This window comes from Gracilinanus agilis, chromosome 1 (assembly GCF_016433145.1).
Source record: "Gracilinanus agilis isolate LMUSP501 chromosome 1, AgileGrace, whole genome shotgun sequence".
NCBI lineage: Eukaryota > Metazoa > Chordata > Mammalia > Didelphimorphia > Didelphidae > Gracilinanus > Gracilinanus agilis.
This window is the reverse complement of record NC_058130.1, coordinates 275794974-275867062: the sequence shown is the minus strand read 5'-3', so window position 1 is coordinate 275867062 and position 72089 is coordinate 275794974.

The window sequence follows — 72089 nt, the reverse complement described above, 5'->3', positions numbered from 1 at the left end:
TTTTCATGTTAATTATGTCAATAGAAAGTATTAAGATTTGAAGTCAGAAGACCTAAGTGATGGTACAGGACTCTCCCCTAGGCCATCTTCTCTTCTTCTATAATGTTTTTTTAACCCTTAATTTCTGTGTATTGCCTTATAGGTGGAAGAGTGGTAAGGGTGGGCAATGGGGGTCAAGTGACTTGCCCAGGGTCACACAGCTGGGAAGTGTCTGAGGCTGGATTTGAACCTAGGACCTCCCTTCTCTAGGCCTGACTCTCAATCCACTGAGCTACCCAGCTGCCCCCCCTTCTATAATGTTTTGCTTGATGATCAACTTCCATGGATTCAGTAATCATTCCAATACAAAAGATACTGAGATCTATTTATCTAGCCCTATCCTCTCTCTTCACCTCCAGTTTCACATCTACAGCTAATTCTTGGACTTTTGAAACTTCATGTTCCATAGCTATCTTAAACTCAACATTTCTGAGATCATCTTTTCCCTGCAAACTTCCCTTATTATTGCTAAGGGATCCATCATCCTCTACGCAAATTAATAACCTAGGCGTGGTTTTTAGATTCTCTTCTTTCCACTCTTATATTCAATGAATAATCACATTATCTTATTTTCATCTTAGTAACATCTCTCATATATTTCCCCTTCTCTTCTGAAATGCTGATGCCACCCTGCTGCTGGCCCTTATTACCTTTATCCTGGGTTATTACAATCATCTTCTGGTTGTTTTCTCTGCCACAAATCTTTTCTCACTCCAGTCCACTTAGTTCACAAAGAAACATTCCTAAAGCCAGGGTCAGACCGTGAAATCCCATACTCAATATCTTCCAGTGGCTCCATATCACCTCTAGTATCAAATGTAAAATCAGTTTGGCTTTCTAAGTCCTTCAAAAATTTTTCCCTTCTTCAGTCTTATAACATGCACCCATCTTCACCTTCTATAGTTATCTGTAAAACTGTAACATTGGCCTCTTGACTATTCTTTGAATAAGATATTCTATCTCCCAACTCTGGGTATCATCACTACTGATCCTCCAGGCCTTCTCATCTCTGTTTCCTGTCTTACCTGGATCCTTCCAAATTCTGGCTAATATTTCTTCTTTTATAGGAAGTTCAAAAAGGATTTAAAAATAAAATATAAGAGGTAGAATAAAATTGTGGAAAGAAATAAGAGTGATGAAGGAAGATCATTACAAAAGAGTCAAAAGATTGGTAAAGGACACACAAAAGAATTTCTGAAAAAGGAAAATTTGCCAAATGGAAAGAGAGGTACAAAAGTTCACTAAAGAAAATAACTGTTTCAAAAGTAGAATTGTCCAAATGGAAAAAGAAGTACAAAAGCTTAGTGGAGAAAATAATTTCTGAAAAAAATTAGAATTGGACAAGTGGAAGTTAATGAATCCAAGAGACCTTAAGAAACAGTCAAAGTCAAAAGAATGGAAAAAATAGAAAATGTAACAGATTTCACTGTAAAAACAATTGACATGGAAAATAAACCCAAAGGAGATAATTAAGTATTATTGGATAGCCTGAAAACAAACAACCAAAAAGAGTTTAGATATCATCTTTCAAGAAAGTATCAAGGGAGACTGCCATGATTATTCTATAACCTGGAAGTTACCTAGAAACTGAAAGAATCTACTATCACCTCCTGAAAGAGATCTCCAAAGGAAAACTTAATATCAGAGCCAAATTCCAGGACTCCCAGGTCAAAGAGCTGGAAATACAAGTAACTAGAAAACAACAAAAACAATATCCTGGAGCCAAAATCAGGATAAGAGAATATTTAGTACCTGCTATATTAAAGGATCAGAGGGCCTCGAATATGATATTCTAGGAGGCAGAGGGGCTACAATTTCAAGTAAGAATCACCTACCTAGGAAAAAATGAGCATAACACTTCAGAGGGAAAATGGGCATTCAATGAATAGATGACTTTCAAATATTCTTAATGAAGAGTCTAGAGCTGAATGGAAATTAAGACAATACATATATCAGATTGACTAATGTGAAAGAAAAGGAAAAACGACAAAACTTGGAGGAAAGATGGGAAAATTAAGATACTAATGCAATGATGGTGGAATTGTAAATTTATTCAATTATTCTAGAGAGTAATTTGGATCTATGCTTAAAGGGCTATAAAACAGTACATACTCCTTAATTCAGCCATCCCATTACTAGCTTTGCAAACTAAAATTGCTTTTAAAAAGAAAAAAAAAACAAAAAACTACTTTTCTGGCATTAAAAAAGAATTAAAAGCTTCATTCCAAATTAAGCATCCTAAATAAAAATGCTACATGGTATTATACAAACAAACAAAAAGAAAATATTTAAGGAATAACCATGGTATAAAATAGGGAATACAGCAAATAGATTCCAAATATAAAAACATCAAAGATTCCTGACTGAATTTATACAGAATATCTTCTAAGGAGTTTAGTTGTAGGATGAATCAATTTAATTCAATATTTAATTAGTTTCTCTGACCTTCCTCATAAACTAGAGGATATGAATAGAGAATGCCTGGGCTCAGTTGTAAATCAAAGACCCTTAAAAAGAGATATTTCTCCTCACTTAAAATTCATTCAGAGTCATTGGTTTCCAAATTAAGACTTCTAGACAAGTTCAATCCCTTGTGGTCATGGAATCCTATTAGAGGGTTCTTAACCTCTTTTGTGTCATGAGGCCTTTTTTCTGATGAAAGCTAAAGACCACTTCTCAGAATAATGCTCTTAAATATATAAATTAAAATGCATAGTATTACATAAGAAATCAATCATATTAAAACCAAATATTAAAATACCTTCATCAGGAACAGCTAGTTAACCCAATGGAAAGACTACTGAACCTGTATTCAGGAAGACTGCTTCCTGAGTACAAATTCAGCTTCAGACTTTACTATCTACAAGATCCTGCCTGAGTCAATTTAGCTTGTTTTCCTCAGTTTCTTCACATATAAAATTAAATAGAGAATAAAATGGCAAAACAGTTTGGTGTCTTTGCCAAGAAAAACCCAAAAGAGGTCATGAAGAAAACCAGATAGGAGGTATGGGATGATCATCTCTTTTGACCCTGGAATATGGGGAGAAGAATGGAGTAAGACCATGGAACAAAATGAGCCACACAAAGGACGCCAGGCTTAGCCCAAAGACTAAGCACACTGTTTTAAATTTTGGTGCTACATGGCAAAGTCCTAGTTACTCTACCCTAGTTATAGCTCTGTTATTATTTTAAGGTCTCCTTAAAGTTTAGGGCTTTTCTCTGGTACTATATACAGTGCCATCTTAGTCTGAAGCTTTTTTAAAAATCTCCAATGGAGTACTTTATGGACTAGGCAGAAAGGTCACTTAGTGGATAGAGATTTGGACCTGATGGTAAGAAGACTTGAATTAAAATTCTGCCTCATCTCAGTTACTTACTAGCCATATGACCTCTGCCTCAGTTCCTCTTCTATAAAATGGTCATAATAAATAAAGCCTATCTACCTGGGTGGTTGTGAGGATAAAATGAAGTAACATTTTACAGAACTTTCCATACCTTCAAGTATTATATACATACTAGCTATTATTAAAATTAAAATGTTTTAGAACTACTGACATATTATGAACATCTAATGAACTGAATGAATAAGCAGAACCTGGTTGATGGAAATCCCAAGATTGCTTCTAAACAGGCTGACATTGGGGGTAAGAAACAGGATGAGACAGAATCAGGGAGGAAATAGCTCACCTATTTGGTGAGGAAGTGCTCAAGATCCCACCTAAGTTGGTGTGCTATTATTTTGATTGATACTGAGGATGGATCACTGCTTCTTGGTCATGTATATCCATGCTGGTACAAGAATAGAAAAAAGTAGTTTGCAACAAAGAAGGGTGGATGTAGGCTAGCAGAATGAGGAAGCTGTAGCTATATGTTAAAATACAGTAAATTCAAGAAGATAAGAGTTTGGCAATGAGAGGAACTTGAATGCTGGTTTTGATTGGTTAAGTCTATGATATAAAAGGTTCAGGGTGCTGTTCAGACATGCTGTGGGGAAGAAGCATGTTTGTCTGAAACCCATTAGTACAATGCAGCAAAAACATTATTAGACTACATTAGTTATAGCTTTGTTTGTAAGATTGATTGACCACATGAGCCTGAATTTCTTAGTAGAGTTCCCATGTGTAAATAGGGCTAGTGACATTTCTATTTACTTTAATTATTATAAAGTAGATCTGAAGCCAGGACAAATGTACTATGTATATTGTAAGTAATACAAATGGAATGAATAACAATTCATGGACTATAAGGTTTGTTTCAATATGTAGGAGTCCATGAGTCTCACAGGGCATAAGGAAAACATTTATAAGTATTGAATTTGTAGAATATAATTGGTTTGTGAGGCCACAATTGGAAATAGAATTGCTGTGATAAGAAGTTTAAAAAAGGTATCTTCTTCCTTTCAATATTGATGCTGAACAGCCCATTAAGTGGGGAAATGGGCTTGACTCATATGGGTAACCTATAAATAGTCTGATGAAAAGCAGAAATGACTACTTCCTTCTGTTTTATTTCTTTTCTTGAGAATGTAGATCTATAGAAAAAACCAAAAGCATGGCAGTGATCTTTAAGCATATCAATGATAGTTATTTTGAACCAATATGTTCTTTAATTGGAGTTGGGAAGGGGGAAATCTCCTTAAGAAAGATAACAAATTACTTTCTGCCATTTCCCAATGAAGCCAACATGTTAGAGTGGGAAGCTGCATTCATCACTCCCCCTTCCTGCAGTACGAGATTACTGGGGGACTCATTGAGGTTTAAACTTTGAAGTGTTGTATTCTCCTGTTGCTGGATTGAGCAGATTGTCTGATGCTAATGTAGGAAAGTGGAGTACATAATATAATTCAAAGTACTCCTTGTGATTCAAGAAAAGGACATGAAAATCTAGAAAAGCTTCAAATAACCATACTGAATCATCAAAATTAAGACTGAAGGAAAAAGGGAAGGATTCAAGAGAACCCAATACAACTTAAAGAATCCTAGAAAATCAAGTAAAAGGCTAGTGGAAATGATTAACAACTTGAGCAAAGTTGTAGTATACAAGATAAATCCACATAAATAGTCAGCATTTGTGGATATTTCCAACAAAATTCAGCAGCAGGAGTTAGAAAGAGAAACTCCATTTAAAATCAATCTAGACAAGATAAAATACTTAGGAATCTATCTACCATGACAAACACAGGAATTACATGAACACAACTATAAAATGCTTCACACAATTAAAACTAGATCTACATAATTGGAAAAAAAGAATGGCTCAGGGGTAGGATGAGGTAACATAAAAAATGACAATCCTACACAGATTAATCTGCTTATTCAGTGCCATACCTATCAAACTACTAAAAACTTTTTATAAGATTAGAAAAAAATATAATAAAGTTCATTTGGAAGAACAAAAGATCAAGAATATCAAGGGAAAGAATGAAAAAAATTCTGAAGAATGAGGGCCTAGCAGTACCAGATCTTAAACTGTACTATAAAGTAGTGGTCATCAAAACAATATGATACTGTTGTAAAAGTGAAATTTGGGGAATGCCATTCTAAAAATATATATATTTCTATGGACAAGGGAAATGTATCAAAACTACATTTCCATTGATCCAACATGGTCCAACTGATTTCCGTTTCCAATGTCTTGACGCAGGGGAGAGCTTAAATCTCCTGGGTTAGGAGGGAGTGGCTCTCTTTGGCGAGTAGGCGCTTCTGGAGGCGGCAGGTTTGAATGCTTACAAGCGCGTGGTCTAATGATTTTATTTATCAGCATGGCTTTAATTAAAATACTAATTTATATATTTATACCAGCCTTTATCATTTTTCATTTTTATACTGTCTAAGAGACAGAAGGGTAGATCAATAGAATAGACTAGGGGTAAATGACCTCAGCAAGATAGTTTGATAAACCCAAAGATCACTGATTTGGGGGTAAGAACTCACTCTTTGACAAAAACTACTGGGAAAATTGGAAAACAATATGGGGGAAAGTCAGGTCTAGATCAACCCTATACCAAGATAAATTCAAAATGGGTAAATAACTTAAATATAGGGAATGATATCATGAATAAATTAGGTGAATATAGAAGAGTATGCCTGTCAGATCTGTGGGAAAGGAAGAAATTTAAGACCAAGCAAGAGATAGAGAATATTACAAAATTAAAAATGAATAACTTTGATTAAATCAAATTAAGAAGGTTTTGTGCAGACAAAACCAATGTGACCAAAATTAGAAGAAAACCAAAAAACGGGGAGAATATTTTTATAATAAAACTCTCTGACAAATGTTTAATTTCCCAAACATATGAGGAATTAAGTCAAATTTTAAAAAATCAAGCCACTACCAAATTAGCAAATGTTCAAGGGACATGAATAATCAGTTATCACATGAAGAAATAAAAACTTTCAATAAGCACATAGAAAAAAGAGAAATGAAAATTAAAACAACTCTGAAGTACCACCTCACACCTAGCAGACTCTCCAATATGGCAGCAAAGTAAAGTGATAAATGTTGGAGGGAATGTGGCAAAATTGGAATACTAATAAACTACAGGTGGAGTTGTGAATTGATCCAACCATTCTGTAGGGCAATTTGGAATTTTGTGCAAAGGGCTTTAAAAGAATGCCTGCCCTTCAATCCAGCCACACCACTGTTGGATTTGTACCCCAAAGAAATAACAGGGAAAAATACTAGTACAAAAATATTTATAGCTGCCCTCTTTGTGGTGGCAAAAATTGGAAAATGAGGGGATGCCCTTCGATTAGGGAATTGAACAAATTGTGGTATATGTTGGTAATGGAATATTATTGTGCTAAAAGGAATAATGAGCTGGAGGAATTCCATGTAAACTAGAATGACCTCTGGGAACTGATGCAGAGCAAAAGGGGCAGAACCAGGAAAACATTATACACAGAGACCGATACACTGTGGCACAATTGAATGTAATGAACTTCTCTATTAGCAGCAATGCAGTGATACAGAACAATCCAGAGAATCCTTTGAGAAAGAATACTATCTGCATCCAGAGAAAGAACCGTGGGAGCAAAAATGCAGAAGAAAAACAAATAATTAATTACAAGGTTTGATGAGCATCTGATCAGGGTTTTGATGTTTAAAGATCACTCTATTGCAAATATGAATAACATGGAAATGGATTTTTAACAATGATACATGTATAACACAGTGGTACTGCTAGTCAGCTCCAGGGAAGGGGGGTGAGAAAAAATTATGAATCAGGTAACCATGGAAAAATATTCTAAGTAAAAAAAAATCTTAAACAAAGCCCAATGCATAAATTTTATACCAATCATGTTTTATTGGGGGGCACAGTTCCCTACCTTGGCCCCATCTTTGAACTAAAGAAGTATCATGTTTTCCTTTTATAGCATGTTTACAGTACCTTATTGTAAAATCTGTATTAAGTACTTAATCATAGCCTATATGTAGGTCAATGTTAACATTTCTAGTCTTTGAGAGTCATATGTTGACTTTCCCATTCTTTTTACAAACTTTAGTTTTTAACTTTAAAAAAATTGTGTATATAAATAGTATTCAAAGATAAAATATGTTGGTATTATGTAATACTAAACATATATTTTATGCATTTCCAAGTTTTAAACCTTCTTCTGTGTCATTTGTGGCTTCTGTAGAATTCATTATCCATTTAACTTTTTAATTCTGAACCCCAATATATTACTAGAGGGGAAAATTAGATGTGGAAGGCATACATGTACTTCCAAGGAAATTGACTCTGAAAAAACCTGACGCTACACACTGAAGAAGCTCTTAATATTCTGCTCCATTTTCTTAGACTGAAAGGCAGCAAAGAAGAGAAATATCTCCAGTAGTGGCCAAATTCATTTTAGATCAGAGGGCAACATACTTGTTTTGCTTTTCTACATATGCTTGGAGTATCTGGAAACCATGTTTTGGCTGACTGGGAGGATTATTTTTGAAAATGACACAAATATGGAGTTCATGGGCTATGCTGGTGCATCCCTGAGGAACAGTGGTCCAGTAGCTTTAGTTATAGATGAGTTGCCCACCAATATCAGTGGAAGGGATTTACAAGTCAGGAATTTGACAAAACACTTAAATCACAGATTTGGACAATTAATCTAGAAGAAGAGAGTAGGGAAAATGTAGTCTATACAGAGAGGACTTCATTATGTTATGAGAGACAATAGATAAAATTATAATACATTTGACTCAATTTGTTTACCTCTAAAAGTTGGCTAATGAATTACACAATTTGGTAAAATCACAATGGAAATGCATTAATCAATTAATCAGTAAGAATTTATTAAGCCCCAACAATGGGTATATACTATGCAATGAGAGAAACAAAAATAAACATAAAAGTCCTTGCCCTTTAGGAGCTTCATTTTAGTTTTTAGGAGCTTATATTTCAGTATTGGTTTAGATTACATAAATTTCCACAGAAATATTTCTTAAATATAACAGAAATTTACTTTTACAAAAATCCTTACCTTCTCTTAGAATCAATATATGTATTGGTTTTAATGCAGAAGAGCAGTAAGGACAGGTCTTAGGGTGAAGTGACTTGCCTAGGGTCACAGAGTGAGGAAGTTTTTGAGGCCAGATTTGAATCCATTTCCTTCTGTGTCCAGTGATCCAACTAGCTGCCCTATATAATTAATTTTTGTTATTATTTTTTGAACAAATTTGAATATTTAAAGTTCAACATTTCTCTTTCATGAGATCCTTGAATACATCAAAATTACAGCATTACTTAAACCAGTGATGATGAACTTTTTAGAGACTACATGCCATGCTCTGTCCCCTTAGAGACCCCAAGCCATGCCCCACCCAGACTGCATGCAGTGCCCTGCCCCTCACCTCTCAGACCAAGGGTCCCATTCCCTTGTACTCTGTGGTAGGCACCAGGCTCCCAGCTGACAAGCTTCAGGGTGAAAGCAGCTTCCTGCTATCTCTGGGCCACTGCATACAGCTGTGCGGGGCTGAGGAAGGGGGCTGCTGCCAAGCTTCCCTCACTAGAGAAGATTCGTAGGGTTGGAAAGGTAGGGGAAAGTTGAGGGGGGATGTGGCTTCTTAGTACAATATGGGTGCATGTCCTTGTTGAGTCTGATTAAAATATAATCCTATAGGGCCTCTACTAGGCTCTGTGGTAGAGCTGCAACCTCAGAGCTTTTTAGACTGCTTATATTTGCATAACAATGGTACACCCAAGAGTGCTAGGAGTAGGGCTGCCTATTGGGTTATGACCCACCCTGGGGGAGGGAGCAGGGGGCAGAGGGAGAATAGGTATCCTTTGAGGGGTTGGGTCACCCTCCCAGACTGTCAGCTGGTAGAGAAGGAAGGAACTAAAGTGGATATCTTTTAGGGGGGTGGGACTGGACCACAATGGGGGAGAGGAGATACCCACTCCTGCCCTGCTGCAGCCACTAATCCCAGATGGGGGAGGGAGAAAGAGAGAGGAGTGGCCTGAGCACTCTGGGCTGAGAGGTAGGGAGGCAAAATGGAGGGGGGAAGAGCTCCATTAGATGGTATGTGTGCCCATAGAGAAGTCTCTCTATGCCATCTTTGGCATGTGTGCCACAGGTTTGACATCACAGGTTTAAACCTTCCCATAGTCTGGGGTCTAAAATGAAGTATTGGTTATGGGTGTTTAACTGGGATTTTTAGGATTTTAAAATCTTAGGCAAGGCAAGCATGACAGAATGGACCATGATGACCTATATACACTGCACATGCATTTTTGTGGATATTTACTCTTTTTTTTTTAAACTGTGCCTTGCTTGTCTTTTCTTTCTTTTTCATTCAAAGATATTTTGTTTTTCCAATTACATGTTAATAACATTTTCAACATGTTTTCTGAAATTATAAGATTCAAATTGTCTTCCCTCCTTTTTTGCTCCCCCCTCTGAGATGGTAAACAATTTGGTCTGGATCACACATGCATTATCATGTAAAACATACTTCCATATTGCTCATTGTTGTAAAAGAATACTCATACTGAACCAAGTCCCCCAAATAAAACCATGAATAGATTAATGAGAAAGAAAGTAAGGTTTGATCTGCATCAGACACTGATAGTTCTTAGCAATCTTTGTCATAAGTTTTTCAGAACTTCCCATATCATTGTATTGCTGAGAGTAGCTAGGTTTTTCACAGTTGATCATCTTACAATATTGCTATAATTGTGCACAATATTCTTCCTATTTATTTCAGTTTGCATCAGTTTTTTTCTGAAAACATCCTGCATAATTATCATTTCTTATAGCACAATAGTATTCTATTACCAACTTATACCACAATTCATTCAGCCATCCCCAATTGATAAACATTCCCTCAATTTCAATTCTATACAAAAAGAGCTGCTCTAAATATTTTTGTACAAATCTTTGCCTATTTTTAATGATCTCTTTGGTATACAGATCCAATAGTGGAATTATAGGATCACAGTTTTCTCATTTTTTGTGTATGGTTCTAAGTTGCCCTCCAGAATGGTTGGATCAGTTCACAAATCCACTAACAGTGTACTAGTGTCCTAATTTTGTCACATTCCCTCCACCATCTGTTACTTTCCTTTATTGTTATATTGACCAATCTGATAGGTTTGAAGTAGTACCTCAGAGTTGTTTTAATTTGCATTTCTCTAATCAAGAGTGATTTGGAACATTTTTATATGATTATTGATAACTTTGATTTTTTTCATCTGAAAATTGTTCAGTTTCTTTGAACATTTTTCAATTAGGAAATCACTTGTATTCTCATAAATTTAGCCTACTTCACTATAAATCTGAGAAAATAGTTTTTTTTTCAGAGAAATTTGTTATAATTTTCCCCTTGGTTTATTGTTTTCCTTCTAATCTTTATTACATTGTTTTGGTTTCTAGAAAAAAATCTTTTTAGTTTAACATAATAAAAATTATTCATTTTACATCTTATAATGCTCTCTATTTCTTGTTTAGTTGTAAATTATTGCCTACATCATAGTTCTTTCATGTAAACTATTCTGTTTCCCTATTTAAGTTATGGTTTCACTCTTTATATCTAAATCATATGTCCATTTTGCCCTTATCTTGGCATAGGATGTGAGATATTGTTCTATGCCTAGTTTCTGCCATACTGTTTTTCAGTTTTCCCAGCACTTTTTAAAAATCAAATAATGAGTTTTTATCCCAAAAGCTGGGGTCTTTGGGTTTATCAAATACTACATTGCTAAGTTTATCTACCCCTATATAGTTTATATCTAATCTATTCTATTGATTCATCATTCTATTCCAAAAACAACACTAGACAATTTTGATGATTAATACTTTATAGTAAATTTGAATCTGGTATTGTCTAGGCAACCTACCTTCACATTTTTTCATTAATTCCCTTGATATTCTTGACCTTTTGTTCTTCCAGATGAATTTTGTTATTATTTTTCTAATTTCTATAAAATAAGTATTTGGAAGATTGATTGGTATTGTATTGAATAAATAAATTAATTTTAGTAGAATTGTCAGTTTAATTATATTAGCTCAGCTTATAAATAAGCAATAAACATTTTTTCCAGTTATTTAGATCTGAATTTTTTGTGTGAAAAATGTTTTGGATTTTTGTTCATATAATTCCTGTGTTGTCTTGTCAAGTAAATTCTCAGGTATTCTACATGGCCTAGTCTTTTTTTAAATGGAACTTCTCTTTCTCTCTTTTGCTGCTGAATTTTGTTCATAATAATATAGAAAAACTGATAACTCGTGTGTTTATTTTGTATCCTGCAACTTTGCTAAAGTTATTAATCATTTCAACTCATTTTTAAATTGATTCTCTAGGATTCTTTAAGTATACCATCATACCATCTGAATAATCACCCTGCCCCCACCTCCACACACACACTGATCCAACCAAACTAGCCTTCTCTAGGTTCCTCACATATATCACTATATCTCCTTTCTGTCATTTTGTGCTGGATATTCCTGTGTATGGAATCTACTTCCTCCTCACTTCCATCTTATAGGATCCTTTTCTTGCTTAAATATTCTAAGCATCACTTGCTAAAAAAGCCTTTCCTTAATCTCATAATTGTCAGTATTATTCCTCCTCATACTACCTAACTTAGTATTTATTCTATTTATATTTATTCTGAATATACCTATATATATGTACCATCTCTGAGTAGAATAAAAGTAGTAGGAATTGTTTCATTCATTAAAATGTATCCCCTCTTCCTAGTCTAATGCATAAAGAAGACAGATGATAACTACTTTTTGATTGTTTCCTTTACCCCAGTTATTGTGCAAGTGGGAAAAAAAAAGAGGATGACTTCTCAAACGTCTATGGCCAATGAGAAACAATAATATAGGGAGTCTTTCTCCACTCCCATGGAACATAAGAATCTGAATGGTCAGTAGGCTGAGAACCCAGCACAATGATCTGTTTTCTGTCTACTATTAGTGCCTGAAGGAAATGGCTTGTATAAAGAATCTTACTTGACTCAGAAAGATATACTCTTTAAATTCACCACTGAATATTTCTCCCTGCATTGTCTTGCAAGGAATGCAAGGAATAAAGTATTTCACTGGCTTGTATTTTAAATTTTTATTTTTAAAAATATTTTTCCATGGTCATATGATTCATTTTCTTTCCCTCCCCTTTTCTCTCCCCGCTCCCATAGCTGACAAGCAATTACACTGGGTTATACACTTGATACCTATTCCCATACTATACATTTTTGCAATAGAGCAATCTTTTAAAACAAAAACCCCAAATCATATACCCATATAATTAAGTGATGTCATATGTTTTTCTTCTGCATTTCTACTTCCAAAGTTCTTTCTCTCAATGTAAATAGTAGAAATCCTCAAGTTCATCCTTCCTTACAGCACAATAGTATTTCATCAAAATCATATACCACAATTTGTTCAGCCATTGAGGGACACTCCCTCATTTTCCAAATTTTTGACACTCCAAAGAGCATACCTATGAATATTTTTGTACAACCCTTTTTTACTATCTCTTTAGGATATAAACCTAGTAGTGGTATTGCTGGATCAAAGAGTAGGCATTCTTTTAAAGCCCTTTATCTATAATTCCAAAATGGCTAAATTAAGTCACAAATACACCAACAATATATTAGTATCTCAATTTTACCATATCACCTCCAAATTTATTATATTCCTTTACTGTCATATTGGCCAATCTGCTAGGTATGAGGTTGTACCTCAGAGTTGTTTTGATTTGCATTTCTCTAATCAGGTGGAATTTATAACACTATTTCATGTGATTATTGATAGTTTTGATTTCTTGATCTGAAAACTATCTATTCATGTCTCTTGACCAGATGTTGGCAACCTTTTTGGCTGTGAGAGCCATAAACACCACATTTTTTAAAATGTAACTTTGTGAGAGACATACAGTGCTCACAGTGCGAGCTCCTGTAACAATGCATGCTCCTGCAACAGCGCCTGAAAAAAAAATTGACTTTATGGCTCCTGCAGAAAGAGCCATATCTGGCCCTCAAAAGAGTCAGATATGGCTCAAGAGCCATATGTTGCCAACCCCTTCTCTTGACCATTGATTGGGAAATGCCTTGATTTCTTATACATTTGACTTAGTTCCTTATACATTTGAAAATAAGACCTTGGTAAGAAATTTTTGTTATAAAATTTTTCTTCCCAGTTTGATGCTCACCTTCTAATTTAAGTAAATTTTGTTTGTACAAACCCTTTTTAATTTAATATAATCAAAATTATTCATTTATATTTTGTAACATTCTCTATCTCTTGCTTAGTCTTAAATTCTTCCTTTTCCATAGATCTTACAGGTATATTTATTTTTAAAATTAGATTAACCAATAATTTATCTACTTCATTTATTTTCCAAAATATAAGCTCCTAGTTTATTAGTTCAGTAGTTCTTTTACTATCAATTTTATGAATTTCTCCTTTGATTTTTAGAATTTTCAATTTGGTGTTTTTCTAGGTTTTTTTTTTTTAGTTACATGCACAATTTGCTGATCTCTCTCTGTCTCTCCGTCTCTCTGTCTCTATCTCTCTTTATATGGGAACTCAGGGATAGAAATTTTTCCCTTAGTACTGCTTTTGCCGTATCCCATAAATTTTGATATGCTGTCTCCTCATTGTCATTCTCTTCAGTGCAATCCAGTAAATGTTTCTATGATTTGTTCTTTAATGCACCAGTTTTGGAAAATTGGATTTTTTAATTTCCAAATAATTTTTGACTTGTCTCTCTATGAACCCTTACTAATTATGAATTTTATTGCATTATAATCTGAAAAAGTTGCATTTATTATTTCTATTTTTCTTTATTTGTTTGCAATATTTTTATGTCATTGTGCATGGTCAATCTTTTCATATGTGCCACATCCTGCTCAAAAGAAAGTACATTCCTTTTTGTCCCTATTTATTTTTTCCATATATCTATTAACTATAATTTTTCTAAGATTTCATTCATATCTCTTTCCTCTTTCTTATTTTTTTTGCTTTGATTTATCAGGATCTGAGAGGGGAAGGTTCATGTTTCCCACTAGTATAGTTTTACTATTTAATTCCTCCTTAATTCTAATAGTTTCTCCTTTAAAAATCTGAATGCTTCACCATTAGGTGCTTACAAGATGAGTATTGATATTTCTTCACTATCTATACTACCTTTTATCAGGATGTAATTCCTTCCTTATCTCTATTAGATCTATTTTTACTTTAGCTTTGTCAGAGATCATAATTGCTTCTTGTCTTCTTTTTCTCGGTTCCCAGTATATTCTATTTCAGCCTTTTACCTTTACCCTGTGTGTGTATGTATCTGCCTCATGAGTGTTTCTTGTAAACAACATATGGTTGGATTTTGGCTTTTAATCCACTCTGCTATCCACTTCCATTTTATGGGTGAGTTCACCCCATTAATATTCACAGTTTTGATTACCATCTGTGTATTCCACATAATTTTGATGTTCTCTTTTAATCCTGCCCTTTCTCCTTTCACTATTTCCCTCCACACCAGTTTTTTACTTTTAATCAGAGCTCCTTACTCCCACCCTTATTTTACTTCCCTTCTATCCCCTCCCTTTTTATTCCCCTCCTACATCTCTTTAGAGTCTTTTAATTGCCTCCTCCCCCTAACTATTTCCTCCCTTATATTACTTACCTCCCCACACCCACCTTCCTTATTCTACTTCTACTTCTCTACAGATTAAGATAGAATTCTATACCCCAATACATCTGGTTATTTTTCCCTTTCTGAACTGATTGCACTGAGAATAAGACTTAAATATGGCCTGTCATGACCCTCATCATCCCCTTCTTGTAACAGTATTCTCCCACACCATGTGTCTCTTTATGTGCTATAATTTATACTATTTTATCTCTTCCTTTGCATTTCTCACAGTACACTCTTCCTTTTTTCCTAAAACATAACATATTATCCTAAACAGCTTAATACTACACTCTCTGCCTTTGTATATTGCTTCTATCTACTATAATAATGAAAACAATTTTTAAGAGTTTTGGATATTATTTTTCCACATAGGAGTATAATCAATTTGACCTTATTGAAGCCCTTAAATTTTTTTCTCTTTCTTATTTATCCTTTTTATGGATTTCTTGAATTTTTTATTTGGACATCAACTTTTCTGTTTAATTCTGGCATTTTCTTCAGGAATGGCTGAAAACCTATTTTACTAAATGTCCACACTTTACCCTGAAAGCATATAGTCAAATTTGATGGATAGGTGATTCTTGGTTGTAGACACAGTTCTCTTGCCTTCCAGGATATTATATTCCAAGCCTTGTGGTCTTTCAATGTGGAGGCTGCCAGATCCTGAATAATACTGCCTGGGGCTCTATGATATCTGAATTGTTTCTTTCTTGCCACTTGCAGTATTTTCTTCCTTCCCTCTAAGCTCTTGGATTTGATTATAATATTCTTGGGAGTTGTCACCTGGTCCTTGAACTCTTTTTTTGAGTTCATTCATACAGCTTGTGTCTAGTTTCCATTTATTTTGGAGACTTTGCATAGGTTTATTTGTTTCTCAACCTCTCCTGTTGTTTCTGTCCTTTGCTCTTTTTCTTCATAGAAATTTTCCAGGGGACTTCAGAGCCATTCCAAAATGCACATTCTGCCCTGTGATCCTTTGGGAGCCCAGTTTCCCTAATGCATCATAACAAACACAAATAAATTTAAAATCACAATAAAATAAGGAGTATGTACATTAATATAAAGGGGAAATGGCAATGATTTTTACAACAAAAAAATCAAATACTTGGCACTTTTTTACAAAAAAATATCAGAGGGTGATCCCCTTTTTTCACAACAAAATATATATACATATAAAACAAATGCATTTAAACAAAACAAATTAATTTTAACCAGACTAATGAATTTTTTAACTACTCAAAGTTCAAATTTTGTGCATCCAGTTTTTCTCTGGAACTCCTGAATCAGCATGCAGTCTCCAAAGGCATCTCCATCTGGATTCCAGAAGGCAGCAAATCTCTTTCACTAAAATAACCTAGACCTTTCATTTGAAATAAAAACACATTCCCCCCTGAGGAGGATAGAAAGAATCATGGAAATCATACAGGGGAGAAAAAACATGGCTGAGTTATGAGGCATATGAATCACTGCCAATTAAAATCATCAGAAAAATAGCACAAAAAACTAAATGACTATTGGATGAAAATTTTAAGTATTTAATTCTAAATTTTACATGTAAAATTCTAAATAAGAAAAAAAACAAAATCACAATAGGTCTTTGAATAATGCCCAATTAAAGTAATCCATGTCCGACATCATGTACTTACCCACTCAGAAGCCAGGACCAAAGACAGCCACCATAGTAAGAAAGTTAGGAAAAGGGATTAGATTTTTATTGGTCTGATAATTGTTAGGTACTTGATATAAATTTTACAAGGAGTATGGTACAAGGAGTCTTGCATCTTAACATATGTTAAGTTCCACAACCTGGAGTCTCACACTAGGCTGAAATCTTTTTTTATTGGTTTCTTTTTTTTGACCTGTGTGCTCTTTTGCCATCATTCAGCTTAGATGCGTGCTTCTTTGGCATTGTGTAGATGAAATTTGTGTTCTTTTGTTGATCCCATTTCCTTGAATGAGACATGTGTACTAAGTAAAGTCCCATAATATTTAAATACCAAAAGCAGTTTCAGTAGTCTAAGTCTTTTGGGCAGGCAGTTACGTTTAGAACTAATGGACATAGTAAACCTACACTAATCTAATAATCAAAAAATCTTTCAACTTAGACAACATGTGTTTAGGAAAATGGAAATTACACATGCAATTATAAAAAATGTGCTAAAAATTAAAAATAAATATATATCTCCTAAAATCAGTGAGAACTATATATATATATATAATATATATATAATAATAATTCATGCCTTTTAAGGAAGGGAAGAATACAAAGGTTTTTACCCAAGAATTTAGATGCATTTCCACATTTCCTCTTAACTTAGTTGTGGTCCACAGTGTGAGTGCAAATGAGGTAGATAAAACAATGGAGGTATAAAAGAAATAATATATTGAAGAAAATACAAAAATTTCATAAAAAGGACAAAATGTATATCAAGTCAATTCAATACAGGTCACTAATACAGGTTTTCTTCAAGGTTATTACAAAGAAAATACCAAATACACAAAATACAAGTTGTTATGGACTTCCACAAAAGCACACGTCCAGGGTCAAATACAGGATGGCACAAATAAAGTAAGGAGGTAGACAAGCACTGTATTATAAAATCTGTTTCTTTGTTTTTACTATTTGGGGATACAAAACTGAAAAGGGTTAATAGCAACAAAACAACAAAAGCAATAGAGTTTAAGGGGCACCACCTTTTGCCCCACGTGGAGGGACAGTAGCACTGTGGACAAGTGTGGACAAGCTCCACTTAAAAGATACTGTTGTGGGGTCATTTGGTTTGAATTATCTGCTTGATTTATGTTTCTGGAATTATCAGTCCTTAAATTGCAGTTCCTGAAAGTATTATAGTTATTATTCTGATAGTTGTTCCTGAAATTTTTGTTTCTATATTTGTTATTCCTGAAATTATTGTTATCATTCCAGTAGGTATTGTTCCTGATTACCTGGAATAGATTTCTATAATTCATCATTACGTGGCCCTTCTTTTCACAGAAGTGGCAGGTTAATAATCGATAATTAGATTCCCAGAGAGGGGTAAGTGGTATTGGTGTATTATCATGTCCTCTTTCTTGTTTATCTATTTTGTCATATAAGGATTTCAGGTTCATTTGTATTGTTTCCAATAAATCATTAGTTTCTACCATTTTCTCTGCACGTCTTTTTGAGACATTCACAGCAGTTCTTCTCAATTCTTTAAAATCCATCTCAGGTCATTTTGGGCAATGTATTTTAAAATAGTCTTGGACTACCCTGCAAGAATTATTAATGAATTGATGCCATATTTGTCTGGTATCTCTTTTGGCAGAAAGATCAAGGTCTAGGTATCTACCTCTCAGCTCAATGAGCTCATCCATGATTTGGGAGGGTGTCTCATCATCGGATTATGTAAGGAAGTTCAAATTTTGTCCAAACATTTGGTCTTTCAGTGCATTCTTGCATTGCTTTAAGAATGGCATTCCTCACATTGTTTAATTGCAAATATTCTACTGGCCCATTATAGACCCAACAAGGATCTTGAGGTAGCCAGTGTGCAGCATCATGCCCTCAGGTTTTATTAAAATGAGAGATGATCTTATTTCTCTCACGTTCCATCAGAAAGGCCTGAAGTAATTTTTCAATGTCCTTATAAGAAGGATTTTATTGGAAGAACATATTGGCCATCTTTTACGTTATGGCAATTGGATCATCTTTGAAACTAGAGATATCTCTTTAAATTCTTTAATATCCTGGGATGTGAAAGGAGTATGATGTCTTAAGTTTAACACATCCCCAGTTCATCCTATTGTGGGCACTTCCCTTTAAAGGGGAAAAAAAAAGTCATCATAGAAATCAGTGTATGGTCTTGGTTTCTTTGGAGTTGTTTGCATGCTTATTGAGGCAGTACAGGTAGGAACGGATAAGGTAGTAGGAGAAGGTTTACTCGGGTTGGGGTTGGTTGTGGGCTGGGAGAAAGGACAGGAATTGATGGGGCATCAGGAGAGGATGGAGTGTCAAGAGAAGGAGCAAGCAAGAAGGAGGGTAGGCCAGGAGGTGTGCAACATGAAAGAGGAGTTTCTTCACTTCTGTCTTAATCTCTATTTCAGGAGAAATAGGAGTTTCCTCTCTGAGTAATTTGGGAACAGACTCACAAAATTAGAATTAGAAATTTGAATGGGATCCTCCTTTTCCCCTGGACCATACAAAGAGTGTTTGAAATTTTCCAATCAAATTTGTAGAGTTGCTTAGATTTTTGCTTGCATTTTCTGATTTGCAGCCTTTTGTGTCTTAATATTGAAGATTAGGAAAAGATTTCCAGCATCATTAGAAAAAGGAGGCATTCTGAAACCGAAATGGTTTCCAATTTGGCAAAAGCCAAAAAACTTTCCTGTATAGAAGTGATCATGTTGCATGGCTTTTATTTTATTTTTATTTCATTTATTTATTTATTTTTAACTGCAAAAAAAAAAAAAGTTTTTTTTTTTCTATCTATATATTTATTTTTGGTGTTTCCCTCTGGTGGCAGAAACGTAGCACTGCGGCTCAGCAGAAAAGGTGGGAAAAATACTAAGTGCTCAGTGCTGGCCTCTAGTGGCTAAGAGGTAGTACTATAATGGGAATAGAAAATTGCCAGTGAGGAGTGGGAATTGGAACGGGAATTGTGGGTAAGAGGGCAGAGTTAAAGCCACAATGGAAGAAGGGGGTGGAGTGGAAGCCATTGGGGTGCCAGAAACAATGGTAAGTGGAGTTTTTTTGGGGGTGGGGTGGGGTTTAGTGTTGCCTCTTTAAAGGTGAAACCACTGTATAGGGTGAGATTGGAGCCAGGCAGGTAAGTTAGGAGGCAGTCAGGGTGTTTTTTGGAGTGGGCTGGGGTGGGTGGAAGTGAGAGAGGGACTGGAGTTTTTCTTGGACCCCTGTTGGGTTTTAGTCCAGCAGGGGTGAAGAGGATTAGGGTTAAGGTTCCTGGGCTGGGTGTAGAGGCAAGGAAGACTTGGAACCCTTAATGAGGCAGAGGAGCCATCAGGAGTTGAAACTACTTAATAGGGGAAAGGGACCCCCTCTAGGCTGGGTTTTTGGGCAGGAAGTTTTATACTTACTGGTAGGCAGTAGAGCAGCAAACAGACTTGCAGGTAAGCAGGCAGGCAGGTTCAGAGTCCTATCTGGGTCACCAGAATGTTTGGTGGTGAAAAAAGGAGAATGAAGTTGGGAGAAAGGGAAAAGAAGGTAGGGAAGGAAGGTAGCCAGCCAGGGTAGCCCCCAGGCCTGGTGGAGAAATTAACCTCAGTCTTTCAGAGTAGAAAAAAATCAGGCTAGACTATAGGAATATTATGCTGGGTTTATTTGAGGGAAGAAAGAAAGGTCTGGGAAAACTAGGGGTTAGATCTCTAGCAGTTAGCTGGGACCAAAGCTCTCAGGGAAAAAATGCTCTCTCCTCCCTTCTCCAAAAAAAGGGCACCCAAACCCTCTTTCTCTCTTCTTTTTATACTTTCTCAGACACCTCCCACAAAGGAAGTGGGAGGTGTCTGAGGAAATTATGGTAGAGAGTGCTGGGAGACTATGTCTCCTAGGACTTCAGAGCCATTCCAAAAGAACAACTTCCCTGTCAGAGGCCTGAGAGAGCCTAGTACTGTAGAGCTCTGACTCTCACCTCCAGAGCCTGGAATTTCAGGGGTAGGTCAGCAGTGTTCTTTTTGTTTATTTGTTTTTGTAGGTGTAGTAGGCTTTGAAGTGTTTTGCCCTGAGGCTATCTTCAGCTAATGCTGCTGACTGCTGCAGATTGCTGCTGCCATTGCTGCCTCCATCTGCTATTGTGTGAGGTCAGTGCTCTAGAGTGCTGAAGCTCACCTCCAGATCCTGGAAAATCAGATGTGGGTCTGTGGTGTAGCACCCTTTGCATTAAGCATCCCTTAAGCTATCTTCCCTGTCCCTACTGCTAATGCTGCCCCTGGGAGTGAGTCTGATGGTATTAAGCTTAGAATCTCACTGACAGGGTCTGGATCCTCCAGGAGTAGGTCTGTGCTGCTTTTTCTTTCACGTAGCCAATCCCTAGAATTCAAAGATTGCTCTGGTTCTGGTCCTCCTTCTGGTGTAATGGGGGGAGGGGTGGTCCCCCTGAACTTTTTCTTATTCAGTTTTCCCCTATTATATTGTTAAAATCACCTCTCATTGCCTATCTTTCACACTGAGTCCAGTGGAAGAGCCCCTTTACTTGTTCTTTCACTTTTGAGACTTTGTAATGATTGGTTTGAAAGGAAATTCAGAGCAGCTTAAGAATTTCCCTGCTACTAAGTTGCTATCTTCTTGTTTTTTAAATTGTAATAAAATGGGTCTCCATGATACTTGCACATGCTTTTTCACTGGTATAAGGAAACAAACAAAACAACAACAAAACAACCAACAACTCTTTCTACCAGAATAGAAAATCATTTATTCTGTGAATTATCTTAAAAAGTTTGGGATGCTGAAATATTAAGCAATTTTCCCTGATTAATATAACTAATGTGTCAGAGAAGTTATTCAATCTCCCTGACTGTGAAGCCAGTTCTTTATTCAGTATGCCATACTGCCTTTTATATGACACATATGTAAGGTTGAAATGATGATAGTTATCTGTGTATATAGTATAAATGAATCACCAGGGGATGTAAGATAACTCATTTTTGATTTTCATTGTCATATTTTCTTAAACTAAAGGATATTGATATCTTAGAAGGTAGAATTTCCTGATTTGCAAGCATAGGCACAACCAAGCTTCCCTGAAAGACTTCTGATAGTTCTGCTAATGAGTCTAAAATAACAGTTTGTTATCATTGTCACCATGACTGAATTATCTGGAAATGTGAATGCCATTTGAATCACTAAGAAGAGTTTAATATAACATTTACTTTTGCCACTAAACTTAATTTTCTCATCACATTTACAATACACTTATATTGTCCTGACAAACATTTTAAGATTCGTCTATCATTAAATAAATGTTGCCTTAATAGGAGAATGTTTTTTTGAAATTAACATTTTGAGTGTATTTCCATTCCTATATAATAGAAGCATAGTCTCAAAAAGCTTTGGCTGCTTCAGGTTGCGCTTATATTATAAGTAATTCAAAATGTTGCTATGTGACTAGGATCATATTCCTAAACCATTCCTTATTTCTAAATTCCATCTAATATTTAAGTTAAGCTACCCAGTTGTGAATACCTGGAATAAAAGCAATAGCTTTATGTATAAAAGCTTTTTAGTGGCATGATACTTAATGGTCACTAAAGAAGACAGTTGTTTAAAATCCTTTATAATTTACTTAGATGAGTTCTGTAAACTGGTTCTTTTTCTAATCTATCATTTGCTGCTGCTAAACTAGAATTCCAAATAAGCCTATGGCCAAGAATCATAAAAAAAATGGTTTATATTATGAAATAAATTCCAGTGTTTCTTAAGCAATTCTTGTCTATTCACTAAATAAGTATTCATAGATTTTTGTAAAGAAACACATTACTTACTTCAGATAACAGATGATACTCCAATCTATCTAGAAAATGGATCATGTGAGCAAACCATATATAAAGTAAATATTCTCATGGAATGTTTACAGAAGGAAGTATAACAAATTCTATATTCTTTAGCTAAATTGGTCAATTTAAAGATGGACAGCAAATAATTAAGTCAATCCAATAAAGATGTTTAATTAAAAAAAAAAGAAAAGAAAAAGAAAATAACATTTGGTTATTGTCAAATATAAGTACATGTGTTTTAAGCAAGTATACATATATTATACGGGTACATATATATGCATACATTATACAGGTACATATATTAGTATATTAGTATATTAGAGTCATATTTGATTCACATTTCTTTCTGATTTGATATTTATATAAAGCTTGAAAATGAATTTGACTACACTTCCCTTCTTTCCAAATATTCTCTTACAATACTGACTTAAGTAGCTTCAAAGAGATTCCTGGATCCATGTAGCCCAAAATATTTCCTAATCTCATGAGGAGGGTCTAATAGGGTCAATCAATATTTTTCCTATTTTGAAAGGGCTATTCTCTGATTCACTGTGAATTGCAACCTGCTGTGCTGACCTATTTCCATTGTGAGGCTAAATTGTGACTGGAAAACTTCATAATACTGTTTACTGATTGTCTGAACCTTTCCTGCCTTACACAGCTCTGGACAAAAAGAGTAATCAACTTTGGAATGGGCTTAATGCCATTTAGACAGATGGCTATTGAGGCTTAAGGATATGTGACTAGGGAAATGTTCTTGCTGAGTATTTAGCAAGACTAGGTCTTTATGTGTATACTGGAAGAGCCCATCCTCACAGATGGGCACCATTAGTAAATTTTTATGGGAAATAGAGCCAACTAAAATGGAGATAAAAATACATCTCCAGAACTCAAAAATATTTTGTTGTAGGGTGGGTGGGAACAAAGTAGTACAACTGGTATTTATTTAATAGCCTTTCTGGAGATCTGTGAGAAATTTTATTATTATTGTTTTTATTAATTAATTTTGTTGCTGTTTTTAGTAGAGACTTACTTTATTCACTCTAGGATCAATACCATGGGGAAGTCAAAACAGATAGGTAGAATCATTTCCTTAAAAGGTAAAAGAAAATCAATGCTAAATTCTACATTAAGTTTAGTTTATCTTAGCCCTCAGCAGGGGTTCCACATTTCTTTCAATATGTACTTTTCCCCCCTGATAATGTTCTCCATTCCAATTTTGCTTTACATATGTAGAAACATAAAGTTGGAAGAGACCTAGAGAAAGCACTTAGCCCACCATATCCAAAACGTCTTACATAAAGATTTTGAGTTGTCAGGAGCCTTAGAGATCAAGTACAATCTTTCTTTCTATAAAGGACTAATTTCTTTATCTTCTCACTTCCTTTTTTAAGGCTCTTCTCCATATCTTCCATTTCTCATAGTTCTCTCACTTGCTGGAACATTAATCATAAGGTCATAGATTTAGTAGAAATTATCTTAGCACTCATCAAATCCTACTGTATAATTTTACAAATAAGGAAACTGAAACGCAAAGAAGTTTAATGCCACAGACTTAGTAAGCATCTGAGAAAGGAATGGAGCTTACTTTTTCCTAACTCCAAGTCTAGAGTTCTATTTCCACCCCACCAAGCTTCTCTGTCAGTCTGATATCTATTGAGTTGATGTGATAATCACATTCTCATTCCCCATATAATTTAGGAATTTATTCTCTATATGTTCAATGAAATAAGCCAAATTTTATTCTCCATATGGCATGGCCAGTTTATGCTTATGTAGAGCCTCCAAAAGAATTCCATGACTCGATACCATAACTATGCTACATTTTTTTTAAACCCTTAACTTCTGTGTATTGGCTCCTAGGTGGAAGAGTGGTAAGGGTGAGCAATGGGGGTCAAGTGACTTGCCCAGGGTCACATAGTTGGGAAATGTCTGAGGCCGGATTTGAACCTAGGACCTCCCGTCTCTAGGCCTGACTCTCAATCCACTGAGCTACCCATCTGCCCTCTATGCTACATTCTTGGCATCATGTTTAAGAAATGCACAGGCATTGATCAAAACTGCTGGGAAAGCTGGAAAGAAGTAATATGCCAGAGACTAAGCATGGAACAACATCTCACATGATACACCAGGATAAAATCAAAATGGGTACTTGATCTAGAAATAAAAATAAAAATAAAACACCATAAACAAATTAGAGAAACATGGGAAAGTTTACCTGTCAGGCTTATATAAAGTGATGGAAAGTGAAATAGAAGAACCAGGAAAAATTGTATAGAGCAAAAGAAATATTATGCTATGATCAGTTGTAAAGGACTAAACTATTTTCATCAAAGCAAGTTTTCAAGATAACCACGAACAATTCATGATGAAAATGTTATCCACAGCCAAAGAAGGGATAATTGAAGCCTGATTTCAAATAAAACTATCCATCTTCCATTTATTAACTTCATGAGATTGTTGTTGAATGAGTGATATGCATCTTTTTTTTTTATCACAACATAAACAATATGGAAATATACAATATACAATATGGAAATATACAATATACAACATATGTATATTGTATGAAAGTTCAGACATAACATATCAGACTATTTACCACCTCAAGGAAGGGGTAGAAAAAAAGGGAAGGAGAAAATCTGAATTCTAAAATGTCAGAAAACAATTGTCAAAAATTGTTCCTATATGTAACTGAAAAATAAATAGATTGCTAAAAATAGTATGTTGTTATTATTCTGAGCTGAGGAATAACTGAGATACCTTTCTTGGAACTTACCAAAAGAGCAAATGCAAATTCTTTTATTTCCTTAAGAGAGATCTAGTCTATCAATATCAGGGGGAAAAAAGAGTATTGAGGGAATCCTATCAGTACCCAAACTCCCTGCATTGCTTGGTCCATAAACTAGTGGACTCATAATTTTTCGTGTCAGTTGCTGCATTGGTTGAATCATTCACTGGCTCTTTAAAATATTGTAGAGTTATGGTGTCTATCATTCTGGACAATTTTAAATCATTTAAGAGTCATTCACTAACATTACAGTTAGTGATAAAATAGCTATTTAAAAATAGGTCTGCTAACTAATTCAGTGCCCTTTTCACAATACAACATACCAGACCTGTGGGAATATGAAACATTAGATTAAAACAAGTCAGTCACAAAAATTACAAAAGAACATGCCAAAATATCCCCCACCTTCAGCTGATTTGGGGGCTGAATGTCTTCTTGTTCAGAGGCCATGTAAAGAGTCAGACATTCAAAAGAATCTTTGAAGAATGCTATCCTATATAAAGTCTTCTATAGTTGAGAATTTTACTTACATGCTTCTCTCTGGACTCCCAGTGTGAGGCAGTGCCTAGAGCACAGGTAAGTAGTGTGAAGGTCAGATGGCAGCTTACCTCTGGTTCTTATTCCATTTGGCTTCACAGCAGGCAACTTCAGCCATGAGAAACAAAATTGTTGCCTGAAGATAAAGTTCCTAATAAACAAGTAGACAAAGTGTAGAAAACATATGGCAAAGTTGGTGCATGTTTTGAAGCACCATCCAAAAACTGTTTCTTAATTACTGTATACTTTGTGCCTAGAGCAAACTAAACTATCCAGTATATTCAATTTTTAAAAAATAAGACAAAAAAACTAACTTTTTTTATTACCATTTAAAAATACCTAATTAATTTTCCTTCTTACAACTAATTATTTTGACCTTATATAATAATAGAAAAATGGATATTCTTAATGAGGTACCATTATGTTAGGCTAATTCAGTAATACACATTTATTAAGTCCATTGCATTATTCCATAGAATGAATAAAGACATTTTCAAAATGTTGACTATCTGCAAAACACTCTTCCAAGTACAGAGGATACAAAAAGAAAAATAAGATAATTCCTACCCATAAGGAACTTTGGGGTAGTAATTCAACTGGGGGATAAAATATATGGAAGATTCAGTTGCATGTCTGAGGAAAAAAATTCATGATCTTTAGTATTCAGCAGAAAGCAGATGTTAATGCTTCTTCTTTAAAATCATTTCCACTTATAAAAGCATATTAATTTCTGAATTTGATAATTGAAAATGGTGAGCACACAGTAGCAAGAACTTTCTTTTCTGAGTTTTCAGTAATTATGGCTATAAAAACCTGTATGAGAAGTTGCAAAGCAACAACTCCGCAAGTGTTACTTCCAAAGTAATTAGACATTCACTGGACTGGAGGTATTTCTGTCTCAATTCTTTTGAGTTCATGAGGTATGAGAGAGAGGAGATGGTAGTCAAGTGGTTGGTAGTAGTTTGACTTGCAAGTAACATATAACTTCTTGTCTCTTTCTCAAGGAACCCCATTATTTTAGCTGGAATGACTTGCATAATCTTTGAGTGCTAATGGTTGGCAGTCTTGGGAGGTGAGTGGACTCTTCTCAATAGGAGTTACTTCTCTAGATGAAAGCTGAGGAGGAAGCATGACCTATTCTGATTCTTCATCATGGTGAGAACATCAACATGTGTTCTCAAAGGCTATATCAGTCCAACTCAAACACTTGGAAAAGCTTCAAATAGTCCAAGTGACAGTCACTATCTGCTTAGGATCATGGGTTGACCATTAGATGAATTCTAACTACTTCATTTCACTTTTGTAGTGATTGTGAGTTTCCAGGAATAATCAAGCAAATGAAATCTCTTTTAGTTTCCAGGAATAAGGTTTAGAATGTAATAATCATTCATTTAACTGATGATACTTGGTATTTTGAAAGCATTTTTGAGTATGAATCTTTTTCTGGGATCCAAAAGTCAACATAATATTGGATGAAATAAATAAGACCATAAATGATATTTTCACTATTAAGAGAAAGATATGTAAAGATATTTCTCTCTCTGAATATACATATATGTATAAGTATATATAAACATACATAAATATGTGGAAGTTTTACATAATGTAAGAATGGGTTATGGATTCTGCTTTACAGACCAATGGCCTGGGTTTTTTTTTATCTACTCTAATCCATATCTCTAGAGGAATTCTCTATAACATTCCTGTTAAATGATTTTCTAGCCTTTGATTAGAGATTTTTCATGAGAAGAAATTCCTCGGAGTAACCCTTTCCACTTTTGGATGGCTCTATTTGTTATTGAAAAAATCCTAATTTAGCTCCTTAGAACTTTCACTAACTGTTCTTCATTTTACCTCCTAAAATCAGTTAGAGCAAGAACTATGTCTCTATAATGGGTTATCCTTCTAAATGCATGGACAGCTATCAAATGGAGTCTTTTCACCAGGTTAAATATTAGTTCTTTCCACCAATATTCATATTACATGAACTCAAAGTCTTTTACCCACCTGTTTATCTTCTAATGGATATTCTTTAGTTCTGTTCTTCCTGAAATGCAGCGTACAGGGCTAGACTCAATGCTACAAATAAGACCTGAGCAAGGCAGAATATAATGGCATCACCTACCTATTCCCAGAACCTTTTCCTTTATAAATAGTATCTAAAGATATGTTAACTTTCATTGCTGCCATATGACTGTCAAATTATGTTGATGTGCAGATGCATTACTAACTTATGTTGATGTGCAGATTCATTTATTTCATTTGCTTGATTTTAAGATTAACTTTCTAGTTACACATCAACTATTATTTTTCTTGGAAAATGATTCTTAGACTTTATATTTACCCATATTCAACTTGTTCTTAGATCCAACTAAACTCTAATAGCAATGAATATTTTATTGAATTGTAACTTTCATCTAGTACTTTAATTAAACCTCCTGAAATAAAATCATTAGTTCTAGCCATTTATCCAGTTCAGAATCAACCTAATTATACTATGGTTTAGCCCATCTCTCTATCTTAAAAAAAAGTATTATGAGGGACTATGTCAAATGCTTTGCTAAAATCTAAGTAAATTATAACTATAGCATTCTCATGATCTTCTTAGAAAACCAACATGGGAAACAATAATTTGGTATGACCTAAACTTGATGAAGTCATATTGACTCTTTTGATAACATCTTCTTTCTTGTGGGTATTAATTCTGATGATCTTTGTTATAATTTTGCTGTTAATTATTTCAATTAATATAAAGAATATTCTCTGTGGCAGGGAAAATGCAAAGAAAAATAAGAAATGATCAGTGATGTATTATTCTCTTAGTTATTAATTTACCCACCAAATAGCACGGATACCCAGTCATCTCATACTGCTCAGTAAAAGAAGTGGTCTAGTTTTACTGTAGGAGAATGACTTGAAGTCACTTCCATCTACCATCTCAAAAGGGGTAATTATAAGTTTCAGGGCCTGAAATTATAGACCTCCTAGTGTTGACTTCCCAAAGACCTAGGAAGTGTCAGTATAATCATGAGAGCAGTGCTAATCAACAGCTATGTAAAAACTTAAATTTGTCTTCAAGCCTACCCAAGCGCGACAGAATTGTATAGTTTTAGAAAACAAAGACACTACATTCAAGATTGAGGCAAGGAAGTGTTTACAACATTCAGCAGGTAAAGAAGGAAGCTCTGTAATAGGCTAGAGTCATCTAAAAACATCTCTTAAGAGATGATTATTAAAATTTATAGCATGATTCAGAAATTGGCAAAATTCTATAAATGAAGATTTGGTTTATTGTTTTACTGATTGTCTAGTTTTAAGAGCATGATGGGAAAATGTTATATTGCAGATTAACCTTAAACGTATGTTGTGTGTATGTTTTTTAAAAAAGAGAATCAATCAATTGTTAAACATTTATCAACACACCCTTGAACCTAACCCAATTAGAATGCTATCTTAATCAAGCACTGTATCAAGAGGTAGGACCTAGACCTAGCCACTTCATTAAATAATGCAAGAGGAAGAAGACCATGGCCTTAGCATAAAGGCTCAATCTAAAACTAAAGCTACAGACATGATAAAACAGAGGAAAATTCCTACCACATTGAAGAAATATCATGAGGTAAAAAATTCCAACATATAATTCCAAAGCAAGCAAATATACTCTACATATTGATAATTGGAATCTCAGAAAATAGATGAAATGACTACAACTAACCTAAGAGTGGATGGAAGAAATGAAGAATCAGCTGAAACAAGAAGGAAAAAATGAAATTAGACTACTTGGAAAGAGAATGAACAGCTTAAAGCAAAAAAGTGAACATAGTTAACATTCTTAAAAATGTTAGAGAACAATGAGGACCCACTGCCTAAAAATTAGAAGAAAAAGTTTTGTATCTACTATCACAAACAACTGACCTAGAAAAATAGGACAAGGAGAGATTATAAAACTTGTAGGAATCTCTGACACTTATGACCAAATACATATTATGAATTCATAAAATAAAACCTCATAGAACTATTTGAGTCAGGGGGAAAGTTAAAATAGAAAAAAATCATTATTTACTTTCTTAAAAATTCTTCAATTGAACATGATTAGCTTTCTGAAAATTCATTGCACATTTTAAAATTTAATCTGCATTATTAGCATTTTCTAAGTCTGAACAAACAAGAAATCAAGTCCTGATTTGTAGTACTTTATTTGCCTATTTTCAAGGAATAAATACATATGTTTAAATTTTGACAATAACCTCTATATATCAGTTTTAAGCTTGCCCCAGGATACCCCTGGTTCTATTGACAGAGCAATCATGGACTGGACATGCATACATTCTCATACATGACTAGAGTATGCTTAAGCACACATATTTGTTACATGATACATTTCTACGCAGAGTTCAGGGTGAGGGGAGGAAAGTGGTTTGATGGGTAAGTAATAGACATGAAAAAATAAGCATTAACAACTTTTATAACCATGAAGAAAAAAGTATAGAATTATCTTCCTTCTTATTACATTTTGCCTACTGTATATTTAAATTTCCTAAAAATAAAACATGAGAGAGAAATTTTATAGCTTTTTATACAATCCATCCTTCAATTATTGAGGTATCTCTCTTTGTTGAACTGTAAGTTCAAAATCAGTATTATTATTTAAAACTCAAAGTTTTAGTGAACTACAAGCTAAATAAGAGCCAATGGAATGATATGGCAGACCAATAATGTAATTCTATCATGGGTGGCATTAGTAGAGATGATAATCCTGATATTTTCTGTTTTGTTTAAACCATATGTGACCATAGATGAAAAAGAACATTAATAAGCTGGAAGCATCTATAGGAGGATGATAAATATGTTGAAATCCTTTGAGTTCATATCATGGATTAACTGCAGGAATTGATGATGTTTAACTTGGAGAAGTCAGAGGAATAATAGATGTGGTGATAGCTAGTTTCTAAAATTTTTCAGTATTTTAAAGGCAAGATATTGTGATTGGTACAGAGATAGAACCATGAACTGTGGTTGGAAATAATAAATAATAAACCTGAATACACACATGAGGCTGTTGCAAGTAAAGGTGATAAAGTAGTTAATATAAGACTAATTTAATTGAGAAATGAGGTTCTATTGTCCCAATCTTCATTAATGCAATGCCAATACATTAATAAAATAGTACCAGAAGTAATTGGTAGCCCAGTGGATAAAGTGCTGGCCCTGAAAGTCAGGAAGATAAGCTTGCAAATGTAGCCTCGGACCCTGTAGGATCCTAGGAAAGTTACTTAAAGTTAGTTTTCTCAGCTGTTTGTCATTCCTTTTTTGAAGAGGACCAGTGACATCTCAGGATAATGTCTTAACTCAAGCCTGAATTGGATTTAAGTGAAGCAGAGTCATGCAAAATCAATTGCCTCACTCTGTCTTCTAGATCCATTGAAGTCCAGTAAAAAGACAAAATTTAGGAGGATTGGTGATGGCACAGGATGAAGGAGGTGGCCATATTTTCAATGTCTGACAAAGCACCAAACACTCCCTACCCCCTGTTTTAGCCACCTTCCTGACCTTTGGAATAAATTATTTTTCTCTACCTATTTTGCTGGGGAAAGTATTCACGTGCATGGAGTAGACATCCCTCTAAGTCACTTAAGGTTCTGAGACCTGTCAGTTACCCTTAACTTAGTTTAGCCCATCTGCAGAGAAGGATTTACTGGTCTGTGGCCACTGCCTATGCTATGGCTTTTTAGGACCACAGGTATAAGAGTTGGGTGTTAAGTAGAAATCAAAGGTAGATAAGTAGCCCTGAAAAGGGCTAACCAAGCCCTCATAACAGAGTTGCCAGTCCTTCCTGAACACCTCCAGCATCCTACCTCTTAAAATTTTGTGAGGATCAAAAGGAATAATATTTGTACAAAATAAAAATCTCTACCACAATGCCAGGCCCACAGTAGGAGCAGTATAAATATTTATTCTCCTTTTTTTTCATTTAATTTACTTAGATGTTTAGGTATTCTATGAATTGCAGCTAATTTTTTTATTTAAATATTTTCTTCTATATTGCATGCAGAAATTCACCTTACTCTGACCTTCATCCAGCTATATGCCCCAGATTGAAATAGTTAAAAATAATAAACCAATTACTTTTATGAGTCAAGACAAGAACTCAGCCTATTTTCTAAAAATTGATTAAGAAGCTACCTGGAAGCCTGATAGTACCTTGCAATTCTGAGTTTATCATTTAATTATGGTGGTGGATAAATTATAGTAAAAGGTAAATGGTACTATGTACCCCAACACTGATTAGTTTCCATATTGCATTTTCTTAGGTGAGAAGCACGCATTAAAAGAACCCCACAAAATTGAGTGGTTATATGGGATTACAGCTACCTTGGCATCTGTGGGATATAAATACAGCACAATTTCAAATTGATTTTTAAAATTTTTCCAGATTACATGATGATTTGATTTTAATATTCATTTTCTGACATTTTGTAATCCATCTCTCCTTCCCTCCCAACCCTCCCACCAAATAGGTTCTTTTCAAGAATTTTTTTCCTTTATTTGTTCATGAACTTCTATTAATACTTAGCATTTTATGCAATTTCTGTGAAGTAAAATAAATTCTGTCTCATATCCAATAATCATATTAGATACTGACTGCTTTAAATCAAAGACTCAGCAACTGTTTTTTTTTTTATTTTTTTTTCGGGGTGGGGGGGAAGGAAACAACACTCTGAACAATTCCTAAACTCTTAGATTTGCATAGAGTGAAACCCGATGTGTTGGCAAACTGAGTAGAAGAGGGGTGAGAATTATCTTAGATGTTTTACCTTGCCATTAGGGCAATGACCAATGGGGATTCTTATCCTGGGTATGCCAATACACTTTGATGATGCTCTAGAAATTCCTGTGACTATTTCTTTTACCTCAAATAATTTCCTACATATACTTTCACATATTGATTTGTAGCACCCAGAATTTTAACCAATAAAGAATGCAAGGCCATTTCCTCTGAGAAAAATAATTTATTAATGGAAGTATACTTACTTATTAACCAAAAGATGTTTTTTTTATCCAGTTTCTTTGAAGAAAGATCACTAGTAAGTTCTACTTCTTGCTGTTATAGGAATTTTTGTTCTCTTTCCGATTAACTTGACAGTTTGCTCTTTGGACCTCCTCTAATGGTCCCTATTAGTGGATATTTCAGAAGAGGGGGTAGACTTGGAGATTTCAATTCCTCTTTCATTACTTCATTACAGGAGAGGTGGGTCTTTATTCAAATAAGGAAAACACAAAAAATCCTACTTTTGATTGTTTCAAAGTTTACCAACTAGGGAAACATGTGAAACTTGCCCTTCTCTGACATGTCAAAAAATTGAAAGTCATAGACTTATGAAATCCAGCTTCTTCTAGCAATTTTTGGCTAGAAGTTGTTTCAATCATGTTTTGAGTGGCTCTTTCCTTTTTAGGGAACCTGGTTACCCCCAAAACTAGATGATATTTTTAAATTCCTCAGAGAAAGTACCAAGTTTCCGCCTTGCCAACAATGGGAGATTTTCTAAGATGGGGCATTTTCTAAATTTATTAGGAATAAAGGAATAAGTGCAGAGTTTAAGGAACTGATTTAATTTCAAATGCATATATAGAAATAATTCATGAGTCCAAGGAAAACAGAATATTCCATTATTTCAGGGTGTTGCTTGCATGAGTTGAGAATCTTTGGAATGGTGAGGACCAGGGGTCAAAGTTGACATTGTAGAACATATAATGGATAAGAAAGGGGATCATTAAGAGAAAGAATGGATTGAAGGCCAATTTCCTTGGTAAAAAAAAAGCTCTTGGATGAGGAAACTCAACCAGTGAAAGTCTATGCCCACTCACCACTTAAAAGTCTTAGAAAATTACCTGCAATGTTGAGAAATTAAACAAGTTGTACTCAGGATTGCACAACCATTATATCAGAGGTTGGGATTAGAATCCAATTTATTTTAATTTCATGCGCTCATTATGGGATGACAGGGAAAGGATGGACAGGTAGAAAGAAAGAGAAAGGGAGAAAAGCAGTAAAAACAAAGAATGAGTTATCTTATGGGAAATAGTGGTTTTTTCTGAGTTTGGTTGCTCAGTAACTAATGATCTAGACTGCTTAGGCCTAATCAAGGTAGACTTTTCCCATTAGATTTTCTTTTAAAATATATGAGATTTATAAAATATCCTCACAAATTGCATTTGTTTTAACTTGTGGTCTTTTTCTTGGCTAAGAAGTTAAGTAGTTTCTTGGAAAATTAATTTTCTGTAGAAGAAACACTACATTTATACCTTTAAGTCCTATATTCATAGATCATTTGAGCACTCAAATTTCCCTTTATAAAGATACATTTGCAAGTAATCAGAATTCAGTAAGAACATATAATTTTTAAATATGCAAATGTGCCCAAACTATTGTCAGAAATTCTAATATTGCTACACTGTTTTCATTGAAGACTGACCTCAATTAACTGAATTTAATTATCTGAATTCATACTTTAATTTATTCATCTATGCCAATTACTTAAGCCTTCAAGTAGAATTATAAATTCACAAAAAAACCTAGAGTAATAAAACCATGTTTAGGGGATTAAATATACACTCAAGTTAGTCTTAAAAAGATTTCTATTTTCCTACCAAAATGTGTTAAATCAAAGGGTCTCACATTGTTCATTGAAAATCAACACAGTAAGACTCCTAAGGGTTTACCAAGTTATAAGATTAAGAACCTTTGATTTTTATATTTAAGCCTATAAGACTCACCTGTTAGTAAAGGACACAAAGGGGGAAGTAATTTTGTATTTAGAGCTCCAAAGAACTATAGATAAATAAACCTCTCTGAATCTAGACAAAATCCCAGGAGAGCAGTCATAGATATCCTAGGGTGAAGTGCAATAAAAACCAATGTCAAATAATCCATTGGCACAACCACATGGTAGGTTAAATTTAAAAGATCCTCTTTTGGAATTTCTATTGATTGTTTCCTTTCAATATAGATTGTGATGATAGTTTTAAAATATTAGGCAAAAATGCTCATCATTTCAAGAAGTAATTTGCAAAAAACAAACAAACAAAAAAACAAAAAACACCACAAGTTAAAGTTATTTGAAGTTTCATTTCTAGCAAAGATCTGAAGATATTTATTCTCCTGTTCTTATTTGGCACTCTGAGTTCTCAAATTAAATTATTTAAAAAATATATCTTTTTTGAGTCAGGCCAATGCTACCTACTTAATTGCTTTTAACTACTACTTTCCATGTATTTGCCAATTGGGAAAGTGAAAAGAAGCTAAACCATGAACAGATTTCAGTTAAGTAATATGACCAAACAAATCACTTTGTCCTTTCTGCAAATTGTAGTTATCTTCTTATATTTCCTTGGTCATTTGCCTCTAAATTATTTTTTAATTACTAAATATGATAATCATTTAGCTCATAAGAGTATATTGTTATCAGAGTAGCTTAAGAATATTTCATTGGAATGTGGTGTGTAGCTCTTTGATTCATATGTAAAATTAAATAATTCAGAGATTTTTGAAAATTTTTGTAAAATTAAAAAAAATCCTTGAAGGCCTTTTGAAAAAATTATATAATGACAAATATGAGATCAGTTCCAATTAGATGAGGAATTTAATTATATTGCTTGAGTCATATATAAAAACACTGAAGTATTTTAGAATTAATTAGAATTTGAATTTGAATGGGAGGCTATTCCAGAAATTGTAGGGTGCGGAGGTTCTAATTGTACACTTTGAGGAGGAATTATTTGGGGGAAGAGAGGGAGATGACTCATCCAAATCTTCTCTCCACAGATATTTTTTGCTTTGAGGAAGAACTTGTGAACTTCATGGAATCAGAAGGTTGTATCTTCTCATCTGTAACAGGGTTCCTAAATAGGATCATCTCTGTGTGTTAGCAGATCATCTGGTGGCCATGTGTATCAGGAGGCAAGGCTAACTTGATGTATATTACAAATGGGAAAATTTTTTTTCCCTAGCAACCAGGAAGTATGCATAAACCTTGAACATATGTCCTTTCTAAGCCTGAGACCACTTTTACTTAACCTATTCCCCTGTAGAAAGCATAATGTAGTTCAATAACAAACTCTGTGAGTGTGTTCAGCCCACCATTTTTAGGTTTAAAGATGAATGCGGTTAAGAAATTTCTATTTTTCCTACCTTTTCTTCCATGTTTGTATATTCTTCTTATCATAAGTTCTGAAGAGATAAGATCTTTCTCCCTATTTTTATTCACTTCTTCCCTCATGTATTATTTTTCCCTGCCCTTTTTTCCTTTCCTTCTAATAGAAAGCATAACAAAACCACACATACAAGGACATATGTTTATCTCCCATAACTCATGATCTTTCAAAAGAGTGAGATTCTCAAGAGACATCTCTTCTCATTGTTAAAATCAAAGCACCTCATTATTATTGTGTAGATTTTTTTCTGATTACTCAGTAGTAGTCCTTTTTCTAAGTTTCTCTTTGTCATGTATACAAAGGTTTTTTTTATGTAACTCTGGACATTTGAGAAGTAATTCTTATGTCTTTTCTTCAATTATATCCATCCCCGCACCCCCAAAACTATATATGATTATACTTGAAAAAATAATACTTTTAATTTATGTTTTGCTTTCTAGAATATCATATACCAATATTTTCTTTATTTTATCTTAGTTGAGTCTTATATGATACTGACTGTGACTGCTTGGTTCTTGAAATTTTTCTTTCTTTTTTTTTAACTCTTTCTGGCTACATGGCAATATTTTTTTTTCTTTGACTTGTCAATTTTTGGTTTTGGCTCTGAGTGTTTTCAGTTTTGAGTTTAATTCTGGAGATTATTTGTGTATTCCTTTTTTGTTTGTTTTCTGGTTATAATAGTTTCTGGCAGATTGCTTTAATTTTTTTAAACACTTACCTATAACACTATAACAATAGTGTTATCATCAACACTATTTATTTGTTATAAGTCAGAAGAGTGGAAAGGGCTAGGTCACACAGCGAGGAAGTGTCCGAGGCCAGATTTGAACCTAGGACCTACCTTCTCTTTAGCGGTTCCTAGACAAACCCATTGGATTTTTTGTTTGAATATGCCATTCAAAATTTTAAAAATGTGATTATTCTAATATTCCCACTTCATAGCTGACTTTTGCATTAGTTTTTGTTAGCAGATATCTTACATTTTCTCTTATTTTTTCAGTCTTTGAATGTGTCCTAATATTTCTCAGTGTCTCATGGAGTCAATGATGTCTTTCCTTCTCTTTTTTACTCTTTTTTAGAGTGATCATTACTTGAGTAAAGTTTTCTACCTTCTTCTTGAAGTTATTTTTTCTCTTCCTTCTCCCCAAACCCAATCAGAGCTTTCATTTGCATTCTTTTTTCACTCTAAATCTCTTCATTTCTTCCAAGTACTCTTATTATTTTTGTGGATGAATCACTTATTTCTCTGAGACTTTGATTTTACTTGCTTTATTTACCTCCTGAGCTTTATAGTATTTTTTTCATCATGCTTTGTATTATCTTCAGTTAGTCACGATCATTTAGTTCCTAAGGTAAGGCTTTCTGCTAGGATTACAGCTCATCCTCACACTTTTAAAAGGACTGGGTAGCCCTATTTTATCTTATTTCTCTGGATGTACAACCTACTCTCATTCAGGATGAGGTGACTGTTACTAGATCTTATTCTCTGCCTCAATTCTTGATTTCAGTCTTAGACTTATGATGGTCCAATTTGTGTGGCTTCTCTATGTCTTTCCCTGCCTGCACAATCCCTAATAAGGTGGTGGTTTTGTTTCCTTCTGTAGCTCTGACAGTTCTCAGTATGTGGTGGAGGTCATGCTAGTCTTAAGTCCTTCTCTAAAACACATCTAGTCTTTGAGTAATTCTGCCTCCTTATGTGATTCCCAGGGTGAAAGGCAGAATAGACTATTGTACAGGGGAATGGGAATGGAATCAGAAAAGAATGAGTTGTAATACTTTAGACACTAACTATGTGATCTTGTGTTTCAGTTTCCTTACCTGTAAAGTAGAGGGATGTACTCAGTGGCTTTGAAGGTCTCTTTCAGACCTGAATCTATTATTTAGTGGTCTGAAAAATGCACTGTTAGGCTCTCTCTCCTAGCATAGTGATCTATAGTTATCTTTGCCCCTGCTTCTGTTCAGACAGTTCTGAATCAAGATCTCATAATCTGCCATGTTTGTTTTCTGAGGCTTTCTCTCCTTCCTTGGTGCAAACCATCTCCCACTACATGGAGGTCTCATCTTTTGCTGTGGTCTGGATTCTATAAAAGTCAAGACTTCAGTTTCCGATAGCTAAGATGGCAGACTAAGCAATAATCAGAGCTTGCCAACCATTCTCTATATAACCACAAAATACCCCCAAATGTCTCAAAACAAATTCTGGAGTGGCAAAACAAGCAGTAAAGAATGTGAACCAGTGCTCTAGCCTAGCTAGTGTGAAGTGACGGCAAGGAGGGATCCTATTGCTGTGGTATGAGAGGAGGATGTGGTATAATTCACCAGAGGCACAGATGGGTTCATTCCAGCCTTGGCATCAGAAGAATAAAAAGCAATGTAATAACAGGCAGCAGTGAGAGGAATGGAGCCCAACACAGTCCAGCCATAGGAGGGTCTGGCAACTCTAACCCTGGCAACAGTGGGAAGGACTCAACCCAACAAGGTCTAGGCATGACAGCAAATGGTAGAACACGATGGAATGCAGAACAAGTAGAATCTGGACAGAACAGATGCAGACCTACTCAGAGCTGGCCAACTGGAAAACCTCTGTAGTCAAGTCAACCCCAGGCACCAGAATATAAACTCCGGATGGTACTTCCTCTACCCCAGAAATCAAGCTGAACTTCAAAATTAAAAAAAAAAAAATTCTTTTTGTTTATTCCAAGGCTCCATTCCATAGTTACAAATGTAAAATAATAATAGCAATAACAATAACCAGACAAAAATAATTGATGAAATAATTACCTATCATTCTCTTTGTGTACTTCATCATCAATTGCTTCCCTATGGGTGTATTCACCCCAAGGACACACATGTCATTAATATAATCAACTATCATATTATTTACAGAATTCATTTTTTAAAATAACTCTCACCTTCTGTCTTAGAATTGATACTATTAGTTCCAAAATAGAAGAGTGGTAAGGGCTAGACAAATGGGGGTTAAGTGACTTGCCCAGGGTCACACAGCTAGGAAGTGTCTGATTCCAGATTTAAACCCAGGACCTCCAGTCTCTAAACCTGAGCTAAACCTAAATCCATTGAGCTCACTAGTTTCCCCCAGAATTAATTTTTTCAAATAATGAAACTGCAAACAAAACAAACTCTTAAAGAATAAGAAAGTAAGATTTTTCTCCTCTTTCCTTCAAAAATTAAGAGCCAGAAAGCAGATGTTGAAAGAATAAACCCATCAGTTCTGTTGCAGCCAACTAGTACTCTGAATCTGCTTTTCTAGTTTCTGTTAAGCCCTCAAATTTGTATATCTTTCTTCTATTCACAGAAGGTATATACCTCTATTGATTGATTGATTGATAGATACCTTAATTAGTTGATACCTAAATTAGTATTGCTATGCTCACAGAAACTGTATCTGCTTTTCTTTCTGGCAGTGGTCCTAGTTCAATTTATTCTGTCAACCAGTTATTTTGACTATTCTTCTTTCTGTCATTTCACTCATGGTGATGGCTCCAACTTGTGTTTTTTTATTGGATGACCCCCATAGTATCACCTTTGAAATAGTGCTCTTCCCTCTCTCTTATGATAAGAGGGAGAAAAATAAGGGGAAATGATAAGAAAAATAGAAAAAAACTATTTTTATGATGAATATATGTAATTAATACCTAAACTAGAAAGAGCCAAAACAGAGAAAGAAAACTATGAACCAATATCTCTAATGAACATTAATGCAAAGATTTTAAATTAAATACTATCATATACCATCATATACCATGATCAAGTATGTTTTATACAAAGAACATAGGAATGATTTAATATTAGGTATACCATGAACATAATTAACCAAAATAGTAAAAAATCTGATAGAAACCACATAATTATTACAGATGATTCAGAAAAATTATTTCACAAAATAAAACATCCATTCCTTATAAAACCATTAGAAAATATTGGAAGGAATGGAACCTTCCTTAAAGTGATAAATTAATCTATATAAAACCATGAGCAAGCATTATCTGTAATGGAGATTAACTAAAACCTTTCCCAATAAAATCAAGTGTAAAGCAATGATGCCCATCACTTCAAGTATTTAATAGTTTATTAAAAATGCTAGCTATAGCAATAAGAGAAGGAAAATAAATTGAAGAAATTAGAATAAGTAATGAAGAAACATAGTTGTCACTCTTTCCTGATAGTGGTGTTCTTAAAATAATCCTAAACACTAGCAGAAATAATTACAACTTTAGCAAAATTTCAGGATAAAAATATACTCCCATAAATCATCAGTATTTCTATTACCACTAACAAAATCCAATAGCAAGAGATAGAAAAGGGAATTCCATTTAAAATAACTCCATATAATATAAACCAACTGGGAGTATAACTACCAAAAGAGACCCAGTAACAATATGGACACAATTACAAAACACTCTTCATACAAATAAAGTCAGATCTAAACAACTGGAAAAAAACATTAATTGGTCATGGATAGACTGAGCCAAAATAATGAAAATGACAATCCTACCTAAATTAACTTGCCTATTCAGTGCCATAACAAACAAACTACTCAAATATTATTTCACAGAACCAGAAAAAACAACAAGAAGATTCATCTAGAAAAAGAAAAGGCCAAGGATATGAATGAAAAAAATGGAGGAAAGAGACCTAGCCATCTCAGATTTCAAGCTATACGATAAAGTAGAGACCATCAAAAAATCTAGTACTAGCTAAGAAATTGAGTAGCAGATAAATGGAATATATTAGGTAATCAATACATGGCAGTTAATGTTCATAACAACTTAGTATTCAAGAAACCAAAGATTGAAGTCTTAGGAAAAGAACTCACTATTTGAGAAAAACTGCTTGGATAACAGTATGGCAGAAATTAACTATAGACCAGCATCTTATTCTATACATCAGAATAAAATCAAAATAGACAGTTGATCTAGAAATAAAGGGTGATATTCATACATAAATTAGAGGAACATTAAAAAAAGTTTACCTTCCAGACTTATGAATAAGTGAAGAATTTATGAGCAAACAAGTCATAGAGAACATTATTAAAAATGAAATGGGTATTTTTTTAAAATCATTTAGTTAATTAATTAAATTAGAATATTTTCTCATGGTTACATGATTTATATTCTTTCCCTCCCTTCCTCCCTCCTTCCAAAGCCAATGAACAATTCAACTGAGTTTCATTGATCAAGACATATTACTATATTATTATTTTCAATAAAGTGATCATTTAGAGTTTACATCCCCAATCATATCCGCATCAAACTATGTAATCAAAGAAATGTTTTTCTTCTGTGTTTCTACTCTCACAGTTCTTTCTTTGGATGTGGATAGCGTCCTTTCTCATAAATCCCTCAGAATTGTCCTATATCATTACATTGCTGCTAGTAGAGAAGTCCATTATGTTCGATTGTCCCAGTATCAGTCTCTGTGTACAACATTATCCTGGTTCTGTTCCTTTCACTCTGCATTAATTTGTGGAGGTCATTCCAGTTCACATGGAATTCCTACAGTTCATTATTCCTTTTAGTACTATAGTATTCCATTACCAACAGATACCATTCCCCAATCAAATGGCATTCCCTCATTTTCCAATTTTTTGCCACCACAAAGAGCACAGCTATAAATATTTTTATACATGTATATTTCCTTACTATCTCTTCGAGCCCAGCAGTGGTATGGCTAGATCAAAGCACAGGTAGTCTTTTAAAGCCGTTGGGTGTAATTCCAAATTGCCTTCCAGAATGGTTGAATCAATTACCAACTCCACAAGCAATGTATTAGTGTCCCAATTTTGCCACATCCTCTCCAACATTTATTACTTTCCTTTGCTGTCATATTATCCAATCTGCTAGGTATGAGGTGGTACCTCAGAGTTGTTTTGATTTGCATGAAATGGATAATTTTGATTACATTAAATTAAAAATTTTTGTACAGACAAAATCAATACAACCAAGATTTAAAAGGGAAATAATAAACAGAAAAATTATTACAGGTGCCTCTGATAAAGACCTCATTTCTCAAATATAGAGAGAATTAAGTCAAATTTATAAGAATATGAAATATTCCCCAATTGAAAAATGGTCAGAAGATATGAACAGGCAGTTCTCAGAGGAAGAAATTAAAACTATTTGTTTTTATATGAAAAAATGCTCCAAATAACTATTGATTAGATAAATTCAAATTAAAAAAAACATCTGATATACTACCTCACATATCTCAGATTGGTTCACATGACCAAAAAGGAAAATGATAAATATTGGATAGGACATGGGATAGATACCCTGTTACTGGAACAGTGAAATGATACTGGAGAGCAACCTGCAATACACTCAAAGGTATATAAATGCCCTTTATCCCAGTGATACCCTTATTGAATAGGGAATCCAAAGTGTTCAAAGATAAAGGGAAAGAACCTGACTATACTAAAATATTTTTGCAACTCTTTTTGTAATGACAAAGAATTGGAAACTGAAGGGTTGTCCATTAGTTGAGAATTGGGTGAACAAGTTGTGATATATTGTTGTAATGTAATACTATTGCACCATAAGAAAAGATAAACATGATAAGTTCAGAAAAATCTGAAAAGACATATGAACTGATGTAAAGTGAGGAGACCAATGTGTACGGTAACAAAAATACTATTCAGTGATCAATTGTGAAGGATTAAAGTATTATCAATAAAGTAGGTTTCCAAGACAACATTAAGTGACTCATGATGAAAATTACTATCCACAGCCAAAAAAGAAACTATTGAAGACTGATTGCAAATTAAAGCATGCCATCTTCCACTTTATTTTGTTCACAATTTTTCTTTTATTGTATGTGTGATATGTGTCTTCTATTATGATATGAGGAATATGTAAATATGTATTACATGAAAACACTGGTACAACCTATATAACCAAATTCTAACCAAATTAAAGAGAGGGCAGGGAAGGAGGAAGGGATAAAATCTGAATCCTAAAATGTGAGAAAACAATTGCCAAAAATAGTTTCTATGTGTAACTGCGGAAAAAAAAAAATAAAAAATAAAAGGATGAGAGAGACTAACTTTTCAAACACGATTTTAGTCTGTTTAAACTGTTTCAGGGACTGTTCTATAAATATTAAAAATGATACAGGCTGGTATAATAATATAAATTAGTATTTTAATTAAAGCCATCCTGATAGATAATTAGACCACGCGCTTGTAAGCATTCAAAACTGCCGCCTCCATTTTGTCTCCCGTCTCTACCTGAGTCTGGCCAAGAGCGCGACCCCTCCTAACCCAGGAGATTATAAACTCTTCCCTGTGTCAAGACGTAGGCCTCCCCAAGCCCAAAAACCCGGAAACAGAAACCAGTTGGACCACGTTGGATCACAGGAAATGTAGTTTGATACATTTTCCATGTCCATAGAAATATATACACTTTTAGATGGCATTTCCCAAATTTCACTTTTACAGTTCCAGAAGAACAAGGATTAATCTCTAATATCTTCTCCAATTCCCTGACAACTATCTGAGGGCTCTACCCACCTCAAACTCTATAAATAAATCTAGCTAGCAAAGGCATGGTAAATTATGATTGAATAAGAGACGGGTATTGAAATAATGAAGAGAATGTTGTTGTTCATTAAGAGAGCAAATTGAAACCTCTATAATTAAATTATTGAGTAATCTTTCATATACAAAATGGCAGAAGCCTTATTATCCAACCTCTTTTTTTCTACTTTGTATTTATATCTACTGATGTATCTTATGTCCCCTATTAGAATATAAGCTGCTTCAGGGAAGCTCTATATTTTGTAACTACCGTGTATTTCTTCTATTTATATATATATATATATATATATATTGTCTCCCTCATTAGAATGTAAGCTGTTTGAGGGCAGGGTCAATTTTAGAAGTACTCTTCGAATTTCATTTGCACTGGCTGTCTGGGTCCTCTGAGGACAACTAGATATTTACCCTTTGTAAATTCTAAAGGTATCCTTTAGGGATCATGGAGTGTGTTTCTAATTCTACATATAGGTTATAATAAGGCTTTGGTCTATTTCTCTCTCTTCTCCCTCCAATAATAATTCATAATCTATACTTAATTAGCTTTTAGCAGTTTACTAAGTTGGCACAAAACTTCCCCATCCCCAAAATCTTCCATGAGTCTAGGGGAAAGTACACTCCAACTTAGAGAGCTCATGTGGCAAAAGGTTAGCTCACTAATTTTGGTTTCTATAATTACTTTTCTCACCTTTATGAGGTATTTATGAAATTTTCCTTAGGGATGGTGCTGCTTTCTTTTAGGATCTTCATATTGTCTTGAAGCTTGCTTTACTGAATGTGTCTAATTTGTCTTTGGATCTGATACAATCATTGCTATCGTGTTATTGTCATGGATATCATGTTAGGAATATGAACGAGAAGTCCAAATCTTTTAACTATCTAAAATTTTACAAAGTCCCCCTTAATCAAAGATGGTAAGGAACCTAGACTTCTTCCTCCCAACTAAGCAATTTCTCCAATGTACTTACCTTGAACTTTCTTTAATCACTACTAGAATCTCCTGGATTCCAAACTGATATGCTGTTTTTTTTATAAAAGCCAGAGTGGAGAATCACTATATTTCATTCAGTGACTTTCCAGGAATTCTATGTAGCCTTTAGTTGATTGATTGATTGATTTAGTAGAGATGTCTTAGTTCTTACCTTTATTTCAATTAAGAAGTCCCCCAGGCCCTTTTAACTACTTAGGCAAGGGTATACGACTCTCTTGCCCCTTGCATTCATCCCTAGAGTCTAACACAGGAAATAATTCTGGCAAATAGCACTCAATTAGAGGATGTGTGATTGATTGATGTCAATCAATTGATTGATGTCAGCCAGAGAAGTCTAAGACTATTATCTCCTCTGTAACAGCTTACAACATAGTTGGAGGAAAATACTGAGAAGATGCTCCTAAATTGATACAAAATTACTAAATGATAGTCATCTCAATCTCAAAACCACAGTCTTTAAATAAGCAGCCCAAATGTGCAAGCAATTCTATTTGGAAACCTTTGGAGGTGCATCTATTTAGTATTTCTGTTTTATCTGGCAAAACTAATGTATACAACATTTTTTTAATCACTCAGAAACCATCTCTTCCTTAGTATAAGGAATTTCTCATTAGGAAACTACTCACACAAATGCAGATCAGAAAATATCTTCCAATTTATAGTCTCAGAAAAGGAGTACTTAACTTTTTGGGGGTTTGGGAGGGATGAACCCCTTTGAGTATCTAGTAAAACCTATTGACTTCTAAAAATAATGTTTTTTAAATTCATAAATAAAACACAAAGCATTACAAAAGGAAACAATCTTTTGGAGGTAAAGTAATGTTTTCCTCATTCACATTTCTTGAACCCTTCATCGGACCCCAATTTATGAATCTATGTGTTACATGGCTGCAATGCTGCACTGAGAGGCTGAAGTATCTTGCCCAAACTACACAGGCAAGATGTGTTGGAAATAGGAAGTGAACCCTGGCATTTTAAAACCAGGGATACATATGAGCTGTCTCTCTCTCTCTCTCTCTCTCTCTCTCTCTCTCTCTCTCTCTCTCTCTCTCTCTCTCTCTCTCTCTCTCTCTCTCTTCCTCACACACATACACACACCTAGGCATTAGCCTAGGTGAATGATTATGTTGGTGTGTACATTGAATATGTTGGATTTGCATTTACATATTTCCAAAAGAAATATTCAGTGAACACCCTATAATTCATTACTAACCTTAAATGCTTATTTTTGACAGGAAAAAATGTTTCAAATATTACAATTACAAAATTTGAACACTGATGAAATAGATATTTTAAATCATTTCAGTTTTCCAAGTAATTCCTAGACTCTTGCTTATGCAGAAGATATGCTTATGTATAGAGATTAAGGCTTCAAATTATTCATTTTATAAAACACAACAGAAGTTATGTAACTCCTCCAAAATCATAAAATTTATTAATTCCAGAGATGGAACTCAAACCCAACTTCTGACTCCTAATCTACCCTTCTATTCATTGTTCCCTCTCATGTATCTTTAGTTTCTCCTTAGAAACTTTCTAATCATGTTATAGTTTAGTTCATTTTCATCAACATTGGTGAAATTAATTTTATTTTTAAACTTAAATTTTATTTTTAATAAGCAAAATTTCACCTCCTCTCCCTTCTTCTCCACAATAACATGACATTATTCCTTCCACAACACACATATATGTTGAGAAAGAAAGAAAATAAAAACCCATTTTAAGAAAACAAACAACAAAAAAAACCTCACCTCATTGAGCATGTAAAAAAATAATTCTCATGGTGGGGGAGCTTGGGGGGTGAAGGGGAAAGTAAGAACATGAATTATGTAACCATGATAACTTTTCTAAAATATAAAAATTATTAAAAAAATAAATAATTCTCAATCTTAATTGAATCCTTTATCTCCCTGATTAGGAGGAGGGCAACATGTTTCATCATGAGTTCTCTGAAATCCTGTTTACATCTTTTACGGTTGAATGTCCGCCCAACCTGTGCTTTTGTTTGAGGTTTTGCTTGTAAATATTTTGGAGCCCTTCATTTCTTCTGGGTTTTTGTACTGAATGTTTCTGACAACATAATTTTTTTTATGATGGGATATCTTTATTTCTTCACTTATTAATTCTTCCAGCCTACATTCTGACTTGAGACTTCAAATATTAGAGTTGGCCTCTATATATTCCTGGAGGGAATATTAGGGCTTGTCCTGTTTCTCTTTTATGATTATTCAAGAATCAGGGACAACTCAGGCTGAGGACATTCAGGCTTTTATTGCTCCCAAAGTAGGTTGATCTAAGGCAAAGTCTGATTGCTCCTCCCCTTTGGTCTAGATTGCCCTACTTAATGCCCTATGTGTAGTGAATAACAACAGAGCTGCAAGTTGGCACCTGTTTATGAATGATACACATTTTGAATTCTCAATGATAGATCTGGTATGGCTTCTTGCTCTAGTTCTCAGTCTCTCTCTGCTGGAATGCTCCTTATTGCACATTCCTGACAGAAAGTTTCCCCTATATCTATATACCTCTCTCTTTATTTCTCTATTCTGATCCAAGCAAGAAAAAAAAATGACTCATGATTTTTTCATTAATTCAGCAATCAGAGTCTCATATAGTACATTTTTTTTAACTCTTTGGAAGAGTTACACTAGCAGGAGCTCTCTGTATTTCGTGTTACGCTGCCATCTTGCCCTTATTTCTTAATGCCATTTATTTTAATTCCAGTTGAAGAACCTGGCCTCACCTGTCCCTGAATTCAACTACAATCCTTGACAGCATACCACTGCCAAGATACATTATTTGAGTTTTCCTGTAAAGAAGAATAGTCATTTCTGTTAAATATCTTATAAGCATTTTGGGTATAAAATCACAGTCTTTATATGTTAGCATGTGTGTATATATATACATATATATATACATGTAATCATATGCTTGAAATAATGTTAATTTTAACTAAAATGAATGGGCTGAATCAATTAAGTTTATGTTGAAAAATATATTAGTAAAAACTTTTCAAAGATCATAGAAACACTCCCTCATTTTATGCATTAAAATATATTATTTTCCCTTTATCAGCCATATAACAAATGCATAAATTGTCAGAGAATTTAAATATATGCCATGTCTCCTTTTAAATGTGATTGAATGAGAATGAAAGAGCTGATTATGTTTACTTAAAGGGAGTTCTTTTACTCTGCTAAGTTAGAACCTTCTTTATACAAAGGTTTGATATTTTATGGATCCATGTTTGTGGTTGTATCTTTGGCTTGGCTCCAGAATTATACCTGTGAATCCATGCATTTCAATTTTACAACACATCACTGTCCATTAAGGTCTCTAATTGCACCCCTTAAAAGAATAAACTATTTTGTTGAGGATTATTATCCTCCCTTTCACAATTTAAAAACTTCCAGGTCTACAAAGGGTTTTGGTGGGGAAACCCAACTGACATTTTTTTCTTTTTGCTACCTGATATTTTCCAGTCCAAGTATTGAATGCTCTCTATTGAAAATTATGAACAAGTAATTTGCCCGATTTCTTCCTGAGCAAAAAATGGAAATTATTTCATATGTAATCAATGAAGATAATAAATGATTCATTTGACAAAATCCATATTATATAGAGTTATATGTAATGACTTTAATGGCAGGGAATAAGGGGCAATTTTGTTGGCAGATATTTTATTTGATTGTTCTCCTTGTAGAAATAAGACCTATTTTACTTAGTGGGGGCTGGTCGTATAAAGGATTGTTAATGCTTTCTTGTCTCCTAAACAATAAAATAAAACTCAGCCTATAGGTAAAAGATATATGAGGTTTTACTGAAATTCTCATTTCCCTATGGGGATGTCTTTTTGACCAATGTTGTCTGGTTGTCTTGAATGTAGGTGCAGAGAAGTATGATGAGACAGAAGGCACTCCCAGGAAACCTCTCATTCTGTCAGATGAATACTTCCACACTATCACCAAGACATGTTCTACTTTCCTAAGGTTTCTCATATTAAGTTCTTAGTTGCCTATCCCTCTTACTTCCCTCTCTCGTTTTCTCATTTGCTTCTTCTCTTAGGCCTCTCAGAATCCTTATAGCTATTGTGTTTTTTATTTTTTCATGTTCTAATTAGAGTGAATATAGATATATCTTCTTATGGAAGTTTAATCCTGAAATGCTCTTACTTCATCGTATTTCTTAACTGTAGAGGAATTTTTCTTTGCTCTTTTGGTTTCTGTCATTGTTGGTTTGCAGAGTCTTAATTTCTAAACTTATCTTTTTTTAGAGGTAGGATGTAGTTGAAGTCCTTCCCACGAGATACTTTTTATTTTTCAGAAAATCCTGTAAAGTTCCCAATTAATAATCATCTTCCCCATATGCTCTCAATTATAGAGCCCTTAGAAGCATGAAGAAGCACTCTGGGCTTCCAGCCTGGGGCACAGGAACAGAGTAAATGAGTCAGTTATAGAGACTGATGCTACCCGCCTTCTGCTAGTTCCAGAATTCGCTTCCGTTAAGAGCTTCTGAAATCCAGAACCCATGCTAAAGCCAGATACTAGGTAGCTGGTGAAGGCTGGTAAAGATAATTGACTGTCCAACTTGGGATTTGTGTCAAACCTCTTAACTGTATAGTCACAAGAACCAGGAAAAAACCATAGTATAAGGCTTAAAGTATAAGTGATAGACAAATAAAGCACATAATTAATAGTGAGGTCCTTTACTATTTGTGTCTTCTCCCATACTCCAGAGAGAACTACTTATGGGAATACCTTTTCTTTTTACTCATTTGATTGTACTTATTTGGTTCATTTGGCATATTTCTTATTTTTTAGGTGTTTGAGAGAGTTAGAATTAGCCAGAAATTTTCATTCTGGTATTCTTCTCATATTAGTCCAAGACCTTGTTGTCAGATACTTTTCCATTTGACTGCTGCTCTACCCATTGCCCACTATTACTGGTTTTGACACTAACCACTGATTTTTATCTGGATATCACTTTGCTATTATATTTTTAGGAGTAAGATGCAATTTATGCAAAATACAAAAGGTTTCATGGCAAAGGATAGTGGCATCTTTCTATGAGATTAAAATATGTCTCTGCTCTAAAATTTCCACTTTCCAGAAGTCATTGACTCTGATACCCTTGGTGATACATGCCTCCCTCCAAGCCTTTTGCCTTTCTAATCCGGCTCAAGGAAAAAAGAAAAAAAAAGATTTGTGGAAAATTTCCCCAGCATTCAATATCCTAGCTCTCTAGATATTGTCAGTTGCCTCAATTGGTCCTAAATTATTTTCCCTCCACAAATTATGATATTTTAGTCTAAGTAAAAATCCACTTGAGAATCACAGAATCCCCAAAGATTAACAGTCTATATAAAAGGAACCAATTCTTATATAGTTATCTAATTTTCTTTTCCCTCTGCTCATCTTTTGACCATTTCCTTAATTAGTGAAAATTCCACTTATGTAGAGGCAAGAGTGGGAGCAAAAGTAGTGAGGAGACATGAAATTCTAGACAGTTCTTCATTACTGTACTGTCTTATTATAAAAATAAGTTCTGCTATAAATATTCTAGCATTAGGAAACTTTTTATTCTTCTTTTTCTGACCTCCTTACATTATTGACCTAGTATTAGTATGAGATTAATTGACAGCCCAAACTAGAGCACATTATGATAACTTTCCATGACCCATCTAATAATTACCTTTTCTTTTTTTCATCTTAGCTTTGTTTTAGATGTTAATTGCTTTTCATTAGGAATTTGAAGAATTTTTTCCTAAGGTTGTTGAAAACAAAGAAAAAAATTAAAAGCAATATTAAATGCTTCATATGTGGAAATGCCTGGGGATAAAGATGGAGAAGTAAGGAAATTACTGATGTCAAGGACCTTACTTTCTACTGAGGAGACATAGAATATACAGAGGAATCAGCTCTAAATCACATGGAAAATCACACGATCCTACCTGTAAAGTGGCAAAACTTGCATTTATTCTTTTGAAAATTTCCCATTCATATCCTTTGAAGATTTATTTATTGGGGAATGGATCTTTTTCTTGTATATTTAAATCAATTCCACCACATATAAATGTGAGACCTTTATAGATCTGATATTTGCAAATATTTTCTTCCCAAAGTATAGAGAATACATCTAATTCTTGATGTATTAATTTCACTTGTGCAAAAACTTTTCATTATTTTTTAACCCAAATTGCTGATTTCTCTCCCATTCTTAGATCATTTATATTTTCTATTTAACTTATAAGACCATTTGTAGAGTTCATCTAACTGTATCATCTCTTTTATTTCCTGATAATCATGGTATAGAATTAAATATTTATGAAAATCTAGAGGGGACAAAAATATAATAAAAAAGGACATACGGGTTAAAATGGGAATCCTTAACATATTTTATAGGTGAATTATGACAGACTTTTTTCTCTTGAGAAATGGATATATCTTATATATGTTTTTCAGTTCTCTACATCTAATCCTACTTATAAGGACCCTGAAACTTTGCTTTTGGTAACACCTTTAAGTACTTACTGATTTGCTTAAGACCTATTTCTTTTTTCCCTCTCTATATTTAGTATCACCAACTGTAGAAAACTAGTAATTTTTTATTTCTTGAATCATTCAAATTTCATGATTGTGTTAAAAGCTATAAAAATGTAGAAAAAATACCTAAGATGAATTACTCATCAGGTTCCATATGTTCCTAATGGGCTATGTTTTCTAATAATCTTCAATGATTTGAAGAATATTTATTAATGCCACTGCACTTATACTGCCAATATTTATAACTAGGAGCACATAAGGGCATGGAATTTATTGCTACCTCGCAAATGAGAGACTGGAAATAAATTGGCTGGTTGGTGCTACAGCATGAAAGTGCTTATTTGTTATCCTTTTAATTGAATGTCTAAACCCAGCAGCAATATTTGCATATGGAAATAATTTAGATTTATTAAAAAGCACTCTATTTTTACTGCTCCTTTTTCTATTAGGTCTAAGTAAAGTTATGAATTATAGAGATTATTGTGGAAAAGTATTGATTAGACTTCATGAAGATCTATTTTCACAGAACTCCCAATAGCTGGCCATAATGAGATCTGGAAATAAGAAACTATACAAAGGAGACTATGAGAAAGAGATTTGAAATTAATGAAATAGTCTAATAGATTATCCTGGACTAGTTCATAACATGTGTTAGTGACATGCTCAGGTATGAAAATTATAATCATTTAGATACAGCATGGTCTGATTTGAGGAACTACAGAAACAAAGACAGCCTCATGAAAGTCTAGAATCATAAAATAAAGAAGTTATTTTGTATATATTGAAGTGCTATTCATAAAAAAATCTAGATAAATTGTTTCAAAATAAGAAAGATGTAAAGGACAAATCAAAAATTAGAAAAATATTTTTATGGAAAACTGAAGCCTTGAGACCCCTATAGACAAAGGATAACATAGATGTTCCATTGCAAGGTAGATGGTCCAAAACCCAATATGAGATCTTTCTTATTCAGGTAGAAAGATGTCAAATCTTTATGTCTTCTCTGGCCAAGGCCAAAGAACAGAAAATTGTTTGAGTAGGAGAAAGTAGTCAAGAGTTGTAAAGTCAGTAAGGCTTTACTGAATGTGTGCTATGTGCCAGGAATTTACTAAGTGATGAGGATATAGAAACAGATAATATAATCCCAGCTTCCAAGAAATTCACAGTCTATTGGAGGATATTACTTGTAAATGACTATGTGCAAACATGATATATTCAAGAAAAATTAGTCATAATCTCAGGAGGAAGACCTAAAATTAAGAGGAGGGCTGTCAGTCAAGAAAAGGGTACTTCAGTGTCCAGAGCACTGTGATGGGAAGATGTTATTTAGCATGGCCAAGGTTTTCTACAATTTTCTGAAAAACTGAGTAGGAAAATTGAAATCTGACCCTCCATAATTTTCACCCATCAATTTGTAAATAAAATAAAATTGTTAGAAAATGTTAGAGAAAGAAAACTTATCATTCTCATGTAAAAACTTTGATCCAATAAACTTATTTGACTAGAGCAAGAGATTTAGGGAAGAAAAGTTACTATTTCATACTTTTATGCTCAATAATGACAGATTCAAATACTCTTTGACATGTATAACCCAGTGGAATTGCTTATCAACTCTGGGACAGGGGAGGGAAAACGGGAGGAAGAGAACATGAATCAGGTAACTATGGGAAAAAATTTAAAAATAAAATAGAAATTATATCCAAAGACTCTTTGACTATATACTTAATCTTAAATTCCAAATCTTGTAAATTAATACTCTCGGTGATAAGAAGATTGGGGTGAGCTGCTAAGCATAAAATTAATCATTGCTGATGGGGAAAAGAAAAAGTCCTCAGAGTTGCATCATTTCTTTAGATAAAAACTACAACCCTATTTTTACTTTCTCATGAATAAATTTTCTGATTTTCGAAACAGGGTAGAAAGTGTAGTTGGAAAACTGTGGGCCAGAATAACTGTCTTAGAATCCTGAAAAAAGACATCATGTGTTATTAAATAAAAAGTTAGTTAGTATCTAGAAAAGGGAAAATTTATTACAAAAAGTCAATATGGATTCATCAAGAAAAGGCTTTGCCAAAGCTGTATCATTTCCTTTTTTGACCTGCTTAACAGCATGGAACTGTAAGGAATTATGTAGTTATAAATGATCTAGACTTTAGTATTGCTTTTTAACAGTCTCATGCTATCCTCATAGATCAGAGAAAGAGATGGTCATGCAGACTTTTGACTAAAAATTTCAAGTTGAGAGAATCCAGTACCCTATGAGGAAGCCTAATCCACTTTTGCATCATGCTCACATGGGGCTTAAATCCACCCCTGTGAAATTTTAAACTATTCCACCTAGTATTTTTCCCTTGGGCCAAACAAATCAAGTTATGACAGACCTTTTTAAAATATTACATGCTTTAAAACAATCCCTTTATCAACCGTTATGTCTGAAACTCTATTATATTGAAGTTAATTGCTTTACTTTAGAGCCCTAAACTTTTATTTGATCTCTCTTGTCTCTGGAGTTCTTGAAACTTCCTGAGATCATACTGATTCTAAATGGCTATTATCTCCATTCCTGAATTTGTAAAAAAGCTCATTCAGCAACCTAGCACAAGTTCCCCTCTCAAACTATATTTGAAATCTCTATTCTATGGTGCCTTTCCCATCAGTTTACTGTTTCCAGATCTCCCTATGGATAGCAATTGTTAGACCTATGAAAATAGACATACTCTTAGCACAATTAATTCCTTTCCAAATGAAATCTATACCTCATAACTTTATAATTTAATAAAAATGAAACTTAAACTGAATGCTTTTAAATTATTTTTAATTATTTCCAAACTGCAAATTTACATCTGGACTGATATCTCTGTTTTGTGGGGTTCTCATTCATTTCTTATTTCCATAAATCAGAAAGCAAATGTGCCTTGAATCCCCGTGAGCACCTTTCAAAAAATCTATGATAGTCTTGGACAAGATGAAGAGACATGTGGCTTGATTGTGCAATTCTATTAATGTTCTATATTAACATACAGTTTTATGAATTTTAAATCACTGAATGACTATGTGCAGTTTTAAAAGGGTGATATCAACTTGGAAAATGGTCTGTAGTGAAGTCCCCAGTATTCTGTCTTTAGCTCTGTATAATGTAATATTTTAATCAATGATTTGTATTAAGACATAGATGATACAATTATCCAATTTATATATGATACAGACGAAGAAAAGCTTACAGATTGGATAATTGAGTCAGGATCTAAAAAAATCTTAATCAGTTAGAAAATTGAACAAAATTGAGTCACCAAAAATATCTTAATTGGAAAATCTAATTGCCTTTTTCTCAATGTTAGTTGGATCTCTCTGATACATTTGATGCTATTGACTTTCCCCTAAACCCCACCACCTGAAAATTTAAATTCTCTGGGTTTTTGCAGCAATGATGACACCTGGTTCTCTTTCCACCTGTATAAACTAGTTCTTTCTTAATTTCTTGTACTAAATCATCTTTCTTATCACTCACATATAACTATTGTTATACCTGATAACTCTATCACTGGGCCTTTTTTTCCCTCTACAAAATCTAAAGTAACACCATTAGTTCCTACAGGTTAAATTACCAACACTATGCAGATGGTTCCCAGCTTTATCCAGTCTGCCCCAAAACTCTTAGTCCAGTTGTAAGCTATAGAAGCCTGGAATTTTAAGCTATTAAAACTTGAAACTACATTAATGTTTTTGGGATACACTTTACAGTCTCTCCTTGACCTCTAGTATCCATCACGGGCTGCCTATTAGATTTTTCAGAGAGAAGAATTTGCTTTTGGATGGCCCATGAACCTCTAAAACTCAACATGTTCAAAACAGAACCCATATTTCACTCTAAATCCTACCCTCTTTCCATATGTCCTGTCACTCTGGAGGACATCATCATCTTCACAATCACTGAGGTTTGCTGCCTTGTCCTCATTTTTGACTCCTAACTCAACACTTCTATCCAAACTATTGACAGATCTCAGTTTGCCATTTAAATCTCTTCTCCAGACCAAAATCTCTCTAATTCTATCAAATGATTCTCCTATGGCACGGAAGAGAGGCCTTTGTGGCTGGATTCTCTTATACACAGTGCAGTTTATCAAAATCTTTCCTAAAATATGGTAACAGAACTAAAGGCAACCCTCCAAATGTGGTGTGACCATAGCATAATATGTTAGGACTGTCACCTTTCTTGTTATTGGAAGTTGTACCTTTTGTAGTGCCTTCCAAGACAGCATTAGGTTTTTTGGCTGTGTCACATGGTTGACACATATTAAGCTTGCAGTCCACTAACAGCTCCAGATCTTAAAATAAACAAAAAACAAACAAACAAAAACTCCTTGGTGCAACAAGGTGGCTCAGTGGATAGAAAGCTAGGCTTAAAGATGGGAAAACTGGGGTTCAAATCCAACCTCAGACATTTCCTAGTTGTGTGATTCTGGGCAAGTCATTTAACTCTAATTGCCTAGCACTTACTGCTTTTCTGTCTTAAAATCAATACTAAGTATACTTCTAAGACAGAAAGAAAACATCTTAAAATAATAATCTTAAATAAAAATGAAAATTAAAAAACTACTATTTAAACATCACTTGTCACTCAAATGGCTTATTCCCTACAAACAAACCTGGTAGGATGACACTTTTAAAGCTAATTGAACAGAACCAATATCTTTCCTAGAGAATAATTTGAACCCAAAGGTCTATGTAATCTGTTTATAGAATTTGAATCAGAATAAAGGGAAATTACACACTAATCCAAGCCTATTATTTAACCCATCCATGACAAACTTTGCACTACCATCTATAATCAAAAAAAATTAAGCGAGCACTTGGATAAGACTATTTCTCAAACTCAATGTTATTATGTCTTATAATAAAACAATATAAATTCCTAGGTGTGCCTGGAAAATATCACTGTGTAAAGAGTCCCAAGTATGCATCTATATGAATGCTACTAGCAATGAAGAGGGATTTTGGGAGGCAGCTAGTCAGTTTTATGAAAATCTTCCCAGGAAGCACAGTCTGGCATTTTATATGTCTTTAAAGGAGGAAGTCCTCCAGCCATGCAAACATGTATATGGGTCATTACCAGTCATACTATAGCATTCTGAAAGACATTGCCTATATGCAATGAGGTGTACTTTAAAGCAAAACAAAACAAGAGAAAAACAAAATGGAATTTCAATTCTCAGTCTCCAAATAAAGGTCAAAGAAGCTTTTAACTGGATATAGGTTTTCATGCATCAGTAGCAATGTTCGGACATATGATTTTAAAGAAATAACAAAAGAATGAATGAACCTAAACTTTGCCTATGAATCTGGATTTTTATCTTAAAGGGTCAGACCTGAGTCTCCTGGTAAGGAATGAGATATAATTTAAAATAAAAGGACTCATGCCTTGATGAATGTTGCTTTTTTATATATTCTAAAGTACAAATATTAGACTTCCTTCTGGATAAAAACTACAAGAAGAATTGGCTTCTATATAGGGCTTAAAAGTTTTGTAAAGCTAGGTAGATGTTATTTTTACTAACATTTTGAAGGAAACTGAGATAGACAAAGTTAAAGTAATTTGTCTAGAGTCACACAGCTTTTAAGTGTTTGCGACTGGATTTAAACTCTGATTTTCCTGACCCAAGGTGCAGGTTTTTATCTATTTATTCGTCTCTACACAAATACATTCATGCATACATGTATGTCCATGTACAAACACATAATATTTGTAGTATGAATACATATATGTATGTATATGTACATATATATACTAATTTGTGTATTGTGAAGACAAGGGTGGTAGAGAGAGAGAGAGAGAGAGAGAGAGAGAGAGAGAGAGAGAGAGAGAGAGAGAGAGACCATTATTAGTTGCAATGGACTTGTAGAATATAATTACTCTTTTGGTTTCAAAACAAACAAAATGCCCCTCACTCTGACCCTAACCTTATTATTCATTTCTCTTTTGTCTGTAACATTGGGTATTGATTTTTCAAAAACAAAACAAACAAAAAATACATTGTTAGATAAAGGTTAGAAACCTGTCCAGCAATCAAAATTTTGATACTTACTTTTCATATGTCATTTAGAGGGGTGATATTTCTTTAGAAAGCAAAAGTCTTTTCCTCAATAATTTCTACATTTGTTTTTGTTTTTAATAGTAAAAAAAGAATCTTTCCAGCCTTAAATTCAAAGCTAGTGATAGCAAATCTAGCCAAATTGTATTTTTCAGATCAGAGATTTTCATAATTTTTATTCTAATTAAATTTTCACTGTAATGAATGATAAAAGTCCTCTTTCCTAAACAATAACATTTGCATGCCTTTGGGCCTGAAAACTAAGTTCTAATGAGACCATGATCACTAGGTCTAGAGGTAGAAGAGACCATCTGCTGATGTCAAGGTCCCATTTATAGTGATATTCAAAAGGATAAGCTGTCTCTGTTTTCTTGATACTGGGGTCAACTGTAGCTAAAGCAATAGAATCCAGTCCAGAATACTTGACATTTTGGTAGGAAAAAAGAGAAAAGCTTAGGTCCATTGCTTTTTCTACTCTGAAGAAAAATTTTCTCATCACCAGAAAAAAATAAGCATAAAAGTATTTCCTAAACCCTGGTCTTTTTGGAAATGTACCATTTATTACAGTGCTGGCCAGTGGAGAACCATTGTTTTCTTCATATTGTCAGACCAGAATGAGTACAATTGGCAGAGAATTAATCCATATTCTATTACATCTCAGGCTCAGAGGCTGTATTGAGTGTACAATTAATTATGAGTGAACAGAAAAGCAGGTACCAAATCTCTCTCCATGTTAGTCTTGGCTTGTAGCCTTTTTAAGTTAAATTATTTACCATTAGTGCAGTAATCAACCTTGATGCCGTTTGTGTCCTCATTGAAGTCATCTGACAAGATAGCTGAAAATATCATGCTAAAAAGCATGGAAGCAAGCAAATGTGTCCCTGCTTTATTACATTTGTGACTGAGAAAGAGTAAGCATTATCCGGTATACAGAGCTTATGCAAGCATGCCATCATGGAGCTGGCATACAAACTGATGAACTTGACTGCACCATCCGTACCCATAATCACAAGATACAGCAAATAGAGGAATTTTGAATGTTGTTGTTGAATGTTCACTTACCTTGGCAGTATACTTTCCAATGCAGCTGATAGATGCATTGCCAGAACTGATTCAGTGTTTGAAAGGCTCTGAAGGAAAAAGTGGGAGAGAAAAGGCATTAGACTGCCTGGCAAACTGAAAGTCTACAGAGCAGTTGTGCTGACTTCATTATTGTATTCCTGCGAAACCTGTACAATCTACTAGTGCCATGCTATGAAATTAGATTACTTCTATTTGAATTTTCTGAGGAAAATTCTGAAGATTACCTAGCAAGATAAGCTGGCACCGAGATTCTTTCTTGAGCCAAATTACCAAACATTCAGACTACTACAGAGAGCACAACTTCAGTGTTTTTCAAATACCAAATGTATATTTGCCTAAAAGACTACAGAGAACTCATATATGGCAAATGATCACACAGAGGTCATGAGAAGTAACACAAAGATACTCTCAAAGATTTTGTTATCAATTATGAGACATAATAGACACCAGCATGGTGTGCCTGCAGCCAAAAAATGTTTTGCTTTATGAGCAAAGCAGAATTAAAGTAGTTCAGGGCAGCTGGGTAGCTCAGTGGATTGATAGCCAGGCCTAGAGATGGGAGGTCCTGGGTTCAAATTTGGCCAGCTGTGTGACCCTAGGCAAGTCACTTGACTCCCATTGCCTACCCTTACCACTCTTCTGCCTTGGAGCCAATTGGCTTCAAGACAGAAGGTAAGGGCTTAAAAATTTTTTAAAAATTGAAAAGGGATTAAATTAAAAAAATTAAAAAAGAAAAAAGAATTAATTTAGTTCAAAAGAAACATGAGGTGAGATAATTTAGAGACATCTCCAAACCAAATGTTCATAGTTGTGCCTGACCTGAAGTAGTGCCTTTCAAACTCATATTAGTCTGATCATTGACCCCAATGTAGTAATGTCATTTTGGTTCTCTTTAGGTATGAAGGTAAGAACTACCACCAGCATTTACTGATTTAAGTGAAGAATATTTTTAAACAATATCAGAAATTACATAAAAAACCTAAATACATATCCGGATATCAGAGAAAGAAAGAACAAGCACTTCACTGTTCCCTGCTTTTATCCCCTCTTTTACATCTAGTTCAATCAGTCATGTCTGGTTCAAGTTTAAAGTCACTTATCCTTTGCCGAGATGCAGGGATGTAGGGATACAGGAAAGTAGGAATGCAGGGCAACATCCCTTACCAACCTCAAGAGAAAGGTGTAATTCTCTTATTCCCAAATATTGTTGTAATTCCTTTTATGTAAGATACAATATTTTAAGAGAATCTTTATATGTATAGGCTGTGTATGTGGAAAGATTTGTTATGTAAATCTTGAGAGTTGTGATGGAATTAAATGGAGAGTGTTGGATGATCCTAATAAGACACCTAGATATAGCAGTGATCCCAAAAGGTCAACCCAAATACAGCTGGCACTATAAGAGAATATGTGGAATCTTCTTTCTCCAAACCCAAGATAACAAAACAGTAACCCAGGGCTAACAGCCTGAATTAAGGAATCAGCTGATGGGGGAACACAGCTGACCCTTGTCCTAACTGAAGCCCTAGTAAGTTGATGAAGGTGGCTCTATTCCTTAGCTTGATTCATTAAAGACCTGGATGTTTGGTCTACCAAGACTAATTAATTAATCAGTTTGTTCTGACTGCAGATTTAATCTTAACTGTTGGTTGAAGGAATATTGAAAGTAAAACCCCTTTCCTGGCTGCCACAGGACTCTGCCAACTAAAGTCTCCCACTAGAACTTTGAGAATTTACAGGCAAGTGGCTTCTTAAAAGATGGTTTAGTTGTTGAAGAGATTAGTGAAAGGGGAACTGGGTAAAGATGGAAAGTGGTAATTGGGATTTCCTAAGTAAATCTATGTTGAATAGCTGTTGTTGAAGCTTCAATTGATTATTATTGATTAAGGATCTTGGTTGGCTGACATCCTGCCTAGGCCTGATTGGCCAGCCCTAAATCTAGGTTTGCCCTGTTGATGATAGATTTCTTTGCAGATCTTGTTGTTGATAATAAGTCAGAAAACTGAGGCTGATGGGATACAGTTGAATCAGTCTGTAAACTAAAGTTGGTTTCTGAGTAAAGAGAGAATAAGCTATGCTTAAGCCCTTCTCCACCCTTGCCCAAATATCTCTTAATTGAGGCCAAGATGGGTTCAGGTCTGTTCCTTTTATAGGCAAATTTCAACTGAGCTGGCTAATGCCAGGCTCACGTCAAGCTCATGCCACCTCAGTTTATTCTGCATTCTAAGTAGATCTATCACTCTTGACCCAACATGGCTGCCATTATATTTCTTTATAGATTCAATGGGGTAACCTGACATGTTAATCCTCTAGAGAACCAGAGTGAGGAGATTTAACATGCTGATATCTCAAAGAATCAAAGTAGGGATTTGGTGAAGGAAATTTATATCCCTCTCCTGAGGTTGGGCATGGTATTTTGCCTTGCATCCCTAGATTCTTGCTTCCCTGCATTTCTGCCTCCCTATGTACCTGCATCCTGGCATAGGCTATGTGACCTTAAACTTGAACTAGACATGACTCTGAATTTGAACCAGCTGTAAAAGAGGTGATAAAAGGGGCAAATGAGGGAGTGCTTGCTCTCTCTATCTCTGGTATCCAGGGAAGAAACTTACTACTGGGATGGCTGCTATAAGCACCCATGTGAGAGCTAGATTAGACTACTTTAATTTCTATTTTTTACATTTTTTTAAACCCTTAACTTCTGTGTATTGGCTCCTATGGAAGAGTGGTAAGGGTGAGCAATGGGGGTCAAGTGACTTGCCCAGAGTCACACAGCTGGGAAGTGTCTAAGACTGGACTTGAACCTAGGACCTCCCATCTCTAGGCCTGACTCTCAATCCACTGAGCTACCCAGTTGCCCCCTAGATTAGACTACTTTAAATCAATCAATCAATCTCTCTCTCTCTCTCTCTCTCTCTCTCTCTCTCTCTCTCTCTCTCTCACATCCTTTACCTATTCAAGTAATTCTTATAAACTTTATAAATTTATGTCAGTCTTTTAATTTTAACTCTTACAAACCAGAAGTAAAACTGCATACCAAAAAGTGTTGGCCCACCACCTCCCCCACCTACTGTGATAGATTCTGAGCTGGGGCACAGGTCAATTTTAGGATCCAGCTACCCTGTCTAAGCCAATAGCAGAGTGCCCCTCACCAAGTTCTTAAAGTCCCAAACTGGCACCAGCCTACAGTAAAGCCCCAAAGTCCATAGCACTCGGTCCTTTCAAGCCCATGCTTCCGTGAAGCCCCTAGCCCCAGGGCAAAATAGCTTACAGTGCTCTCAGTCCTGCAAGCCATCAGCAGAGGAGAAATAGAGCGGTTTTTGGAATTACTAGTCCAGAGGCAAAGAAAGGCTAGGATAATGAGAAAACAGCAAAAGAAACACCTAACCATAGATAATTTTTATAGAGACAGTTCAGTGGGTAAAAGCAAAAGCAAAACAACTACATGAAAAAATTCAAAGAAAAATGGGAATTGGTAACAGGAATCAGCCACAGGAATTGGTCACTAGAAAAATATGAAAAGAAATTCAAAAATCAAAGAAAAGGGATGAAAGAAAAATGGTAAAAAGAAATTAAAATAATACAATAAAAAGCAAAATTGGTTACATGAAAAAGTATAAAAATTAAATGAAGAAAATAATTATTTAAAAAACAGAATTGATTTATTGAAAAAGAGACAAAAAATCCAATGAAGAAAAGAGTTCCATGAAAAATAGAGTGGCCCAAATTGAAAAGCAGGATAAAAAGTTCATGGAAGAAATTTAGTATTTAGAAATTAGAAATGGACAAATAGAATGTAACTTCACAAGACATAAAGAAATAATAAAATTAAATTAAAAATTAAAAAATAGAAGAAAATATGATATATATCATTGAAAAGATAGCTAATTTTGAAAAGAGATCTAGGAGAGGTAATATAAGAATTACTGGACTACCTGAAAGTCTTAAAAAAAAGCATGGACATCATATTACAAGAAATTATCCAAGAAAACTGCCCTAATATTCTTGAACAAGAGAGTAAAATAGAAACAAAAAGAATCAACTAATCACTTCCTTTAATAAAACCCCAAATGACAACTCCCAAGAATGTTATAGCCAAGTTCAAGAGCTCCAAGGCCAAGGAGAAAATACTTCTAAAAGCCAGAAAGAATTCAAATATTGTGTAACTCCAGTCAGGCTTTCACAGGATGTGGCTGCTTCTACACTGAAGGAATGTAAGCCTTGAAATGTGATATTCCAGATGGCAAGGGAACTTTTACAATCAAGAATCACCTACATATCAAAACTGACTATATTTTTTCAGGGGAAAATATGGCCATTTAATAAAAGAGAAGATTTCCAAACATTCCTGAAAAAAAGCTTTGACCTAAACAGAAAATTTGATGTCTAAATACGAAATTCAAAAGAAGAATAAGAAGGCAATAAGAAAGAGAAAAAAAATTGAGGGTCTCAATAAGATTGAATTGTTTATATTCCTGCATGGAAAGAAAATATTTATGTTTTAAAATGTTCACTATTATCATAGTACTTAAAAGAAGTATACATAAACAGAGTGTGTGGTAGTAAGCTGTTTAGGATGATATGCAAAAAAAAAATCCAAAGGTTGAAAAAGAGAATTTCATTGAGAGAAATGAAAAGAGAGTTAAAATGAGAGAAATTATGTAACATAAAATTACATGGGGAAAATTATTAAAATGGAAGGGGATAAGAGTGGTAACAGGTAATACTTAAACTTTACTCACATTGTAATTGACTCAGAGAGGAAATAATGGCCACATTATTTAGGGTACAGAACCTTATCTTACACTTTAGAAAAGTAGGAGGGGGATAAAAAAAGGAGGGAGAATGGGGAAGTGATTAAAAGGAAAACACTTATGTGGAGGGATAGAATAATAGGAGAAAGTGCAAGATTAAAAGGAGAAAACAAGGTGGTAGGGAATACACAGATTGTAATCATAACTGTGAAAGCAATTGAGATGAACTCACCTATAAAATGTAAGCAGATAACTGAGGCGCGATTAAAAACCAGAATGTTATGTTATGTTGTTTACAAGAAACATGTGTGAGGTAGGTGGAACAGAATCTATTGGACTTAAACTAAAATAAAAAATCCAGGAGTAGCAATTGTAATCCCAGACAAAGCTATAATATATATTTAAAAGAAATAAGGAAGTAATTAAATCTTGACAAAGGTAATATAGACAATAAAGTAATATTAATAATTAACATATATATACCAAATGGTATAATCTTCAGATTTTTAAAGAAGAAACTAAAGGAAAACTTGTGGGGGACCTCAACCTTCCTATTGTATAAATAAATCTAACCCCAAAATAAACATGAAAATAGTAAAGGTGAATGAAACTTTAGAAAATTTAGATTTAATAGCTATCAGGGGAAAATTGAATGGGAATAAAAAGGAATTTACCTTTTTTCAGCAACACATGGTACATATGCAAATTTGACTATATACTAGGGCAGAAAAACTTCATAAATAAATGCAGAATATCAGAAATAATAAATACAACTTTTGCAGATCATAATACAATAAAAATTATAATCAATAAGAGTTCATGGAAAGGCAAATAAAAATTAATTGGAAACTAAAAAATATTAATTCTTCGAAATGGCTGGGTCAAGGAACAAATCATAAAAATAATCTTTGACTATATTAAAAAGAATGACAATGATGAGAAAACAAATCAAAATGTGTAGGATATAGCCAAAGTAGTACTAATGGGGAGAAATATATAACCCTGACTGCTTACATCAATAAAATAGAAAAAAGCAGAACAATGAATAGGGCATGCAACTAAAAAAAATAAAACTAGAAAATGAACAAATTAAAAATATCCAAATAAAGACTAAATCATAAATCCTAAAAATAAAAGGAGAAACTACTAAAATTGAAAATAAAAGAATTATTGAACTAATAAATAAGACTAGGAGTTGATTTTGTGAAAACAAAACAAAAAATATAGAGTATTAGTGAATTTGATTTAAAAAGGGAAAAAAAAGAATTAAATTATTAGTATCAAAAATAAAAATGGTGAATTCACCTCCAGTGAAGAGGAAATTGAAACAATCATTAGGAGCTACTTTAACCTAATTATTTGCCAACAAATTTGACAAATTAGGTGAAATGGATGAATATTTACAAAAATATAAATTTTCTAGGTTAACAAAAGAGGAAATGGAATACTTAAATAATCTCATAATAAAAAAGAAAGTTGAACACGCTATAAATGACCTCCTGGAAAAAATACCCATGGCTAGATGGATTAATTCTATCAAACATTTAAAGAAAAATTAATCCCAATTAAACTATTTGGCAAAATAAACAAAGAAGGAGTCTTAACAAAATATTTTTATAACACAAATATGGTGCTGTTGTGTAAGCCAGGAAGACCAAAACAGAGAAAGAAAACAATTTTCTTAATGAACATTGGTGCAAAAATCTTATAAAATATTAACAAAGAGACTACAGCAATATATCACAAGGATTATTCACTATGACCAGGCAGGATTTATACCAGGAATGCAGTTCTATTTTGTATTGGTAGAAAGTATTTCCTCATCAGAGAGTTTCCTATACTAGTAAAATCATAGATCTGTCTCTATCCCTCTCTATACATTGAAATAAATTCATTTAAATGTATATATTTACTAAAAGCTAAAATAACATCCATACATGCACAATGTATGTATATACATATTTGTGTGTGATATAAGGAGAGAATTATGTGGAATCCAAAGGAGAAGAAAGTAATCAACAACTTGTGCATGGATTAGATCAGTGAAAATTCCCTCCTTTACTAGTGCTACGATATTTAAATTGAGGTTTACAGGGTTGACATTACAAATACCAGAAACAATAAAAATCAAAAACATGGTGATAGAAAGTACATTAAGTAGAGATGATGGAGAGTGGCTTGTTTTGGTTAGAGTAATTACATTCACTCAATCTGAACATTATTTCATTAACAGTTAGAGCAGCTGAATAAGAGACTGTCTTTTTTGCCTTGAAATTCTATCAAGGTGTAAATAAGTTCCTGAGATATTTTCTCTCCAATTTCCCAAGGTTTTGTGTAGAAAGAGCACGTATAAACATCCTTTTCTCTTCACTTTTTCACTGTCACTTTGTCTACATTCCCATAGCCAGTAATCTAGCTTAGGACATCATCACCTCTGACCTGGATAACTGTTAGAGCCTCCAATAGTCTCATTGTCTATGTATTCTAAACACAACAATTTATCCTTCACAAAAATGCCAAAATAATTTTCCTGAGGCACAGATTTTACCATGACATTATATTACTCAAAAGAATTTTAATGGTTCCAAATTGCTAATAGTGTAACATTCAAAATCTTTCCACCCTTTAAATAGTGATTCCTATATATAAATTTCATATATGTATATGACAATAATATATATATATATTTATATAGATTATATATAGATAAAATTTCAAATTTTAGTTCATATCTCGAGTCATATTATATATTTTGTATACTAAAATTTCTAGCATACTAGACTATTGGCTATCCTCCAAATTTAAGATGCTGTCTTCTCCCCCTATGAATTCGGATAGGTGCTCTAAGAGTTTCTAAAATGGCAGAGGAAATGGAACAAGAAATATCTCTCATTTAGCTGTATGGCAGCATGTGGCAGAGACCTTTGTGGACCTAAATGAGAAAGCTGAATGGATGTTTAGGGAATCATTTTCACTGGGTGGAAGGGGTAACCATTTGGTAGTCACAAATTATTCTTCATAACTAGGAACTCTTTTTTCTGCCAGCATTGAATGTCTGAAAATGCTTTTGGTTACCTCTTAATTTTTGACACCCTGAGTGAAGCCACCCTAGTTACAATTCTGTCTACATATTACTAATAATTACCTTAATTTCTCTTCAAGTTTCAGATCATGGACCACATATTCTATGAAGTCTTCTCCAAACTACTTAACTATAAGAGTTCTTTCCCCAGGATAATTTTCTTTAGTCTAGCTCTCTCCTTTGCTCTGATCACTCACTACTGAGTACCATATTTTCTGTCTTACCAACAAATTTCTATTATTCCCCCTCTAGAAACCAATATCCCAGACAACAGTCCGTGCAATTTTTCTATCAAGACCAAGGGCTGTTTATTGAATTTAAGGTATTTAATTAATGTTTGTTGAAAAATTAAGATCTTTGCAAAGGTAATATAAATGAATTCCAATGCAGATGAAATCCTATGGTCTATTCTTTAGTGTTTAGAGATGGAAAAGTACTTAATAAATACATAAATTAATGAAAAAAGTTATTTTTTTCTTTCATAAGCAGCCTACGATGCCTATTGTACACATTTCAGGCCATATTGATGTCGAATTTCTCTTTTGTCAAGATATTATTGTAGTCATTGTCCTTATTTGGCATATAAAATCATGAAAAAGCTATTTTGTAGCATGGTGCCATGAAAATAATATTGCTAGATTGAAGTCAGAAGGCATTGGTTCATATCCAAGATTTGTCACCAGTTTTATGATCTCAACTAAATATGCCATTTCCTTTTTCTGGGATTGAATTTCCTCATCTTTAAAATGAGTCTTATAAAGTCATTTATGTCTCTGTGTCTAGGATTCTGTGATCCTATTTGATGTATTTATATTCAGTTGCCTTTAAACTCATCTTTGTTATATAGTATTTTTAACTTAAGTAGTTAATTCTAACGATTTTAAGTCTCACACAAATTTATCCCCAGAAGGGCATTATCAGCCTGCTCTGAACCCAGCAGTCATTCCTGCTTTCTTTTTATTGACTCTTTCTTGACCCCTTGTGTACTAACTACATTTGGGTCCAGTGTGGCTCCAGGCCATTACATATTTGGATTTTTCCTGGCTCTAACACTAAGCAGCACAGCTTGGCTTAACTCTACATGTAACAATTGCACAGCAGGGCCTTGGTTGGCTTGTTTATTTAGCTGTGAAACAGCTTTGGGTTGCCTGTGGAATTTTTTCTTTTCATCCTCTGGAAATGCTACCCTACCTGCTCCTATTGCCACACAGTGACTTGTAGCCTGCAGGCAAAATTATCCAACGGAAATTAGCTCAGCCAGCTTTCATTTATTTTTCCAAAGGATTTTTTTAAACTTCCACTGGTTTGCTTTTTTCCAGTGGTTTCCTGCCTGATTTAACTAAGATAATATGTAATGATCATTGGAAATTTCCCCCACCATTACCAGCGACTTTTTTCTTTCTTTTCTTTTTTTCTTTCTCCCATTCTTTCACTTTATCTCTCTCCCCACTCCCACTTTCTTTCTTTCTTCCTCCTTCTGTGTCTCTGTCTCTATCTCTCTCTGTTTCTCCCTCTCACCACTTCCTTTTCCCTTCGGATATAACTTTTGGCAACAATGACAAAGAAAGTGTTTTCATTGAATTGCTATCATTAAAATCACTGTGAATTTCACCTTTAAAGAAAATATATGTTTTTGATGTCATGGGCAGCTTAAAGAATGGGCAATCTAATTATTTAGAGACTACTTTTCTTTGATATATATGTAGGCCCAATTAGTTCTATCAAAACACTCAGGACAAATACAAATATTGTCCTTATTTTATTTTAGAAAATTTTTATTTTATTTTAGAAATTTTGAATTTCTGTCCTAATTGAAGAACCTTTCTCCAGAAAGATCAAATTTGATTCTAACTGAGTTGTTAGAGGACTCTATTTGCTGTCAGAAGACTTGGGTTCAAATCTTATGTGTGTTAATTATTAATCCCATGACTGCGTGTAAGGCATTTCATCTCTCTGTACCTCCACTTTAAAATTATCTGCATAATTGGAAGGCATGGGATTGTACTGAATAATCTCTAAAATCCCTTTCACTTCTAAAGTATTATGATTATAAAAGAACTAATGAAATTCTACTTTTGTTGCATATCACAATATCTAATGTGAACCTTTGTTAATAGTAATCTTTATGTATTTATATATATTTTCTTAAATGGTCAATTCAATTTTTAATTTTTATCACTTCCTTAAATGGAAGAAAATTCCTAGATTTTTGGAAGATTCATCCCTCCCAAGTTTCTGGTATGTGAAAAAGTAATATACAGCATATATATTCCAAAGTGAAATTAATTCCTTAATCAAATTGCATGCTATTTATTTGGTATTGTCTTTTTGGCATCTAGTACATATTTTTATACCAACTGAGATTTTCTCATTTGCTTAGAACCCTAACCAATTTGGAATTCCAGGGCTTGGATTGAGATTTGAATCTTTTATCTTTTTTTGTTTTTCTGGAAACTTCTTGGTCACTGGTTCGCTTGTAAATGAAAAAATGCAAAAGTTTCTGTTAAAATTCTCTAGATGGCAAAAATTCATTTTTTAAAAATTAAAATATTGATTAATAGATAAGAGAAAAGCATTGGACTACATCTATATCATTCTAGATAGAATTAAGAGAGTGGAACAGTGTTAAAATATGTTAACTTCTCTTAGATCTCTTGGTGAGAAACATTAATTAATTAATATTTATATCCATCTCTTCAACACCTCTCATCAGGGTCCTATAGAGGCAATGATCAAAGGTACAGGGGGAAATCACCTCAATGGTCTTTCATTAGTCTCTTGATCTAGTTCCCACTTTCTTTCTTTTCTCCTGCTCACTCAACTCTAAAATTGACTGGCAAGGACCCTCTGTTATTTATAATCCTCTGAGCAGATTGTCCATCAGTCTCTACTTACTGTTTACTGTTGATTGTTTTTTTTTTCTGCCTTGAAAGTCTTTTAGGATATTTTATAAATAGTGAAGATACCTAGTCACATAGATATGGAGTGGATTTCCATTGCTTTATCAATTTGTGTAGCCAGCAAAATTTCCAAGTGAAAATCTATCACGTTGTTGAAGGTGACAGACTCAAGCATCCCGTTACTATTCAGTAATTTTCAGGCATGTGTAACTATTCATGGTCCCATTTGGGGTTTTAATGGCAGAGATACTGGAGGGGTTTGCCATTGCCTTCTCCGGTTCATTTTACTGAAGAGAAAACTGAGGCAAATAGGATAAAGTTATTTGCCCAAGCTCTGTTTCTGTCAACATTCTTATGATATTGAAGTTGTAGCAAGGTGGTAAGTTTCCTTATCTTCCTCTATGAGCCAAAAGATATACTGGTTGTTAGTGTTTGCAATGTCCCCATCCTCAGAAATTAGAAAACACAAAATGATAGGTAGGTGTTACTTTTTTCCAAATATTAGTAGCTATGATGTTAAATCAGTCGCATGATTCCTGGTGGGCCTTTATAAATGTACTAAGAAAGTCCTCTGTTGGCTCACAAGAGATTCATTATTTTAAAAATATTTTTAAAAAATTTATTTAAAATATTTTCCCATTGTTACATGATTAATGATTCCCCCTGCTCTTTCCTAGCCCCGCTGGGAACTGCCAAGAAGTTCCACTGGGTTATATATGTATAATTGTTTAAAAAATAAAATTTTTCCATGTTATTCATATTTGTAATAAAGTGATCTTTTAACACCAAAATCCTAATCATATTTCCATCTAATCAGTTGATCAATCATACTTTTTTGTTTCTGTGTTTCTGCTCTCACAGTTCTTTCTCTGTAAGAGGATAGCATTCTTTCTCATAAGTTCTTCCGGATTGTCTTGGATCATTGCATTGCTGTTAGTCGAAAAGTCTATTACATTTGATTGTGCCACAGTGTATCTGTCTCTGTTTATAATATTCTCCTGGCTCTGCTCCTTTCACTCTGCTTCAATTCCTGGAGGTCTTTTCAATTCACATGGAATTCCTCCATATCATCATTACTTTCAGCTCAATAATATTCCATCATCATCAGAGGCCATGACTTGTTCAGCCATTCCCCAATTGAGGGACACCACTTCATTATCCAATTTTTTGCCACCACAAAGAATGCAGCTAAAAATATTTTTGTACATATATGTTTCTTTATTATCTCTTTGGGTTACAAACCCAGCAGTGGTATGAATGGGTCAAAGGGTAAGCATTCTTTTAAAGCTCTTTGTACATAATTCCAAATTGTCCCCCAGAATGGTTGAATTAATTTAGAAATAAACCAGCCATGTTTTAGTGTCCCAATTTTGCCACATCCCCTCCAACATTTATCACTTTCTGTTGTTGCCATATTGGCCAGTCCACTAGGTGTAAGTTGGTACCTTAATGTTGTTTTAATTTGCATTTCTCTAATCAGGAGGAATTTAGCACACTTTTTCATGTGCTTATTGATAGTTTTGATTTCTTCATGTGAAAACTGCCTATTCATTTTCCCTTGACCATTTGTTGATTGGGAAATGGATTGATTTTTTGTAAATTTTACTTAGTTCCTTATATATTTGGGAAATTAAACCTTTGTCAGAGGTTTTTATTATAAAATTTTCCCCCAGTTTTTGATTTCCTTCTAATTTTGGTTGCATTGTTTGTACAAAACATTTTTAAATTTCATATAATTACAGTGATTCATTTTACAATATTCTATATCTCTTGCTTGGTCTTAAATTCCTTCCTTTCCCAAAGATCTGACAGGCATAGAATTCTGTGTTCACCTAATTTATTTATAATTTCACTCTTTATATTTAAGCCATTTACCACTTTGAATTTATCGTATTAAAGGGTATAAGATGTTGATGTAAACCTAATTTTCCCATATTGTTTTCCAATTTTCCTAGCAGTTTTTGCCAAATAGTGAGTTCTTGCCCCCAAAGCTGGGATCTTTGCATTTATTGAACACTAGCTTGCAGAGGTAATTTACCTCTAGTCTATTCCACTGATCCACCTGTCTGTCTCTTAGCCAGTACCATATTGTTTTGTGACTACTGCTTTATAGTACAGTTTAACATCTGAAACTGCTGGGCCCCCATCCTTCACTTTTTTTCCCCATTATTTCCCTTTATATCCTTGATCTTTTGTTCTTCTACATGAATTTTGTTATACTTTTTTTCTAATATTATAAAAGAGTTTTTTTTGGTAGTTTGATAGGTATGGCACTAAATAAGTAGATAAATTCGGGTAGGACCATCATTTTTGTTATATTAGCTTGTCCTGCCCATGAGCAATTAATATTTTTCCCAGTTATATAGATCTAGTTTTAAGTGTTTGAAAAATGTTTTGTAGTAAGGTTCATATAATTCCTGTGTTTGTTGTGGCAGATAGATTTCTAAATATTTTCTTTGTCTAGAATGATTTTAAATGCAATTTCTCTCTCTTTTTTAATTTAAACATTTATTAATAATCATTTTTAACATGGTTACATGATTCATGCTCCTACTTTCCCATTCACCTCCCGCACTCCCCCCACCCATGGCCGACGCACATTTCCACTGGTTTTGTCATATGTCCTTGATCAAGACCTTTTTCCAAATTGTTGGTGGTTGCATTGGTGTGGTAGTTTCGAGTCCACATCCCCAATCACGTCCACCCTGACCCATGCGTTCAAGCAGTTGTTTTCTTATATGTTTCCTCTCCTGCAGTTCTTCCTCTGAATGTAGGTAGCATTCTTTACCATAAATCCCTCAGAATTGTTCTGGGTCATTGCATTGTTGCTGGTACAGAAGCACATTACATTCGATTTTAACACAGTATATCAGTCTCTGTGTACAATGTTCTTC